The following is a 72,089-nucleotide window of genomic DNA, read 5'->3' on the forward strand; positions in this document are numbered from 1 at the left end:
GAATTCTGTACAATGAGATAATTAATTTTAGTGAAGAGAGGTCAGAACTGTTGAGCAGTGAAAAAGGAGAACTTTAAAGAAAGAATAAACTGTACTATTTGGCTAAATAAAAAATTCTAAAAATTTTATGGTAAGAATATATGTGAATCTAGTTTCGGGGAAAATTTACGGATCTTAATTTGGAGTTCTGTATCTCCGGGGAAAAATAATTTAGTGACTCTGACTCGAATAGACAACTTTGAATATACATGTGAGTGAATAGTGAAATTGTAGTTAATGTTGTTTAAGTGTGTTATGCACATTAAGGATGTGGAATGGAGAGGAGGAGGAGGAAAATTGGAAGAACATATGAATGATTGGTGTATAATTTACCATATGCTCGTTTATAATCGATAAACGATTGAAAATAAATGATGTTTATAATTGTGCATTATTAGTTATGGTTAAAGTTCAAGTGAGAAACTAAAGTTTCATAGTATGTGTAGAGCCCAAATATGTCCGGGCCCAAACAAATAAATGAGCTCGCATACAGTTCAAACCCAACAAATAAGTAGCCCAAAACAACCCTGGCCCAAAGCAAAACAAAAAACAAAAAAGAACCCTAGCCCTAAACAAAGAAGGAGCGCAAGAAGAAGCCTTCAAGCGCGCCCAGCAATTTCGTCGCGCCCAAGGCCTCCAGCAAGAGTCCAGTCACCGCAGGACTCGGAGATCGACCCCTCTCCATGCACGTTTGCTCCCCACAACACCTGCAAAAAAACGGACTCAAAGAGTCCGGAGGAGAAAAACAAGCAAAAAATACATTATTGATTTATTTTATTTTTTCTTTTCGGCCTATAAAAGGCCTCTTAATCTGTAAAATAAGGGGGAGGAGACTGAAAAAAATACAGAGGAAAAAATATATATAATAGAGCAGATATCAGTTTTTAAGGTGATTACTAGAAGTGTTTTAGTGATTTCTTTTTATTTTGTTTATGCGCATGTAATGATAAAAAAGGGAAAGAGAGTTTTGTTCTTTCATTCTATTTTGCTTTTATTTCATTATTGTCTTTTATTTCTTTTCTTTAAAATACGAAAAAGAAAGAAAAGGGAGACTTACCTTTTCTTGGAGTCGTCATTGGTGTCCCTCCGACGAAATCGGGCGTAATGAAGCGGCGGCCAAAGGGTTAAGAAAACCCCAAAAGAAGCAGTTTCTGCTTCAAAGGGAAAGGCTAAATATTTCCCTAAATTTGTTTTTTAAAACTTAAAACTGAGCAATGATGGCATTGTTTAGTTTGGGGGTCCGCCATATCAATCTTCAATGGGAGAATTGCGCAATAAGTCCTTCCCCTTTGCGCCATGTTTTATTAAGTCAATTATTTCTTTTTAATTTGGCCCAAATGTTTTTACCTTGTTTCAAGTCGGTCCCCATTGCGGTGCAGCGTTTTAGGGAGGCGAATTATTTCCATTTGGGCCCCCTCATATAATGCGTGCGTCGCAGATTGGTCCCTGTTCTATTTTAATTTCATTTATTTATTTATTCTCTTTTTTCCCGTAATTTCTTTTATTTTTTTCAAATTTATTTTGTAGAATCATTACTATATTATTTATTATCATTTATTACTATTTCTATATTCATATACGATTTTTTTTATATATAGTACATATATGCATAATTCTTTATATAATATATATATTCTTAAAATGCACGCATTTTACATAATGCCTTTTATTTTTATTTTTTTACTCATATATTTTACATTATATATTTATACTTAAACATTTTTTTTAAATGCATACATAACCACATGCTTTTATATCTATCTTTTTTCATATATTAGTTTGTTCTTCTAGTTGTTTGCATTCATATATGTACACATACATATACATATTTTAATAACGTGCATGATTTATATATTTGTTTTTTTGTTCTTATAGTTTTATAAATAAATAAATATATATGTATGTACACTCATATTTTACAATACTGATTTATTTTTCCTATTTTTTTGTGCATATACATGTTTTATGAAATATACGTACATATTTTTGGAGATTATTATAAGTTCGCTATACATATTATTTTATATGTATACTTATATATGTGTTTTATATATGCATTAACATTTTATCATGTTTTTTTATATATTTTGATTTCATCAAAGCAGTAAAATCATCATATTTTATAAATTTTTAAAATATTTGGCATTCGTGATTCTCGAGGAAGATCGTGTCCTAACTTACTGGATCGCGATTATTTTTCGATGAATTTAGAAAGCCGAGTATTCGTTTTGCAATAAATTCTCAAATTTCAAATAAAAGCTTATTCTCGGGATTTAAAATGTTGGGTCCTAACTTATCGGTCACGATATTTTGACTTCTCAAAATAAAATTTTCGAAAACAAAAGGCAATATTCGGTATTTTGAAGATTTAAAACATTGTGCCCTAACTCACTGGGTGTGGTGTTTTATTTCTTTGAAATAAGAATGTCTTATTATTTTGATTCATTCATGAAATAAAAAGTTCCCTTTTAAAATCTTTTCAAATTTTCGACACCGAGGCATTAAAAAAATCAATTTGGTACCAATTTTGGGCGTTACGAGGGTGCTAATCCTTCCTCGTGCGTAACTGACTCCCGAACCTGTTTTCTCAAATTTCGCAGACCAAAATTATTTTTTTTAATGTGGGCCGATCACACCTTAATAAAGGATCGGTGGCGACTCCAGTTTTTGTTTTTTTAAGTCAATAACCAAAATTTTTGTTTTAAAAAAACGGTTCCGACAGCTGGGCGACTCCACTGGGGACTTTAGAGAGTCGAGCCATAAACTGATTATATCTGTCTTTGTGTCGAAAATCAAAAGTTTTTAAAAAATTCATGAGTTCCCTTCGCACTCATTGATGTTTTATCATGGTATTTTGGCAACTTTGCATTTGCATTTTACATTACATGGTCAGTTTTACCCTTTAAGTAGGAGCGAGAAACTAGTCATTCGTGAGGTTTTCACCTCCGTGCAGGGTAGTGGACCGCTTCCGGGATACATCCATACCTATGTCTTCGTGAGATTTTCATCTCCGTGCAGCCATAGGGAAATGTATTCCCCTGAACCGGACTTGGTCCATATGAACCTATGATGGGTGAGGATCGAGGAATCTGCTGGTTCGGGTACCCTTGCTCTAGAAGCCAAAACCTCATATAGTGAACCTTAGGAACCCACCCTAGTTAGAATTACTTTGAACCTTAGTAGATACCTGGCTAGGAGTTTTTATTATTTCTTGATTGTATTGGATTTAATGTTTATACCTGTTACTAACTTATTGTGTTTTGTTTTGAATGTATGACATTTTGACTGCATGGCATTTCATTATAGAAAAGAGGTGTTAATTCACGTTCGGTTGCTAAATAGAGAGCTTGTCATAAGAAAATGGGTTTTTTGATAAAGTGGATGACAATATGGTTGTCCAAATATGGTCCAAGAAAACGTGATAAGAGAAGAGTGATGGAGGAATACATAACTTTACTTCGTACCTCAAGGTCAAGCTGATTATTCAAGAGTTTCTGACATTCCAACTACCTTAAATAAATTGAGGAGCATTACGGGGATGGGCAGACGTTGGATTATAACCAAGATCAAGTAAAAAAGAGGTAGAGGTGATACCCCTTTTGAAGAATTCGCAAGATTTATCTTAGCATCTAGATGAAGAAGGAGAAGATGTCCTCGCTTGGAGTATGAGGGCAAAGGCGTATATATGTATCCGCTTTATGTAAAGAAATTTGTCTTCTAGAAAAGTTTTCTAAATGGAATTGAATCAGAATCAACGTCTCTTTTTGCATTCATCTCATGCATTTGCATTACATTGCATCATATGCATTAAAATCTATTGAAATAGCCTAATTGAGTAAAATTATTTCAGCTAAATTGGAAAACCAACACCCTGGCGGCACCCAAGCAAAGATTAGAGAGATGGAGCAAAGGTTGGAGAAATTAGAGCAAATGCAGGTGCGAATGCAGGAGCAATTGACCAAATTTCAACAAGATATGAGAGATCAGCTATTAGAATTCCAAAGAGATATGATGAGCCAATTAACCCAGTTATTGGGTAAATGGTTAGAAAAAGGGAAAAGTCCAGCAGTTCACTTTGGGGATAATAATGAAGACCCTGCCTATCCCCCAAAATTTACCCTAATAAGTGTTAAGATCCAGCCAGATGCACATCTACGAGGGGCACTCTTTACTATTAGGCCTCAGCAATATCAGACTGGTACATCGACACTGATGAATCACTCGACAGGCCCAGGTTCTAATCTAAGAGGCAATCTAACCAGTCCTGTTGCCCTTAATGACCCAGCAGAAACAAAACAGGCAAGAGTAGAGTACCCAGATACTGTAAAAGCCCCAAGGAATAAGGGGAATAAGGTGGATAATGCAAGTAGGTACAATAGGGGCTACTCAAAACCAACCACTGTGGGGCAGCCAAAGACAAAGACCACCAGCCATCAGGCCCCTTTAAAGCAAGAACCTTGCATGAGGACAAATACAGGAAGGCTTCAGTTCACACCCATACCGATGTCGTATAGAGAGTTATATCAAGGCTTATTTGATGAACATGTTGTTTCCCCTTTTCATGTGAAGCCTCTACAACCTCCGTATCCCGAATGGTATGATGCGAACGCACAATGTGACTACCATGCGGGAATTACAGGACATTCAATAGAGAATTGCACTGCCTTCAAGAAGCTAGTTGAAAGACTCATCAACATGGGTGTTGTCAATTTTGGTGACTCATCGAGTGCAGAAAATTCACTACCCAATCACATTGATAATGGGATGAATACGACATATGAAGAAGAGTTGGAAAGCGTTCATATCAATGCCGTATATGAAGACACACTTGAAAAAGGACCTTGTTAGGTATCCACTCTTATAAACTTGGGAGCGTCTAAATAATCGGATTGTAAAAGAAATCTCTGTAGCATCTAGGGCTTACTTAGAGTAATGTTCAGAACACACTTGTTGTCTTTAGCCTAGAGGCAATAAGAATTCCTTTATGAAATAGGCTCACGTCTAAACATTATTATTTTAATGAAATACATTATTGCAATCATCTTTGAGCAAATGTTATTTCATTCTTTACGATTTTTTCTTTCATTCTTTTGGATTTTTCTGCCAAACCATTCATTCATATTATTCATATATTCTTTTGTATATTCTTTGGTACCCACTATGGGTCCCCAAATATCAATGACATGAGTGACGCTGCTACAGACTCAGAATCTCCTTTTGAGTGAGACATGTATTTAGAAGGATCTCATAACTTTGAAGATGACATGGATTGTAGCTTATCTCCAGACTTATTGAGGATGGTAGAGTAAGAGGATAGACAGATCCTACTTCACAAAGGATCATTAAAAGTTGTGAGCTTGGTGAAGATTGGAATTGATATGACTTCAAGGACTAAGCAAGACATTGTTGAGTTACTTCAACAATTCAAAGATGTCTACGCATGGTCATACCAAGATATGCCCAGGTTAAGCACTGTCATTACAATCTGAACAACAGCACGATATTAGAAATTTACAGTATGTTCAAGATTAATATCATGAATGATGCAGTGAAAACTCTACCGGAGCAGTGCCTCTCTCTTTAGTTCATCACGATTTTTTCTATTGAAGTTGAAATTTTTTCTTTCCGGGTATTGGCTTAGCAAGTTGGATGAAGCAGAACAAATCCAATCGCAATGTGATCAATTGAACTTGATAGAAGGAAGAAGACTAAAAGCTATTCATCACGGTTAGATGTACCGGAAGTGAATGATGCGAGCCTATAACAAAAGGTTCATCCTAGAGAATTCTACGAGGGTGACCAAATGTTGCAAATCCTCCCTCTACAAAAAATATAACGGATGCCAAATTGGGAAGAACCTTATGTTATAGAGAAGGTCTTTTCCAAAGGAGCTTTGATTTTGATTTAGATGGGTGAGAAACCTGCAAAGTCACATAAACTCAGATTCAGTCAGGAAATACTCCGCTTAAAGAAGGAGAGGACCAAGATAAAAACCCGCAAAGGACAGTTTGAGTCCTCCAAAAAAAAGAGAAAAAAAAGGAAAAGAAGTGATGTGAAAAAGTAAAAATGAAAACTGAAAAATAAAAAAGTAAAATGGAGAGGCTAAGGTGAAAACTCGCAAAGGGCGCCTTAGACCAAAGGGTATTTGAGTTGAAAACCCGAAAAAGGTGGCTTAAATATTGACCAGAATGGGGCATGAGATTATCGGAGCAGCTCAAATACTGATCAGAATGGGGCATGGAGTGGTCTTGCTATACCTGAATCAATAGGAAAGGGTAGGCGACATTTTGGGGGTATCGACAAAGTACTGTAGATCTCCTAAACACATGTTAAACTCAGAATGGTCTTCAGAAAGTCTGTACAGTGAAGTTCAAGCTGCGATATCTGGGGCACCTAATCCTTATACTATTTTTGTTATTCTTGGAACACTTTATTCATTTCCAAGATACGCATTCCTAAATCAATGTCTTTGTTATCCATCTTTATTATCTCTGATAATTTATTCATTTCGAGTTATGCTCAGAACCAATTCAATTTTATCCATCATTTTGTTCTCTTTGCAAGTGTGTTGCATTAGAGTAATGATTAATAGACTAATAAAACTTTCACAAGGGAAGTTTTGCATATTACTCTAGAAGTTTCTAAATAATATAGGAACCTTAAATAGGACTATTGTTTAAAACGCACCAAGTTCAAAGGTTGGAAATCTAATAAGGAAGAGTCTAAATTAAGACCATCCCTTTGAATTTTGTTGTCTAAAACATCGATTGAACAAAATGGCAATATGTCGTGTTGGTGACAAAGCTTAGATGAACAAGCAAGCAATGATCACCGAATAATAATAAGAAGTTGCTCTTGGAGAAGAAAATTCTTCATTTGTGCATGAGCATTTGGTAGGACACACTGGGAATGGTGTAAGAGACCAAAGAGTTTCACATCCTGTATCCTTTAATTGTGATAACAGAGGATTGAGAAAAGGCCAAATCTTTTTACTCTTGGGTTACAACGGGAGAAAGATGGTACAAATTTTACGCCCCAATAGATCAAACTTGGAGGTTTACAGTGGGGGGCAATCTGGTCAAGTGTTTCTTTAGAGACGACAGTCGAACAAGAAAAAGCTATAGCACATTAGCAATGAAACTTTAACTTTGAGTAATGATAACCTAAGTGATAAAGAAGGATCATTCTCAAAACATGACATTCTGCATTCATTCAAATGTCATTCATACACGTCTAGTTAGGAGCATTTGATTAATTCTGATCATGTCATCCTAATCACTAGGCATAGTTAGGTTCATAAATTGAATTATACAGGTCATGTTCCCCAGAGAATAAACCAGCGAAACCATAGATCTTACTTCCTTAGCAGTGCAGTGAAACAGATTGAAGTTACGATGGCGGATCTGGTTTCCCTGATATTGCAATTAAAAAGATTGAAGCCACAACGGTGGATCTTACTTCCTTAGCAGTGCAGTGGAATAGATTGAAGCTACGACGGCGGATCTGGTTTCCCTGATATTGCAATTAAAAAGATTGAAGCCACAACGGCGGATCTTACTTCCTTAGCAGTGCAGTGGAACAGATTGAAGCTACGACGGCGGATCTGGTTTCCCTGATATTGCAATTAAAAAGATTGAAGCCATAACGGCGGATCTTACTTCCTTAGCAGTGCAGTGGAATAGATTGAAGCTACGACGGCAGATCTGGTTTCCCTGATATTGTAATTAAAAAGATTGAAGCCACAACGGCGGATCTTACTTCCTTAGTAGTACAATGGAACAGATTGAAGCTACGACGGCAGATCTGGTTTCCCTGATATTGCAATTAAAAAGATTGAAGCCACAACGGCGGATCTTACTTCTCTGACAGTGCGGTGGAACAGATTGAAGGTACGACAGCGGATCTTGTTTCCCCAACATTGCAGTTGAACAAATTGAAGATAACAGATCTTATCTCCCTAAGCAGTAGTGGAGCAGATCAAAGATGGTGGATTTTACCTCCCTGAGGTTACAGTGGAGTACATTGAAGCCAGTAATTCTATCTCCCTGGGCAACAGTGGAATAGATTGAAGATTACAGATCTTATCTCCCTAAGTAGTAGTGGAGCAGATCAAAGATGGCAGATTTTACCTCCACGAGGTTACTGATGCGATATATTGAAGCCGATAATTCTATCTCCACAGGCGTGATGGAATAGATTGAAGATTACAGATCTTATCTCCCTAAGCAGTAGTGGAGCAGATCAAAGGTGGTGGATTTTACCTCCTTGAAGTTACAGTGGAGTACATTAAAGCTAGTAATTCTATCTCCCTGGGCAACAGTGGAATAGATTGAAGATTACAGATTTTATCTCCCTAGCGATGAGGGAGCAGATCAAAGATGGTGGATTTTACCTCCCGAGGTTACAGATGGAGTACATTGAAGCCGTAATTCTATCTCCCAGGCGCAAGATGGAATAGATTAAAGATTACGATCTTATCTCCTAGCGATAGTGGAGCGAGATCAAAGATGGCAGATTTTACCTCCCTGAGGTTACAGTGGAGTACATTGAAGCCAGTAATTCTATCTCTCTGAGCAACAGTGGAATAGATTGAAGATTACATATTTTATCTCCCTAGCGATGAGTGGAGCGAGATCAAAGATGGTGGATTTTACCTCTCGAGGTTACAATGGAGTACATTGAAGCGATAATTCTATCTCCCGCCGGATGGAATAGATTGAAGATTACAGATCTTATCTCCCTAAGCAGTAGTGGAGCAGATCAATGATGGCGGATTTTACCTCCCTGAGGTTACAGTGGAGTACATTGAAGCCAGTAACTCTATCTCCCTAGGGGCAACAGTGGAATAGATTGAAGATTACAGATCTTATCTCCCTAGGCAGCGAAGTAGATCAAAGTTGCAGTGGGGCAGACTAAGGAAGCAAGTCTTATCCTCCTGAAGTTGCGATGGGGGCGGTCAAGGTGACGAATCTTATCTCCCTGAAGTTGCAGTGGAGCAGGTTAAAGCCAATAATCCTATTTCCCTGAAGTTGCAGTGGAGCGGATTAAAACCACAGATCTTATCTCTTTGAAGTTGTAGAGGGCGGATCGCATCTAGTCTTATCTCCCTGAAGTTACAGTGGAGCAGATAGAACAAACTCCCTGAAGTTGCAACGGAGTGGATTAGAACCACAGATCTCATCTATCTGAAGTTACAGTAGAGCAGATCGCGTCAGATCTTATCTTTAAGTTGTACCAGAACAAGTTGAAGCTATAAGTCTTATCTCCCTGAAGTTGCAGTGGAGCAGATTAAAGATAGCAAATTTTGTTCTTTCGAGAAGCTAGAACATATGAATCCTATCTCCCCGACATTGCAATGGGGTAGATCAAATCACCAGTTCCTATACCTCTGAAGATGCAGTAGGAAGGAATGAGGCTACTTGAAGGAAAAAGCACTGAAGAAGTCAATGCAGTAAAACCGGGCACAATTGGGCTTTTAGTCTTTGCTCTATTCCCGTTACACAACAACGAGCAAAGAGGGGCAGCTGTAGAGCCCAAATATGCCCGGGCCCAAACAAATAAATGAGCCCGCATACAGTTCAAACCCAACAAATAAGTGGCCCAAAACAACCCTGGCCCAAAGCAAAACAAAAAACAAAAAAAGAACCCTAGCCCTAAACAGCAAGGAGCGCCGCAACAAGCCTTTAAGCGCGCCCAGCAGCCCCGCGTCGCGCCCAGCGCCTCCAGCAGGAGTCCAGTCACCGCAGGACTCGGAGATCGACCCCTCTCCACGCACGTTTGCTCCCCACAACACCTGCAAAAAAACGGACTCAAAGAGTCCGGAGGAGAAAAACAAGCAAAAAATACATTATTGATTTATTTTATTTTTTCTTTTTGGCCTATAAAAGGCCTCTTAATCTGTAAAATAAGGGGGAGGAGACTGAAAAAAATACAGAGGAAAAAATATATATAATAGAGCAGATATCAGTTTTTAAGGTGATTACTAGAAGTGTTTTAGTGATTTCTTTTTTATTTTGTTTATGCGCATGTAATGATAAAAAAAGGGAAAGAGAGTTTTATTTCTTTTCTTTAAAATACGAAAAAGAAAGAAAAATGGAGACTTACCTTTCGCTGGAGTCGTCGAGCTGGTGTCCCCTCCGACGAAATCGGGCGTAATGAGCAATGACCAAAGGGTTAAGAAACCCCAAAAGAAGCGGTTTACGCTTCAAAGGAAAAGGCTAAATATTTCCTAAATTTGTTTTTTAAAACTTAAAACTGAGCAATGATGGCATTGTTTAGTTTGGGGGTCCGCGCATATCAATCTTCAATGGGAGAATTGCGCAATAAGTCCTTCCCCTTTGTTCCATGTTTTATTAAGTCAATTATTTCTTTTTAATTTGGCCCAAATGTTTTTACCTTGTTTCAAATCGGTCCCCATTGCAGTGCAGCGTTTTAGGGAGACGGATTATTTCCATTTGGGCCCCTCATATAATGCGTCGTCATGATTGGTCCTGTTCTATTTTAATTTCATTTATTTATTTATTCTCTTTTTCCGTAATTTCTTTTATTTTTCAAATTTATTTTTAAAATCATTACTATATTATTTATTATCATTTATTACTATTTCTATATTCATATCGATTTTTTATATATATAGTACATATATGCACAATTCTTTATATAATATATATATTCTTAAAATGCACGCATTTTACATACGTCTATTATTTTTATTTTTTACTCATATATTTTACATTATATATTTATACTTAAACATTTCTTTTATTTTTTAAAATGCATACATATCCACATACTTTTATATCTATCTTTTTTCATATATTAGTTTGTTCTTCTAGTTGTTTGCATTCATATATGTACACATACATATACATATTTTAATAACGTGCATGATTTATATATTTGTTTTTTGTTCTCATAGTTTTATAAATAAATAAATATATATGTATGTACACTCATATTTTACAAGATGAGCATTTTTCCTATTTTTTTGTGCATATACATGTTTTATGAAATATCGTACATATTTTGGAGATTATTATAAGTTACGCTATACATATTATTTTATATGTATACTTATATATGTGTTTTATATATGCATTAACATTTTATCATGTTTTTTATATATTTTGATTTCATCAAAGCATTAAAATAATCATATTTTATAAATTTTTAAAATATTTGGCATTCGTGATTCTCGAGGAAGATCATGTCCTAACTTTCTGGATCGCGATTATTTTTAGATGAATTTAGAAAGCCGAGTATTCGTTTTGCAATAAATTCTCAAATTTCAAATAAAAGCTTATTCTCGGGGATTTAAAATGTTGGGCCCTAACTTACTGGTCCTGATATTTTGACTTCTCAAAATAAGAATATTCAGAAACAAAAGGCAATATTCGGGTATTTTGAAGATTTAAAAACATTGTGCCCTAACTCACTGGGTGTGGTGTTTTATTTCTTTGAAATAAGAATGTCTTATTATTTTGATTCATTCATGAAATAAAAAGTTCCCTTTTAAAATCTTTTCAAATTTTCGACACCGAGGCATTAAAAAAATCAATTTGGTACCAATTTTGGGCGTTACGAGGGTGCTAATCCTTCCTCGTGCGTAACTGACTCCCGAACCTGTTTTCTCAAATTTCGCAGACCAAAATTATTTTTTTAAGGTGGGCCGATCACACCTTAATAAAGGATCGGTGGCGACTCCAGTTTTTGTTTTTTTAAGTCGATAACCAAAATTTTTGTTTTCAAAAAAACAGTTCCGACAGTATGTGTATGAAGCATATTTGGTATATAATTTGGTATGTAGCAATGTCATAAATGGTTTATGAATTAACTCATGTTGGTAAGTTTGATACATAAATAAATGTGGTGCTTATCCATGCTTATAATGCTTATATTATATGTTTATTTGGCTAGCATATTTGGTGTGTATGCTTAGGCTTTGACCAAGTTGTGGCTGGATTACGCCACATTAAATTGATAAAATTATGCATTGAGATGGTAAATGCCTAGATGGAAATATGCTTGTGATCATAAAAAGGTGGTAAGGTTTAAAGTTTGTAATCTTTATTAAAATGGTTTATCAAGTGGTTAGTCTTCAAAAAAAGACTAGCTTGCGACTATGGTTGAGTGTAATGGGAGTGGAAAGGAAATGAAATACTAAGTTCATGCTTGAAGTGTAAAATGACGCAAAAAGGGGACGTTAAGTTAAACAATAAATATGTATTAGTATTGAACTTAATGAAATTGAACTGTACGTGAATTAAATGGAAATTGAAAATGATATGATTTGAATTAAATAAATTATTGTGGTATTGAAATGTATACTGGATTGAGAAATTGAATTGAATCATGAACATAAGAATCGTGAATTAAATGAAATGGAAATGAAGTATTGAATTGCATGAGTATGTATTGGGTCTCAAAAGCCCTATTTGTTACAAATATAGTGTTTTAAAGTTATAACATGAAGATTTATAAAAGCATATTAAAAATTTGAAGAGCTTAAATTTGAATGAAATTTTATAACTCGGTTTAACATGTTTATAAGTGTATGTGTTCTGGTAATACCTCGTACCCTATTCCGGTGTCGAATACGGGTAAGGGGTGTTACACCAATTCTAACGTTCTAGTCTGTAAGTATTAATTATTTAATATTTACGAAGTCATTAGTATCGTATTAAATTTTAATTAAAAAATTTTATCGTTTAGTTAATTAATTTGAAGAAAAGGATTAAATTGTAAAATTTTAAAAATGATTTGTTATTAATTTCTTTTAGCTAAATGGCCTAATTAGTTAAGGTTGAAGGACTTATATTGCAAATAACTCAAAACTTAATATAGTGGTCGGTTAATGCAATGATGGTTGTCAATTTCATAAGTTTATGTTAAATATTATTTAAAAATAATATTCAAAAGTAAAAAGAAAAGAATATTATTAATAATAGGAAAAGATGATGGTTTCTTCTTCATTTTTACTTGGTTCTTCATCGAAACCCCATTTTTGATAATTAGAAGTTTCGGTCACTTATACCTCTTGCATGGAAGTGATATCTTGATTGTTTCTTCATGAATTTAATGTTATTGTGTTAGTTGAGTTGAAATCTATCTTATTTAGGGGTTAATTTGTAAGATTAGTCAAGTTTAGAAAGTACACCCTTAATGTTTTTGAAGCCTTTTACTTGAAAGAATTTTGTTTAGGTGCTTGATGTTGATTTTGTGTTATTTTGTAGAGTAGTTTGGTATAAATTTGGAAATTAGGGATTTAATTGAGTAATCAGTAAAATGAGAAGGATTTCATTATAAATTTAAGGATATTTGAGTTGTATATTAAGGGTTAAGTGTTCGATAATATGAGGTTTATGTACTAATTGTGGATTTGACTTGTTTAATATTAGGGATTAAATTGTATGGAATGTAAATGTTTTGGGAAAATGTGTAAATATTATAAATAAGGAATCAGATGTATTAAATTGAGTAGAATGTGAAATTGAGGCTAATAGAAAAAATTATATTATAGATCAAGATCAAGTTGATAATCGTGGAAAAGAAAAGGTTGTGGATTAGTCCCTAAACTTTTGCTATTTCTGTAGTTTGACCCTGGTAAGTTCTTACGGTTAAATTTTAGTATAATTTAAATATTAAATTACTTGTGGATTGAAAATTTTTAATTGACTTAAAATATTGAATTGTGTAAGTGAATTGATTTGTGAAAGAAATTGTATTAAACGTTGTTAAATGATAAATATGTGAGCCGATGAACGTAGGATAGGATACGATTAGTATGCCAATAGGTTATATCGTGCGCTGTACAGGATTGGTTGATGTTGAGATGATGATTATAAATTCATTCATGTTTACTAAATATACTGAAGTTTAGCATTTGTTGCGAACTATCACATTATATTACAATGTTTTAGGTGTGTTTCGGGGGCAGATGTAAAGCCTACGAGCTTGGCACTTGGTGCTGAGGTGTGTTTCAGAGGGATGTTAGCCTATGGGCTTGGCACTTGGTGCCTAGGTGTGTTCTCGGTCGGTTAGCTCATTTGAGCGATTTGGTGTGTTTGGTTGGTTAACCGTATATATGAATCCATTACAATGTTCATCGGGTATAGTTAATGATATAACATATTTGATTAAATTGATTCACTCGTATACAAGTTTATGACTCACCTGTGATTTGGTTATGAATGGCAGGACTATGATTTATGACATTTCTGTATTATGTATTGATTCAGTGCATTTGGTAAGTTAATTGTTTAATTCGTGGAACTTACTAAGCTTAAGTAAGCTTACTTGTGTTCTTTTTATTGCTTCCTTGTATATTTGTTTTTGAGGCTTTAGACGATTGGATCGACTTCAAGATTCAAACTATCCAGAAATCTATTGGTAATTTTTGAATGCTCATATTAGGTTATATGGCATGTAATAGGTTAAATGAATTTATGAGGTTATTTTGTGAAGTTGTTAAACTTGAATGATGCTTGTCTTTAGATATATTTTGGTACATGTGAATATGTTGTTGGTTTGGTATATATTTATGTTTGGAATTTGTTTGGTATAAGTCTAATGAAAGTGTGTGAATATGATAATTTGGCTTATAGATTGAAAGGGTGATATTTTGGTGCGTATCAATATTAAAGATATTTGAGTACTTTAAATGCAATTATTTTGGTTTGAAACGGTATTTTAGTTTGGATATTGAATTGTGGTGTCAATGAGGACACATTGGTTAGTCTTTTAGATGTTTGAATAGCTTATTTTATTTATCTAGTGTAAAATAGGTGAATTTTGGCATGAGTTGAACTTTTAAAGATGAAGTTTTACCGTTTTAAAAATAAGTATCGATACTTGACCATTTGAACAATTTTTCTAATTAATTAGAGTTCTAAATTGGTATCGATTTTTATTTGAGTATCGATATTTTTTTATAAAATATCGATACCTTAAAATAAGTATGATACCATTGTTTTGCAAAGAAAATAGTATTTGATTTTGGTATCGATTTTCAAAATGGTATCGATTTAGTATCAATACCAACTACGGATTTTCATTTTAACTTTAAACTTCAAATTTCTTTTAAGTAAGTCCTATTCGAGCTTGAATTTTATCACTCGTAATTTTAGAATTTTTTTTCATATTAAAATTTAATTTGTTTGTTTATACAGAATATCAATTATATTTAAATATGTATTATTTAATAATGTGATTGTTAATTGTTGAATATTAATGTAGCATCTCTTTACTTGGGTTTGGCGACCGGGCCGGGTAAAGGGTGTTATAGAAATGGAGAGGATTGGGGAGAAATTATATGACCGAGGGATGATGAAATCTGGTGTGTGTGAGCCACTTTATAGCCGTAGGGAAGAGTATGTTTGCATAGAAAAACCTTGAAAGCGCGCTGGAACATATTCTAAATGTATTTAAAGCTTCCGAGTTATTCGAAGCGTCGAGATTTTCTCCTCGGGGAATAGGAAATTTTTTAGAGAAAGCTCGCTCAGTTGTGGGGGCTTTCCTACCGACATGGCCAGAAAGCGTGCCTCCCCTAGCTAGGCAAGCTTTCTCTAACAAATTTCCTATCTTCTGAGGGTGAAAGTACATTTTCAAATATTTGTTGTTATGCAGTGCAGAATCTGAATGAAATTATATGACTTCTAAACGCGTGATAAAAATTATTTGCACCATAAAATATGCAATGAATGTATGCATTCGTAAACGAAATTCATAGCACGTATTCTCTCTCTCCCTACATGATTATCTTATAAAAGAGGCGTAATTTTTATAACATAAACATGCATCAAGTTAATATTAAACAGAAGAACTTTGTATCACGGGTGAGAGTTGTGTGTACTCCTTCAGACAACTCTCTACTTATTTTTTTCGTTTATTCATCCAAATCATGATCGATATTGAAATGAGTCGACAAGTGAAATCTGTTATATACTATGACAGTGAAATTTGTAATACAAAGTTTGGAGTGGTGTTTGTAGGAACTAATCTCGTGGGATTTGCGTTCAATAATATCATTCAAATGTGTGAGCTATAGATTAAAATCAGGAGGAACGTCGGGGGATTGATCTAGAGAAAATTTACGAGGTTGCAATGCAGATTTCTTGCATATGTTGATCCCTATAAGTATGAGCTATTCGATGTGATTAACAAGACGCATCTCGAGATGGTCATATCATCTTACATTTAAAACAGAAATGTTGTTATTGAGTTATATGTTGAGTTTGTCGATGTTGATGGATCTAGCCCATCTTCGACCACCGTCGCGGTAAATACGAGTACCGAAGCTGAAGAGAAAATCCTACTACACGGTTGTGCGGTGGTTTTTTGGCCTTCTTCAAAGCAGCTACTATAATGTTCCCGAAACATCTATAGGTAGACACTCATCGGTCTTTAGTATCGATCTAAACTTCAGGGGTCAATACTAGTTTGGGTATCAGTATAACCCAAATCTTGACACTTGGACTCGACATTCAATCAGTACATTCGATTTCAACTTTAGCATCGGGTCAATGTTATGGGGCAGAAGTAGTTATACCGGGAGATCATCGATGTACAATGGTCATCAACCCGTTGAAAATTCTAGCGGACACATGGGTTACAAAAGAACTGATGACCTACTCCTTTCGAAGGGGGCCAATAAGGGTATGTCCAACACTGTGCTCGAATGTGACAATGAAAGCGCATACGAGGAATTAGATGCAAGTGAGGAAGAAGGGGTTGTGGATGCAAATGAGGGGGAGGAGTCAGAACCTGAGCTAATCCGACAACGCGGGTCGGATGGTTCTAAAGTGACACTATTTTTCAAATTGGAACCGGTTACAATAGAGCCAGAACCTTGCGGGTCTGACGATGATGCCTCGGATAATGCTTCGGATCCAGATGCATAATTCAAGGCATATGAACCTCTGCCCCACATGAAGAACATCGACCTATCGACTGTGGGTGGTTTAGAGTTTTTGCGGCTTCCGTACAAAACACCTGGTTATGCAAGAAAAAATTGTGATGTATGAGTACTAGAAGTTGGAATGGAATACCCCAACAAAGATGCTTTTCTTGTTGCGCTAAAGTGGTACAGCTTCAAGAACAACATAAACTACTACGTCACGAAGTCCCGTTTCGAGAAATTCGAAGGAAAGTGTGCAATGAAGGACGAGAGGTGTAAGTGGAAAATCATACATCTTACCGGAAAAAATTAGGATGTGGATGATAAAGAAGTATCCCAGTCCCCATACTTATGTTGCAACAGGTACAAATCAAGACCATACGAGGCTAGACTTGGACATGATTATTGACATTATTCTACTGATGGTGAAGGCCAATCCTCAATTTCAAATATCGGTGCTAATTGTGAACATACGTAGCCAGTACCAGTACACTCCAATGTACTAAAAATTTTGGGTTACAAAATAGAAGGCTATGGAGAAGTTGCATCACGAGTGGAAGGGTTCGTATAATTATCTATGGCAATGGTGTTGTTGGGGAGAATGTGTGCCACAAAGCGATGGACGATGGTCGTGTAGAGGATTTCTGCGTACAATCGAAATGGCATCCAGAGGTGTATCCAGAGGTGCGGGCTGGTAAACTTCCTCATTGTCATCATCATCACCTGAATATGTACCTAGCATGGCCCCCTGGACAACTGTTTCTTCGGGATCGGAAGAGTCATCATCTTCCTTTGTGGTCTATTGCTGCGTTGTCCTCACCTGCCATTATGTATCTGCCACTCTCGCTTCCGGTGGTTGCGGCGATGAGTCACCTCCATAAAATAATGACGCGTATGGTGTTTGGGTCATTATAGGCGTGTAACCATAAGGTGTTCAAATTTTGGGTACATCGGAAGGTACTGGGCATCGACTGCTGTATGGGCTTCTGAATCGATATCATCATCGGTAATGGTGCATACATTGGCGTCTGTCCCAACATAGTTTTTGACATTAACATCTGCATGAGGGTGTAGTATGTTGGGGATATCAGTGCCCCAAAATATATACCTACAGGAACAAAAGAATCGGCCACATACAACGGTGGTCCGTAGTGTAGTGGTGCTTGTGAAAAAACATAGGGTTACTGAATTAAATGGGAATAAGTGGAGCGAATTAACCCGGATATTGCGTAGCCATAGCCGGCGCATATTCTGCCGGAGCGGATGACGAACCTATTGTGCGACTGTGTCCCCTCCTATGTTGCTGTGGCAATCGACGTTGCCTTTTTGCCCAAATTTACCTACTCCTCGCCTCCGATGGTAGCAAATACAACTTGCCAATGGCTTTGAACCATGCCAAGTAATCATCAGTTTTCGCTGTCCGCTGAGAAAAATAGTTTGCGAACAGGTAATGATTGCATCCTACGATCTCATACCTCGATGTGCTCTCCGTGCTGCATTGCCTAGTCATTATTGTCCTCCCCCTGCATGTCCACATTGTGTAGCTTCTTTAAGTCTGGCAGTGGTGGCAGAATTCGTTGCCTCCACCCGAACTGCCTCAACACCCGGTCTAATTTGTGCATTTCCACCATCGTGTGCACTACCAACAGCACCTTGATGTCCCACATTTGTCAATTGTCCAACACTTCTGGTGAGATGCAATATATGACATCTATGTCGATGTACGACATCCATTCAAACTGAAAAGCAAAATTGTAAATATTGTTATGTATGAAATTTCTTTTACAAATCATTACGTAATTAATATAGGTTCGAAAAAATAAATAACTAACCTTGGTTTCTGAGTGTTGATCTAACAACAACCTAAAATCTTTTAGCTCTTCAGGTAGTCCCACGTAGGTCGGCCCATGGTTTCACCTATATAAGCAATATGTTAGTCAAAACGTATAATAAAAAAAATTACTGTACAAACTATGTATTTGTTAATAAATGATGTTTACCTTGTCACCAAATGGGAACATGTATGGGTCAGCCATATTGGGATGTAGAAAACGGTAGTCGCTACTAGGCCCATGACTGCAGCAGGAGCAGTCAACCACTGATCGACGCCGCACTCGGTACCGTGACCCGATGCATCTCCCGGTATAATGTTGATAATATGACAGATCGCTAACTTAGTTTTTCACACTCATTGAAGTTTACTAGATGTAGTAGTCACCTTATGTGCACCAAATTTTGAGATTTTTCGGGCATTAAAATGCCCCCGATTAACCACATGATGTATGCTCGGGTGTGTTGTTCTATGACCTCCTCCATTCGGTCTTTAGGGAGCTCATCAAAATTATCATTCAACTAGTTTATCGATATCCGATCACCTTCGAACTTGTCCTGGACCTTCCCCAATAGTGTTGTGTAGAGGCCTTTTTACCTGAAACGATCACTGATTCCTTGATGACTAGCCCATCCATTGGCAAACCGAGTTGTAGCGCTACGTCCTCGAGTGTGATTGTACACTCGCCGCATGGAAGATGGAAAGTGTGTGTTTCAGGCCTCCATCTTTCTACCAACGCACTGATTAGTGCCAAATCGAGTTTGCAGCCCTCGAACATGCAAGACGCATGTAAGAATCCAACCACTTACAAGTAGCCATGAATTTCAGGGATCGCAGGCTTTTCCATATTATGAATGAAGCCTTCCAGAACACGATCATCCGTCTATTTACACAATAAAAACAATTTCAAATTTAAAAAAAAAATTAAATTTAACATTATTGAAATTAACGAAATTTAAATTTCTATCTTGCCATTGTTGCTTAGGCGGCGAAAATATGTTTATTGTCAAAGTAGATAAGAGAGGCGACCATTTGTGAAAAATCGATTTTGAACAAATACAATACAAGATAATAAAAATATTATTTTTAAATAAAAATATCGAGCACAATCAAAACGAGAAAGTTGAGAGACTTGAGAGACTTGAGAGGTTTGAGAGAGTTGAGAGAAGGATGTGAATGAAAAAAATGGAATTTAGGGGGTATTTATAGGATAAAAAAACTTACCATTGGAATTTTAAAATTTTTTTACCGTTGGTGCGACAACGTTAAAAAAAACCGTTGCTTTTTTATCGTTGAGGGAAAATGTGTCTAGCTAGGCGAGCTTTTCTAACACCTATGCAAAAAGCTTTCCCACTTGTACGTGCTTTTCATTTCTCTCCTAAAATTGACCTATTTTCTTAATTAATTTTAAAACCGACCTAAAGGCTTAATTAATTAAAAAAACAACCTTTAGACCTAATTCTTTTTTTAATAGCTCAAATTCTTTTTTTCAAATTCCACCTAAATAGGTGACTTTTCGAAATTGCTCATAATTTACTAATAAGTGATTGGATGTAATGGTAAAACATATTGTACTCTCAAGGAGAGAATGAAGGTTCTAACTTTGGAAAGGACAGTTAAGAACCCCGAATATAAACCATAAAATGGACATGAAGAATACAAAAAAAATCTTCTAATTTTATTTGGTTTAATAGACGTGTATTTTTATTTAATTATAAATATATAATTTAAATTTTGTTTTATTAAAACTATTTATAAATTTTACAAATATAACATATTTTTATATTATTTATTTTAATATAATTATTCTTCTTTTATAATTATTTTTAATTTGTAAAATTCCATTAACTAAATTTTTATAAATAAATTATTTATCCAAAAAGAGTAATTGAAAATCCTAACATTTTAGATTTCATTTGTATTATTAAGGTTTTAAAATTTTAAAAATAAATTTATTTATTTGGATGAATATATTAGAGAATTTCAAAATTTATGAGTAATTTTGAGAGAGATTCTTAATTTACTTTTTAAATTCCACCTAAATAGGGGCTTTTCAAATTTCTTCATAATTTAATTTAATTTAATTTAATATATATGGTCTCATTATAAGATAAAAACTTAAATTTAAAAGTTATTTTATTTAATTCTAATATATATTTTAAAATTTTATTTTATTAAAATTATTTATAAATATAATGATATTCATATTGAATTTTTATTTTAAATTATATATATAATTATAATAAATAAAAATTTATCCAATGCTAACATCAATTGATTTAATTTTAAAATGATTAAAATATTACCATTTAAAAATGCTTAAAAGCAATTGATTTAATTCATAATTCAAGTACTCAAGTTTAAAATGAAATACAAAAAGAGTAACTGCTTATCCAAATAGATTAGATCTAAATAAAATAAAAAGGTAATCTAATAAATTTTCTTTGCTTTTTTTGGTTTTTTACTTTGATTTTGAACACCTCATATAGTCTTTACTTTTTAATATTTTAACTTACACATAGATAATTAAATAAACTCCAAACCTTTTAATATAAATGTTTCAATCGAAAGCCAAGACTTATCTAATAAATAAAGTGGTCTAACATCATATATATATATATATATTATTCAAAACAAAACACACATTGGAGAGATAAAAAAAAAAAAACCCCACCTTTAACTTTTAAGGTTGTCCCACAAAAATCCCTACTTTGATTACTTAACTATTTTTTGTAACCTTCCTTTACGACTTGAAAGTTGGAAGCAAAGCTTGGCAGGGAAACCACAAAAAAAACAAAACAAAAACAAAAAAGAAAAGAAAAAGAAAAGCAAAGCATGAAGCTCAAAAACAAAGGTAAAGTATATCCATCCCCTTCTTCTTCTTCTTCTTCTAGTGAAGACCATCTTTCCGTTTTAAACCTTCTTCCAGCTGCAATTTTAGTTGTTGCTTCAGTCCTTTCTCTCGAGGACCGACAAGTTTTAGCTTACATGATTACAAGGTCTCTCAAAACCACCACCACCAACCCTTCTTTAATCTCTCCCAAGAAAAGATCTTCCAAGAAACACCCACCACCCTCCGCCGCCAGACCCTCCCATCAGCCGCCTGATTTTGACTGCGATTGTTTCGACTGTTACACCACTTATTGGCTTCGCTGGGACTCTTCTCCTAACCGCGAGCTTATCCATCAAGTTATCGAAGCTTTTGAAGATCACTTATCCAGTGGCGAATCCCACAAACCTTCCAAGAAAAATGCGCGTCTCAAAAGGAGGGCTGCTAACACCAAAACGGTCTCTCGCATTCCCAAGAACCCGGTTTCTGATCTCCCGGGTCACCAAGTCCCCGTCTCGACCGAGGAAGCACCTGTTTTTGCTGATGACGTCATTTCCACGGAGAAGAATGTTGGAGAAGAGTCAGCTGCAGCGGTGGAAATGACGGAGGAATATCCGGTAGCGGGAGATAGTGATGTGGAAGTAGGTACGCGGCCGCCGCCGACAAGTAACCACAAGGGTTTGGCTAGGAAAGTGTTACCGGACATATTAGGATTATTTAATTCTCGTTTATGGGGTCTTTGGAGTCCAAATGTGTAATTTTGGGTTTCAGAATTTTTCGAGACCTTAAAACTGAGATTATTATATTAATATTATTTAATATTGGGGTGGCAATATCGATAGGATAGGTCAATGTTCTGCCCAAAAACCTCTTTCTCGTGACCTTTACCCCGCCTCCTTATTTTTCTTTTACCCCATACATTTTGTTTTAATTCAATTTACAAGTTTTGTAAATTTATTTATTTAATAATAAATAGTTATATTTTGTTACTATCTTTTACGAATTAATCAAACTCTTTAAATACTTTTTATCTTGTAATTTAATGATAATTTTTGGATAATTAGTGACTCAACAGAAGATAAAGGAACAACACTTACCCAGTGAGTGATAGAGATGAAACCATACCAAAATTTTAATCATTTGGTTAGCTAATCGATTTTAAATTCGATTATTTAGATTAATTAGGGTTAAAATCAAATAACAACAAATAAAATAAAGGATAGCAATGAATGATATAGCTTATTTCACAAATAAATAAAATTAATCCTTTTTATTTTACAAACTGAGTTGAGATTGTCATGGCTTATTTATTTTTTCTTTAATTTTTTAAATAATGACAAAAGAGGTATTGTTGGACTGAAAGGAGTTGTCTTGTCCAACGTACAAGGTCATGTTCCGGTCCCAATCATTTTCTTATTCTAACAAAGAATACAAATGGCAAAAGTTAAAACATTTTATGGATCACTGCTCACTGGATCGTCTCCTTCCTATTTGTTCTGCTTTCACCTCACCCACCACCAATCCCATCACTTGGGAACCACACCCATTCTCCAACCTTTCACACACATATATAAAACATACTGAAACTGATGACTGACCCTTTCATAACTTTTATCATCCAACCATCAGATAGGGAGAGGAATCTCTGGGAAAAAGCTTTACCTTTTACTTCATATTTGCTTTCAACTCATATTATCTCTCTCTTTGCTGAAATAAAAGCCCACATACATTTCATTTGGCTGCCTATGAGGTCACATAATTCATGTTCATGTTGAGGGTTTTATACTAATCAAGATTCAAAGACTGGTCCAAAACAGATTTGATAACTATACCATTTTCTTTGATGTTTTGAATGTCAGATGATAAGATCTAAGGGCATGCAATGAAATGACTGATATTTGATGAAGGGATGATTATGACGAATAGGGCATTCCATATAAACGTGTCAAAATTTATATATTTATATAACATTTTAAACACAATTATGATATAAAGAACATCAAACATGACACAAATATGGACGATTCTGCCTTTAAGTTTACTAGTGGCAAGCCAGCTTTAGTTTTACTGATTGCAGATACCCATGCTAAGGTTATATAGATAGAAAAGGCAGAATATTTAATGATTTAAATTTCTATAGACAAGTAGAAGCTCACAAGAACGGAGTCATATAATAGGGTCAATCAATTGAAAAGCTCACACTCACAAGAACAGAGTCATAACAGGATCAATCAATTGACAATTAATCTTTCAAGTTGGTTTTGCATTCTAGCTTCACTCCAAATCAATATTACTGTAAACCCACATTAAACAGCACTTTTATCGTCACTTTTTAATCAGAAAACAAGCAGTTAGGATCAAGTGGGGACTGAATCCCAGTACCTAATTTGGCCAAAAGGAAAGAATAGAGATGAATGCAACAAACAGCCAGTTGCTAGCCCAAACCAATGCCGACTGACCTTAAGGCTTGAGGTCGGCTGGTGTTAGTCTTGGTGTACGTTCATTAGTCCACACTCTACATTTGACCTTCCACAAAAGAGCTAAGAATTTTGGCACGATACAGACACAACATTCGAACACACAAAAATATGCAAAAATCTATATAAAAAGAATTATTAATGTGTCGATTTTTTTTATAAATATATGATACTTTATTATATTATAATAGAGGAAAATAACAAGAATGAGATAAATGTACACAAATTGCCAACTTGATCTTACTTGCAATCGAAATAAACATTTCATTTCCTAATGGTTTGAACTTCGAACTTAAGTAACTCTAGAAAAATTCCAATAATCAGGTCACTTAACTGTTCTCCCTGAATTATGTTACCTTTTCCTTAGAATGAAAAGATTCTAACTTCATTCCCTCATATGAATCCTAATTCAAAAAACTACGTGACTCCAAATTCACAGTGTAAGGAAATTTCGAGACAAGGCTACTTTTTGTTCTTAATCAAGGTAAACTACAGAACCCACTGTTAAGGCAAAGGCCCTCACAGACACGAAGAAAAAGATGGGGGGGGGGGGGGCACTTGTGTATGGGAATTGTAAATCCAAGTTGTACCTCTAGTAACCAGCGGAGTCCCACCAAGGTGACTGTAATTGTTGATCCTCCATAGCCATGGCACATCCATTTTTTCCACATCCCAGCTGTAAGTTACAAAATGTTAAGGTGAAACAAACAAGGAATACTAGATTTAGAAAAGACATACCAGTTGTCATGATAAAAATCATCTTAAAAAATGGGACAACTTAGTTTATGGACTTGAGAAATCATTCTAAAACAATAAAGATAACTACAACAAGACTAGGAATACAACTTATAATCATCAAGTTAGTAGGTAAGATTATGAAACTTGATAATAAGTCAGAATTATCCAAGAACAATACGTTCAATCACTCCTGAATTGTAACATGAGAAGCAAGTTTTATCACATCAGAAAATATGTGATAAGTGATAACGCAGTGCATCAGGTATTTATACTAATGGTGAAAACTTGGAAGGAAGAATGATTGTGATACGAGTCACAGAGGCCCAACCTAAATTCTTGAAGGCAAGGCCCAATAAGAAGATTCCAAGCCCAATCAAGAAATCCACCCATACTTAGTTGAAAATCAGGCCAAATTGTCAAAGTGGCCCAAGTTGTAAAGTTTTATTTTTATTTTTATTTATTTATTTATTTATTTTTACTTAGTTTAATTTTTATGTAAATATTCAGTCCCAGAGTCCCAAATAAAGACCCTTGGTGAATTTCCATATTAAAATAATTAGGAGTTTTTTATTTTAGTTTTCTAATTAGATTAAGACTAGTTATAAGGCCTATTTAAAGGCATGGCTAGCCACCTTGTAAACAACTTCCCAAATATATATTAAATTTGATTTGTTGAGTGCGAAATTTTCTTTGAGGTTTTCTCCAAGAATTCTCTCTTGAGCTTTCTTTAGTAGTTGTTTTAACAATCTTTTGATTGTGAGAGCCATCTTCAACCTTCTTCTTGCCATTGATATTCTTTGGAGGGAGATTAGAGCCGTTTGAAGGAGTTGTGAGATCTTTCGGATTTCAAGGCTTCTTAGGACTTATCTTTTAATTTCTTCTTGTCAATTCTTTCTTTATTTCGCTTGTGCGAATCTTTATCTAATTTATTTTCTGTTCTTATTGTGTTTTCACCTTTTTCTATCTTAAGGAATTAGCCCAAAATCCCCAATTTCTAGGGTTCTTGCCGATTCATCCATACTATTTTGGGAGAAATTAGATTGCGAAATTTGGGGAAAACTATCTGGGTGTTCAATTGGGCGAATCGCAATCTCTTTTAGGGTTTCAAGAATCCTTATTAACACTTATTTCTATTCTCAATTTGATTCTTTCTTGATTTGGGATTTTATTTCGGATCTGAAATTCAAAATTCTAATCTTTTAATTTTCTGTTTCGTTTCAGATCTGATTGTTTAGGGATTTCGTAGGAGTTTCTCGTGACTTGGCAACTTGATCTTGGTCCGCGCGCAACCCCGTATCAGATTGTTTCATCAATGCTCAAACTATAATCTAATGAAAGAACTTACTCCTAACTTAATAGAAGTACAAGGTTTATGCAGTCATCTTCATCTTGGCACCTTTTTCCCACAGAATAAATAGCGTAGATGCTATAAGGTCTCACATATCACAACTAATTCCATTGCTACATTAAGATATTAATCAAAGTTTCAGTAGCACGAAATTTTCATTTCTTTTTGGACAGACAGATGAATTGGTTCACGAGGGGGGCAGGAGCAGAATGCAAAGCAGAAATGTAGGCAAGGTATGAAATTCTTGTTTTTCTACTAGTGAGATTGTCACTAGTCACCAAAGAATGATGTTTGATTTGAACTTAAATAGAAAAGTTATTGAGCATATCAGCCGAAACTTAAATACCCAATTACTTAATCCCCTCAACTTTATTTGCTCCTTGCCAGGATTGAAATCATGGGAATCAAACAACACAACTAAGGTTTTATTTATTTATTTTAAACAAAAGAAATTGAAACCATTAGCTCCATTTACACAACCTTTGTCTTGCTTAATGGCGTATCATATCCTTCCCAGTCCCTACACAAGCTTTAGTTTGTTAGTTTTATCTTAGAACTTCCATGTATTGTCGCCAATGCTGTTGGCTCCAGATCAAAGATGACAAAAAATTATCATTAGCAGATCAACATCATGAAAGCAAAGTGAAAAAAGTGGGGCCACCGAGATGAATGATTTTGAAACTGACCGTGTAATAAATATGCGCCACGAGATACAGAGAAAATCACAATTGCAAACCGGGGGCAGGGGGGTTATTTTGCTGATGAACAGGCACAATGAAGAGAGACAAAATACTCAGAAGAAGTGCTTGTTCTTGGTGTGCCAGAATAGACGCTGAGTTGGTGAATCCCTTCTGAATGGATAAGAATTTCCACAGGAAATCATCAATTAGCTTCTGGTGGTAATCAAATCGAACTATAGAAATTAAAATATCATGGTTGCAACCTAATCCGTAAGAGCTTGTAGTGTTGAGCAATTTATTTTCTAACCTTCAGCTCGTAGTCTTTTTTAAGTTTTAACAATGAATAGCTTAAATTTGAAACTAAGATGTATTAAATTCATTGAATACATGATATTGGCAACATTATGTTAAGCTCAGTCAAAACAGGCAGCTCTATTCTCATTAAAAATAAAAAAGGTAAAAAGAGAGAGAGAAAAATATAGGAATAGGTCCCATCAAAGGAAACTAGAAACCTGAGTTATTAAGAACGTATCAAATCTTAATTTTTCTTCTTGTACTATAACAAAGTTTGATCACACAAGCTCAAAGACATATATCAATGTTGGGTTCCTTCTAAATTTTTAAACCATCTATCTTGGATTTGAGGCAATTTGTCAGTTCAATATATTTATTAAAAATATTCCAGGCATGAAAACCAAATAGAAAGTCATTTTGCACTATATTGATATAGAGCATGGGTTGTCTCTTATCTGTTTACTAAATAGAAAGCCACAAATGGTGCACACTTACTGTCTTTGCTCATTTGTGCAATCCACATGGCCTGAACATGCAAGTGTGTGGCAGCAATTCACCAGCTTCTGTGATCCACAGGAGAACCAAAGGATCACAAGGGCATAACACATTTCGATTGGTCGAGGATCAATCATTGTGCAGAATCAACATATCAACATTACTGGCACCCAAACAAACGGTGCTGATTCACCACAAGCTCTGCTTGTTTGACACTATCTATATGACTGATTCTCCACGGTTTGAATGCAAGAATCCCCTGTTTAACAAAGAGAGAAACTACAGACCCACCTTTGGTAAAGTTAGTAAAACCAATTAAGAGTCAATAAGTTTAGTGACAAAGATGACCATAACAATAAATCCAGCATGAATTCACATTGCAGTGTGGGTCTGCTCACTCAGACCCAATCATACAACGTAATAGGTCAACCAGGGGTGAAACGACGTCTTCATTTCTTCCAAGCTGTCATTTTCCAACATGTTTGAAGCAGGAAATTGTCCCAACAGTGCGTACTCAGTTTCATTGTGGCCAGAATACGCAGAATTTCACCTGACCCTACATGTAGTATACCATCATTTTTTAACACGGATGCCTAATATGCCATATCATTTCTGTCAGACCCATTTTTCATTTCCTGAAGCATTCTATTTTGACAGTTAATGTAGTTGTTCTAGTGCATGATCGTATCACACACAACACAAGACTCAGTAAGAAGAACCAGAAGGAAAATTACACACTAGTAATCCTACTGAGTTAACAGCTGAAACCTTCAAATTTTATTTAAAACCTAGAACCACTAAAACTGCATTAACATACATACGAGTCTATTGTCCATACAAGTATAGAAAACTATGGAAGAAACACCGCCACAACTATTAATCCAAGTCATTTAGTTAGTATTTTTACATTTAAACACATCTTTTATTCTGACTAGCAGAATTCCACAAATTCATATGCTCGATCGAACATATCAGTGATAAAGTAATTGCTATACTGGTCATAAAAAGAGGAGCTACTGCAAATTCAAAATCTCTACATTTCTTGAAAAATTAGTTATATAGAACAATATTGTTAAATCACAACGCCAATATCTTACATTCATTTCCAGCTTCTAGATATCTATTAATCCATTTTCGCTACTATCCTGAGTTTGCAATAGTTTAGGAATCAATTTCAATGCTGCATCATATACTCCATCTTGTAAAGAAAAAAAGGAAAAAAAAAAAAAAAAGGAGGAACACCAGGATAGCTGCACGAGGAAGGAACTACCCTTCACCATGATCACTGCAGAAATTTTATTAAAAGAAATTAAAATCTTGGCCCTTAACTTAAAGCTAGTACAGTTGAAACAGAAACTGAAATTCTAGGTAAGAAACAGAAGTTTCAATCAGGAAAGAACTGATCCACACCAAACATACTGATCGGTTTCAAATTGATACTGCCCTTTATAGTTTCATCTGATTCTTTTTAGCATTTTCGCATGCAGAGTTCTACACCTGCCTAATGCAGTTTCAGCATCAACTCCATTTTTATTTCATTGTTTTCAGAGATTTAATCCCATTATAATCAATTGTTATTATTTCTTAATACCATTTTCCTTCTTGTGTACTTGATACACCATCAAGTTCATACCTGTTACATCATAATTCAAGAACAGGACAATAAATCTGCAAGTGGACCAGGACCATCACTTACTCATGTAGCACTGCAAAACCTCAAGAAGAGCAGTACCATGGCTGTCAGCATATTCCTGTTTAATTTTGAAAAGGAATTAATATGTTTATAGAGAAGAACGGTTTACAAGTATCATCAGAATCTAGAGGAGTTAGAGGTACAAACACACACACTTCTTGCACTGTCCTTTGAAGAAGAGTGGAAGATGTTGATTAAATTATCATAACTATGGAAACAAATGAAGGGGGTGGTAATGTCAAATGATAATAGAAGTCCATACTAAGCTCCTTTTACTACATCCTTTTTATATTTAAAATGTTATATAGTACCTTATGTAGAATTGATAGACCTTCAATCAAAATGATCTTGTAGAGACATGGATCTAGATATTTTCTTTACACAGGAACATCAAAGAGCTGCCTTTTCCCATTGACACGACTATCCATTTTCTTTTCTTGATGGAAATTGTATTAGTTAAAGAGATAACCAGTGTCTAAAAACATTCAGAACAACAGTCACAAGGTAATATATTAAGAACAAGCATCCACTAGCCAGCGTGGAAGAGGAAAGTAATATTAGGACTTTAGCTTCACATTCATAGTTACTCAGGCTACATGGCTAAAGCAAGAGCAATCAAAGCATGCTATGAAATTCACATATAATGTTTCTGCAGTTGTTAATTAAAATTTTGCAAAGATCCATCAGTCTCTGACGGTATCAGAATTTGCTAATCAACATCTATGAATATTTGTTCCCTTTCATGAAATATGGCTTTATACCTATCTCTCAGTGATTAATCCTTTCCTTGTTTTCCAGCTCAATCAAACTGATAAAGTTGCTACCAAGGCAGTGAATATTTCAAGTCACAAACTTGATAGGGCCTTTCGAAGATAATGACAGTGGATATGTACATGACTGGTTAAGTAAGAAAGCAACTTCAACATTCCACAGAATGGAATACTGGAAAGCACTTAGATCACAAGCCATGAATGTTGTTAATGGCAAATTAACAACATACTAAATGCAATGATTTATGAAACATAACATGTGAGGAAATGTGCAGATGAAAGATTAAAATTTTAATCATATCTGAGGTGGTTATAAGCTAAATGAATGCTTTCTGTGTTCCAAAATGATTGACAAGAATCTCAAGCAGATCCATTCACTGGCTGAATTCTTTGAATTTGAAGAAAAAAAAGAAACAACTTTGCTGACAAATTACAATTATATTGATAGAATTGAAATTCTTTAAATTCAACTTTGACATCATTTTAATGTTTCAAGTACAAAGATATTTATTAAATTATCATTTATTATTGTCTATTGCACAATTGTCATCCAATTAGAAACTGCACAGTAGCTGACAAACTAAGGAGCACCATGCAGATATATATTTTGTGGTCATAACGAAGAAGACCTTCTGTTTTCAAGTTACCTTTGAACCACTGAAATCCAACAAAATAGTCTCTGCATCCCCTAGAAGTAAAGCAAGGTTCTTCCGCCAAATACCAAGTAACCGATTTATTTTAAAATGATAATAAATTCATCAACATCCTAAGTGGACAAGTACAAGCAAATTTCTGTGTCATAAAGCATGGTGACACACAACATGGCACATTTCATATTGTGGATCTCTAACTGTTGCATCTAGTTAATTGCATCTTAACTTAGAGATTTAATGGACATGTGAGTGATTCATATATGCCACCATGATAAAGATCTTTAAGTATAGCAGTCTGACAAATCATGCAAAAAAAAAAAAAAACAGACAATGAAATGAAAGGAAAAGGTCATGAACCCTGTAACCTGCCTCACACTTGAACATGAGTGGATGGCTTATATCAAATTTTGGGCTCCGGAAGCAAAGGACCCACTCCCCATTTGACTACATGATGTGATCCTGACAACCCAAATCTTGTAATGATCTATGTGTTTCTCTTCAGCCATCTTTATCTCAGATGTTAGGAGTCTTGAAGGACCTAATTCATTTCACATTCACAAACAGTCCATCATAAAACAGTTAAGTAGATCACCATTCCACCCACCATCTACAACAAGTTATCAAAGTTGAGGTTCCCTGAGAGCAGAGATGAAGGTATACACTTTTTTGGTTATGCCTAGTGAAAATGATCTTCCTCAATTCTATGGATTGAACTTTTCTCTTTTGATGCAGTTGCTAGGTTGGATGCACCGTAAGTTTCGCCAAAATAGCAGTGAACAACTCAAGGATTTTGCTATTGGTAAGTGTCATCCTGCCATACAGCTTGTTTTGCTGTGATTTTATACAAAAGATGCAACTGAAAGAATAGCCATAATCTCCGAGACAATCTCTCATCAACTGTGTACACAAGAGGCTACAGAAGTAATAAAAACCTGACAAGTGATGCATATTTAGACTGCATGCAGATGAACCTCAGACCTTTGAACAGTATATCTTTATGCTGCTCGCTATGATGGCTGGAATATAGATTTAAGATGAACCAAAAACGAATTACATAATGGTACATACATAGAGATTGAATAACTACAATCTTAACTAAATGTTGTCATGGTTAGGGAAAAGTAATCACTGTCTCTGCTAAACTGCTACGCAAGAACTTATTCTTTCATCTATCTCACTGTCATCCAAGTTTTTCTTTTAACTTTTTCGTGTCAGGGCATTCTTGTAATTGTCTTACCGGGCAGTCATTACTGGATGACCAACAAATCTATTCAAAGCCAAACTATGGTACCAAGCCATTCAGTCCATCCCAGAGAGACCATCTTCGAAAGTCATTTGCTGGTGTAGAAGCAGCACGAGTAGATGAAGAAGACTATGAAGAGGATTCATCATTGGCAATGTCTGAGCTATTCCATGGCTTTCTTGCCATCGGCACCCTTGGTTCAGACCCTAACATTCCTGATCCATCAACACCTACATTTGCTATCTCTGTAGAAAATATAACTGAAAAAGAAACTGAAGTAACAGAGAATGAGCTGAAGCTTATTAATGATGAGTTGGAGAAGGTTCTAGGAGCAGAAGCTAAAGAAGAAGGCTACTCATCTGGAAGAAACAGTTATGTCAGCACTGGAAGAAGCAGTCATGTCAGCGCTGGAAGAAGTAGCCATGGCAGCACAATTACCCTTAGTGGAAAGCCAATCGAAGGTTCAGATACCAATGGGAATGGTACTACAGTTTGTCCACTCCAAGGTTATCTTTTTGGCTCAGCAATTGAATTGTCAGAAACAACTACAGTGGCCAAAAAGGAACACAGGACCTCACTTGGGGAGCTGTTTCAGAGGACTAAAATAACTGAAGAGAATGTAGGGGGTAAATATGACAAGGAGGAAAAGCGAACAGAGAAGGAAGGAGATAAATCTGCAGTGCATATTATGAAAAAAATGCTGAAGAAAAAAATGCTCAATGCTTCTAGGAGCTCTACTGCTGCTACTGAAGGAAATATTGATTCTGCTTCAGCAGAAACAAAACTGCACAAGGTACGTCAAAAAACATAACAACTAGACCAAACTTCTTCATCATGGCTTCCCAGTGTGGTTAAAAAGAAAGCTTTGTAAGTATAGAATCCAATAAAATGTATGCTGTGACCATATGATCCTAAGTATGAACTTTGACAAATTCTGGCCAAGATAACTGGACCAATTTGAATGGTCTGCATATCAAGAATGAGTTAACAATAGTTCCTACTCTTTTCGCTTTCTTTTTTCCCTTTCTTTCTTCTCTTTTTCTTTATTTCAAGATGTTTTGAGATTTAAACAGTGTGCGTAGGATTCTGATGATGAAAAAGGTAAGTTGTTTAATTTGCTGAAATGTGGTGTGTAGATCTTGCACATGTTCCACAGAAAAGTTCATCCTGAAAGCTCAACAGCCACATATAAGCATGGCAAGCCTCAAAAGAAGGAGAACAAAGAAAACATCTTCTATGATGGAGGTCATGAGGATGGAGGTCATATGCTTACGGATGACGACATAATGATATTTCCTCAAAGAGCCCTCTCAAAGAAAATGCGGCGCTACAAGAGCCAATCTATCCCACCTCAATTCACACTTAACTGCAATGATTCAAATGGGAACAGGGAGTGCTGGATCAAAACAGATGCAGACTGTAAGTATACATGCATTTGACAGTTTCAACATCCATTAAGAAACCCTGTCATGGACTGCCAAGAATTCATTGATGAAATATCACTCATCTTTGTTATTTGTTTCTTGATTTCTTTCCAAGAATATTTGCTTATTTTTTTCAATAACTAGTTTCTGTAATTGATATCCCAATGAAGTTGCTTATAGCCATGCAACAAAACCAAGTGGCACTTAATTAATTTTGATGCCTTGTGATCCTTCTTGCATAACTGATTCTACAATAACCATTAGTGTCAAAGTGTCATTACATTGTTGGGCAAACGAAATCGAATACCAAAAAGCAGGAGCAGTCAATTGTTTGTTACATTGTGCATGTATGCTGGTGTGACTATTTTGAGTTGTCAAAACATATATCCTAATCCTGTGAAGTGCTTTGTGTCTGTAGACCTTGTGTTGGAGCTCTAAAGGCAGAAGAAGCTTTCAAGTGTGTGGTTTTCCAATTATCATCCCCGGTTAGTATGAATGAACACTGATGGTGTTTCCTATGTTTGATAGATTCTCTACTATTTGTAATTACTAAGTAAGCTGGTGTCTGAGAGTGGCTATTTTATAAAAGTGATTGAAGTAAATAAAGGAGGCCCACCTCCTAAAACCTACATGTGAGAGTGCTTAATGTAAAATTATAAGGCATTATCGTTTTCCTACAAAAACTTATCACAATTAGTATTGGGGTTCAGTTGCTTCAATGTCTCCTAAATTATAGATCTACCCTAAACCTTAATTTAACAACAGACAACCAGAAAACTACAAACAAATATGAACCACTCTGCTTTCTACTTATTTATAACATTTTCTACATGATGTACAACGAATTAGCCCATCCAAAAACAGTGGCGTGGGAAATTCTGCAGGAAGAATAGCCAGAAACAGAAATTATGTTCTTTTTTCTAATTTTCTTCTGCACATTTATTCACCACACTCACAAAAGGAAACAAGCAGCGTCTTCCAAAAGTAAGAGAAAATCATGGCCCCAAGAAAAGAGTAAAAACCCTCCAGTTGGCTATATAGAACGTACATTTTAGCTATTATAATAATGCTGGGACTGTTAGAAATGAAGGAAAACACAGGGAAACAAGCAAATGGCGGCTAAAAACAAGTCCTTGCGGAAAGAAATTCATAGAAGACGCCAACTAGAAACAGCCTATCGTATCTATAGAAATTCGGACTGCCTAAAAAGCAATCTCGAGCTTCTACTTAGGAGGTGAAATATTTGCTTACATAATTCCGTCATTTTTGTCGAAACATTACATTAAAAAAGAAAATGTGGCTTACCTGATAGAAAAGGATTGAGCAGCTGATTTACTTCTTCTCTGTCGTATTTCGTTGTCAGATTGCGATTAACTGGATTATTAAAAACTTTATGGAAGTCGTGCGGATAATATCAAATCCATTACTAAAAAAATGGACTTAAGGCACAGATTTCTAACTTTCTATATAAATGGTAAAATTAAACTTTTAAAAATAATAAGTCATTGAGTTTAAATGCTGCAAAATTCGGTGAATATGCTGATTTTAAAGAAAATTTAGAAATTTAGAACGATTTTTCGAAAATTAGGAAATAGGCCGCTTTAAAAGAATTGGTAAGTGTTTTTGTCATTTTTATAAAAAGAAGAGAAAATTTTTGTAAATCGTTGGATTTCCAACTGTTACAAAATCTCCGTCATTGATTAATTTATAACCGTTGGGACCAACAACTAGTGATCACTGGTAACTATTTTTTCTCTAACGATAACCTGTTTTTTCTATATATATCATGTCTATTTTTGTTCTTTTCATTCAATCTTATTATATCAATTCTCTCAATCGTGTTAATCTATTCTCTAAACTATTTTATTCTCAATTTATTTTCATTCAATTTCTGTCATTTTTTTATTTTTATTTTATTTGATTTTCATAATTTTAAAGTTTTAAAAATATCAATGCCTCTAATTCGTTCGGATCACAAATATATTTCTAGTGTACAATTACAGATGGTAAGAAAAATATTATTACATTTTTTATTTTAATTAATATAATTATTATTGTTAATATTATTTTTTTTATAATCAGAACGAAGATCAAATTATCGAGACATATATACACAATTTAAGTGTGAGGGCACCATGTGTTATTGAACAATACTTGGAAGAGATGAGACTCTTACATGTGTCCTGTATGCTCGGCGGGACTAAATTAGAGCCTGCACTTATTAGTGCTTTGTTGGAAAAATGGAGATCCGAGACACACACATTCCATCTTTTGTGCAGTGAGTGTACAATTACACTTGAGGATATGACATTACAACTTGGTTTACAGGTTGATGAGCCAATCGTTACGTGGGTAGTGCACATTGGCGATTGGAGCATAATTTGCCACTAACTATTAGGCAAGGTGCCAGAGAATTTAGTGGTAGCCAGATAGAAATTAAATGGTTAAAAGACAATTTCTCACATCTCGACAACTCTTCTAGTGCGGTTGGAAGACAACAATTCACTCAAGCATTCATACTGATGTTGATCGGGGGTCTTCTAAAGTTAGATAAATCTCAAATTCTGGTACATTTAAGGTGGCTCCTACAACTAATCTTCTTAAAAGAAGTCGGGTGACTCAGTTGGGGATCAATTGTCTTGGTCGCATTGGATTGAGAGATGTATCAGGAAACTGAACCACAGAAAATTAAAATCGGTGGTTGTATACTCCTTCAGTTATAGGCATGGTACCGCTTGCCATTTTTATATCCTCGAGTAAACTTCCCTTATCAATTCTCACTCGTAATAAGGTAAAATTCATTTAATAATATAGATATCATATTATTTTTTCATTATTATATTTTTGAAATAACATATTATTTAAATAGGTGGAACAATGACACGAGTCATGTGGGTATATCGAACGAGCTTGAAGATATCCAGTTATTGTTAGATCAACGGTTAGAAACTGAGGTTAGTTTTTGAAAATTTCAATTATATAATAATTAAGAATTTGAAATTTAATATTAGATACGTAATATAATTTATAATTTCGTACTGTATTTTAAATAGATGTCATACTTTGATCTGAAAATTCAAGAATGCATTCCGGTCAATTTTTTTACGAATCACAATATATGGCATGTCAAAGTCTCATTTATAGTTTTTTGCAACGGTTGAGATGCATGAATATGATCAAGTGATACAACAGTTTCAGTTTGTGCAAAATATTCCGCACTTATCCTAGAAGCTCGATAAACTTCACAAGATTGACTTGCGGGGGAGAATCGATAAAGAATTGCCTAAATTCCATGCCAAGTATATCTACATTTGGGAACATAGGTATGATTTCATACCTATGTGTGAACCAATTGTCCAACTGGATTTGGGATGTCTTCAGATTGCATGACATGGTTTAGGCTTCAATGTAAGCCATATCTATTGCCGAAGGAGGAAAGGGGTACACAAATTTATCGTAGAAGGCTAACACGATCCCATATGAGGCCATGATCGGGAGTACATGCGTCAAGTTCATCAGCACTAGCTCCAACGCCAAATTCTATACCGATGGGTGCACCATTTCTCGGTCCGTATGGTTCATATTTAACTGGTGTTTTTACTAACCCCATGTTTCTCACACAAGCACCACATTATGCACCATCATACCATGCATCAACACATTTTCCACAAATATTTTTTACACCATCTCCATCCACAAGAGCATATTACACGTCACTGCCATCAACAACACCAATGTATCTGCCATTGCCTACAATTCTAGCATTCCATGCACAATCAGGTTATTCGAAACCATATACTTCTTCGTCAATAGTGTCACAAACACCTCCAAAATTATTGTTCTTCAGAGGTGGGTCATCTTCGCAACCACATATTAATACAACTGACAATATGCAATGAGAACCTAAAATACAAATACAGTCTAGCATGTTAGAACAAGATGAAGTTGAAGATGGTGATCAAGATCAAGATAGAGATGGAGATGAAGATGAAGAGCTGGAACCCCAACCATGAAGAAATCTTCTTCATAACCGACACCCACCGAGTTGTGGCACACATTTGCCTTGACGATGAAGATGATTTTTTATTTTAAATTTTTATCATGCACATCATCATTTAGTTTGTTAACTTTTAATTTGTATTGTATTGAAATTTTGCATCAATAATATACTTATATTTATCAAAAAAATAAATCAATTGTATTGTATTGTATTGTATTGTATTGTATTGTATTGTATTTTACATCAACAATCTACTTATTTACAATTTATCAAAAAAGTGAATAAATTGTTTTTTTTTTGCATGTTTATAAATAAATAAATAAATTTCTTAATTCAATCCTTGCTTCAATGTTGCCCCCAAATGTGGACATATTGTCTTATTATGTCTTGGGTTCCTACAATAACCGCATAACCTCGATTGGTCTATCTTTTCCCGAATATCCATATTGTTGTGCATCTGGCTAGATTTCAGTCGACCTTTTGGCTTGCGACGCAACTCAATATTCAGTAGCAATTCAAATGGAGCGCTCAAAACAAATTTTCATTTGGGACCAGTGGGAATTCAGACTTCCATAATTTATATATCCGTTTTAGTTTGTACACTTCATCAACATACCTTAAGCAATCCAAATTTTCCAAGGCACATACAGCAATTGCATGTACGCATGGAAAACGAAGTGCTTGAAATCTCCTATAGCCGCAAGCCCTTTATCTTAAGTATACATGGTACGATCCCATGATAATACCCTTATCAGGTCTATGAAACTCCGTAACCTAAAATATTTCATTTGGACGCGAGTGACACACTACAAACATAGTGTCTACCCTTTATCTGTCCAACAAATTTTTCTGCCCGTTTTAGGAAAAAGGATGATAAGCGAAAACATGTTTCTTTAACTATTGATGTTATTGGAAAATGATGCGTCCCCTTCAATATGGAATTTATGCATTTCGCTAGGTTCACTATCATAAGTAAATCGTAGTTTACACCGGTTGAGAGAGTGAGGTCGGGAGATAAGAGAGTATAAACAATCGATTAATTATTTAGAAGCCGGGAGGTAATAATTAGTTAATTGGTAGCTAATCCACCTTAAACACCTAATATGAAGTTAAGCACAAACCCTAAAATGAGTTAATCTTCCTGATTGGTTTATTGATTTTTGTCATTTGTTTATTTTTCTTGTTTATTTATTTTAGTTATTTAAATTCTCTCAATTATCTATTTTATGATTTGTCTTAATATAGGAATTAATTATCACTACTTAGACTTATTATTGTAAATTTTTTTATATATTTATTTCATCCTCCATTGGGTACGATCATTGGAATACTTCCAAGTATTTCATTGTAAACAATACTATATTACAATTCAACCCATGCACTTGCGGAATGTTTTCTTGTTCAACAATTGCAAAAGCTATTGGTAGAAATTTTTTATTAGCATCCTGTGCAACAGCCAACAACAAGTGATGCTTATATCTCTCGTACATTAATGTGTCGTCAATTTGGACTAATGGCTTACAATATCAGAATGTTTCAATAAATGCTTGAATTACAAGAAAGATGATGTTAAATTATTTTCCCTTGGACCATTCGATTTCCATAATACGTAAGTTCCTTTGAAGATTGATGACGATACCTAGGACGTACTGATTTAATACCTTCAACCATTGCCACATATCATTATATGATTTATCCTACCTGTTATGCATCTTTTTTATTGCCTACTGTTTTACAACCTATGCCTTGTAGTACAACACGGTGTAATCGTACTCATTACAGATATTAGCAATCAAAACCAACACGGGAATCTTACGATTCGCTTTCACCATAGGTAAGATAATGTCAAAGATCAGGTTATAATCCAATTTTGGATGATTGTCACATCACAAGTCTTAGAATTCTTATTTTGATTGGCTGACATTGTGGCGTAATATTGTAAGTTAGTTCGTCTAATCAACAAGATTAAACCGATTTTAGGCGGAATCTCCGACGAATTATTTCGCTTTGATTCGCCATTGTGGGGGCTTTCGCTTCTCTTGTGATGACGAACTCTTGTATTGGTGAGTTCACCCATGTGTAAACACGTTAGTGGTAGGTTCTTATATAAATGTGTTAATTGTTCAATATTTTAAACTGGGGTAAGTGGGAAACGTATCTATTATATGTCAAACTTTTAGTAAAGAATGTTTCGTTTAGCATGACACTTGTAGAACCTCGTTAATGGGGTTTAATTAGTGGAATCATTCGTGATTAGTGGAATCATATGTGCATGTAAAGTGATTAGGTAACCCATTATAGTGGAATTGCGAGGCTAATTTCTATATAAATAGGATGAAAGCTTAACAGAGAAGGACTTTGTTTTTTGTTTCTCTATTCATCCTTGTTTTTTCAAAAGAAACCTAGTGTGTTCTTCGCTGTGTGAAGAAGGTACATGCTTTTAGCTTGATTAGTAACTAATTTTTTCAAGCCAACTGTTGGTAAATCCTTGAGTTATTCTTGAGTTTAAATTTTGAGAAATGATAGGGTTATAGGAACCATTTATATAGGGTTTTACTAAAAGTCAAAGGGAAGGAAACTTCTTTCAGGTCAATAGTGCATGTTTCTGATTCAATTTTTTTACATTAAAGTTTATTTGTTTTTATACTTAATAGAGTGTTTAATCTTATCTAGCTGAAGAAACGAGAGAATGCCCTAGTACAAGAGGGAAAGAACCTGTAGAATAGGCAAAACACTTCTTGCTAATCTCTGGTAAGTTCCCTTCACTTGTGTTCCTATTAAATCCCAGTTAATTTCATGATAATAATAGTTCGTGAAGAACCTAAAAAGAGATCGGGAGTAGCCGTAAGGTCGGGTATAACTTAGGGACTTCAGAGAAAAACTGCAGTGAATCTAGATTTAAAGGTTTCAGCCAAAACCTATGTGATGCGAGCCAAAGAAGATACAGTGGCTCCAGATGTGATAGTTGGTAATTTTACTTTATTTGGCATTGGCATTCATGTATTGGTAGATCCGGGGTCAACCGTTTTGTATATTTGCGCTAAGTTTGTACATGACCTAGAGTTAGCCACAGTAGTCTTTGCACTTAAAATCTAGAGACATTATATTTATCGGGAAAAGTGCATGATTTACACAGATCACAAAAGCTTAAAGTACCTTCCAATTAAAAAGAAATTAATTTAAGGCAAAGAAGATGGATCAAGATACTCAAAGACTATGATTGCACAATTTAATACCACTCATGGAAAGAAAACATGGTAGCAAATGCCTTAAGTAGAAAAGAAAAAAATGGAACTAAGAGCAATGTTCGCAAGATTGAGCCTTTACAATGATGGAGGCATCCTAGTCGAATTACAAGTTAAACCGACCTTAGAGGAAGAAATAAAAACCAAACAACCCTTGGATATTGAGTTATTGCCACATATAAAAAGGGTGGAAGATAGATCGATAGAAGACTTCTTAATTGACGAGAGAGGATTCATTTGCTTTAGAAAAAGATTCTGTATACCAAACGGTCCAGAATTGAAATAGAAGATTCTTCGGTAAGCTTATAATAGCCCATATTTTATGCACCCCAGAGGTAATAAAATGTACCAAGACTTGAAAGAATTATATTGGTGACCAGGATTCAAAAGAGACTTGACAAACTTTGTGGCAAAGTGTTTAACGTGCCAAGAAGTAAAAACATAACATCAATTTCGTCAAGGACGCTATAACCAATCACAATTCCATAATGAAAGTGGGAAAGAATAACAATAGATTTCACAAGTGGGATACCTTTAACTCCCACTAAGAAGGACTCAATATGGGTGATTGTGGATCGACTCACCAAATCAGACCACTTTATTCCTGTTCGAACCGATTAACTTCTATCAAAATTAGCAAAGTTGTGTATTGCGAAAATTGTTAAACTACAAGGAGTACCAGTTTCAATTATATCAGATTGAGACCCTCGTTTAATTTCAAGGTTTTGAAAGAAACTACATGAAGTGTTGGGAACAAAACTTGATTTTAGCACAACATTCCACCCACAAACTGATGGATAATCTGAAAGAACTATTCAAATTCTGGAAGATCTATTAAGAAGTTGTGTCATTGAATCCCGAGGCATTTGGAAGGAATTTTTACCACTTGCTAAATTTTCTTACAACAACAACAGTTTCCAAGCAAGCATAAAGATGGCATTATACGGGGCACTATATGGGAGAAAATCCCGAACACCCTTATGTTGGATGAAATTGAAAGAAAGAAAAATAATGGGCCCTAAATTAGTATAAGAAATGAAGATAAAATTCATCTAATTCAAGAAAGATTAAAAATGACTTTAGATCGACAAAAGTCATATGCCGACCTAAAGAGAAATTATATTGAATTCAATGTCAGGGAACAAGTTTTCATAAAAGTCTCGCATTGGAAAAAAATTCTAAGGTTCGGTAGAAAAAGAAAACTAAGTCCTCATTTTATTGGACCTTATTGAGTGCAGAAGAAGATCGACCCAGTGGCTTGCCAACTTGAACTATCTCCTAAGTTAGATTGAATCCACAATGTGTTCCATGTGTCAATGTTACGACACTATCGTTCTAATCCTTCCCATATCGTTCCCGTTGATGAAATCGAGATCCGACCAAACTTATCTTTTGAAGAGGAATTGATTAGAATAATAGATGGAAATGTTAAAACTTTTAGAAACAAATTCCTCTAGTTAAGGTATTGTGGCAAAACCATGGAACCAAAGAAGCAACTTAGAAACTTGAGGAGTTGATTCCTCAACAATATCTTCATTTGTTCGAACAAGGTAAGTTAAAATTCAAGGACAAATTTATTTAATTGAGGGAGAATCGTCATATCCTAAAAGTAGGCCTAGAAGGAATAGGAATAAAATTTGGATTTTTATCTTTTTAAGCATAAAGTAAGAGAATTTAGAATGCCTTAAAAATTATTTTGATAAGAAAATTGACAAGAATGAGCTTAGTCGTTCAGTGGTAAAGCCTTAGCTTCCCTTTAGGTTTCAGGTTGAAAACCTCTTGTGCACATTTTAGCTAAAATATTTTATTTTCTTATTTTTAACTTAGAAAAGTGTCGAATTTTCAAACTAGGCTAGCTCAAAAATTATTTTTTAATTTAGTCTTTAATTTAAAATATCCCTAATTCTACATGAATTCCTAAAATCTATTTTAATTAGGGAAAGAAAGTTTTATAAATAGTCAATTTTTTCAAACCCTAAAATTTTTACCTAAGATAAATTTTCAAGAAAGACTCCCAAAGTTCTTCATTTTCTCCTCCATTATGGAACCAATTTTCAACCGAGCATTTCAAATATTTTCAAAATCATCCCTCTCCTCTCAGTAGATCATCGATCTCCTCTTCCAAACTAAGGTTTTTGTGTTTTCAAATTAGGTGTGGGATCTAAACTTAAATAATTGTGTATAATTAATTGATGAATTAGAAAGTAAGTAATCTATTATGTGAAACCTATTGTTTGAACCCCCTGTGAGGAATATATGTGCGATCTTTTAGTGTATAGGCGATCCCTTAGTGTATAGGTGAACCCTGCATGTTATTTATAAAAACCCTTAAAGTATGCAAACCCCCTATATGCGAACACCTATATGTGAACCCCAATAAGCGAACCCCCAGAATGTGAACTCCCTATAAGCGAACTCTTGTATGTGAGCCCATATATGTGAACCCGCCCATATGTGTGAACCCTTATATAAACTATTATCTATGTGAACCTATATGTTGAACCTTATAAGATTTAATATGCGATCCCTTAGTATATACATGTGAACCTTATCTATTATTACATGCGGACCCTATATGTTGATAAATATGAACTTATGTATTTATATATAACCGTACATGTTTAGTATGTGAAACAATATGTTTATATATGCAAACTGTACATGTTTATTATGTGAACCCCATATATGTGAATATGCAAACCCTACATATTGTAGCATGTGAATCCTATCTATTTCCACTAAGCAAACCTTACATGTTTTATATGTGAACCTATATGTATATTCATGTGAACCCTAGGATGAATGTACAAACCCTACATATTGTAGTATGCGAATCCTATCTATTTCTGCTATGTAAACCTTACATGTTTTATATGTGAACCCTATATGTATATTCATGTGAGCCTTAGGAGGAATGTACATGCGATCCTTATATGTTGTAACAAACAAGCCCCACTTATACAAACTCTATAGTATATATTTATGAAAACCCTAGTAGGAATGAACAAGCTTACCTTTCATACTGTAATATGCGAACCTTATATGTGCGAACCCTATTTGTACGAACCCTATATGTGTGAACCCTATATGTGTGAACCCTACTTGTGAACCTGTATGTAGGCATGTTATTTCTCACGTAGATACTATATATGTGAAATTGTTTTTAGCTCGCATAAAATTAATTGTATATTTGAAATTGATGTGAATGAAAGCATGAATACGTGCCATTAAATGATAGTATGAAAAATTAAATGTAGCATCGATTGATGATAAAAAACATAACATGCTAAGTATATGTGCATAATTACATGAAATTGGGTATGAAGGACAGAGGAGTTCTGTAGGAGAAAGTGGTAATTTAAGTCCACACTGAAAGTCAGTACTGCACAAAGTAGGCGCCAATGTCATCAAAACCAGATAAATCAATATGATAGTTCAAAAAACCATCAAAATTGGGCAACCTGAATGATAAGTTATTGTAGTAAAATACATCATCACAAATGGCAAGTGAACGGTCATCATTATTGGGAAATTCAGGATGGTCAGTTATTGACATGTGTTTTGGAGTGTCGAACAATGCTCGAGGGAGGATAGGATGGACGAGTGGGAATTTAAAACTTTAATTGCATTGCATTATGAAATTATTCTGTACATGCATTGATTTATTGAATGATCCCTACATCATGCTTAATTTGCTATATGTTAAAAGTTGAACGCTTTACCGTTTGTACGATTATATATAATGGTTTAAAATTAGACTCACACTTAGTTTTCATAAGCTCACTCCATCTTTTCTTACCTCTTAGGTAACACAAAAAACTAGGATGCGAAATGTGTCGGAGAAGCCTCAGACTAGCATCTCATTTTTTTATTTTAAAGTTTCCATTAAAATTTCCCTTAATAATTTTTGGGGTTTCTAATTATTAATTATTTCTTGCTTTTTATATCTTAGGTAAAGAATTGTTTAGCTTATTAATTCTAAACATGATACTTAATTAATACTTTGATAATTTCATGCTATTTGGTTTAAAAAACTATTATTCATAATAATGTTTTCCGCTGCTTTGCAAAAATACTTAAAGGTTTTGAAAAGTCTTTTAAGACCTTAATTGTTTTTCTCAAAACTTCACATTAATAAATTTTGTGATTGAATTGCTAAGTAAACCTGATTTAATTAATGAATGTTTTTCTTTAAAACAAAAGAGTGATTTTTCACACAATTCAACTAAAGCAAGAGGATGGCTGTACAGGATCACTTCGGTGATCAAATGTAACGCCTTTGACTTAGTCGAAACTCTTAGATCGGGTCAGGGGTGTTTTAAAAACCACCCAATATAACTTTTAAAAAATAAAAATAGAAAGGAAAAAAATGTTTAGATGATGAAAACATTAGAATATGTATATGTGTATTTTCAAACATCAAAATAGGGTTATAATCCATAAGACTGTCCACGTCTTTTAAAATATGAGATTTTTTTGGGCAAAAACTCTTTTTTTTTAAAGAAAAAATTGATATAAAAATAATATTTAAATTGATTCTAAGCTTAAATTTTAATTACATGCATATTGTGGAGAGTAATTGAACCATTAATAATATTTAAACTAAACTGTTTTGAGTGTAGGCTCGAACGATTCGAATCAAACCCAAAATCAGAAATAGTTTTCTTTACTTTCAGTGTGAAAACAAAATCACTTCTCAATAGAAACAGACATAATTGTTATTCAGAAAAATAGATTTAATACTTGAGAATAAACTCTCACTATTTTTAGGCGGGGTAACAATATCTTAGAGTTATTTTTATAGCCCTACCTATGTCATCTATTTAAAGGGAGAAGAAATTAAACCCTTGTTGAATTGTAGAAGTCTATTTCAAATAGAAAAACAAACTCCTAGTCTAACTAGAAGTATAAGGGGTGACAACCTTAGTTAATAATACTAGGGTTTGTCGTCCCTTCTTGTTAACATGAGGGACATTTGGGCTTCTCTCATGTTGGGTCCAATTACAGGTATTTTCTGAATTTTTAATCCAGTACTTTATAATTCGATCCACCCCACAATTTTTTTTCTATTTCTCAAAATAAACATCTCGATTAATTTCCCAATTAAATAATCTTATCAACCCAATTCTAATCCCATTAAAATCATGATGCCTTTACCATAAAAGAATCTATGAGAAAATATTTTAATATTTCTACATGCAACGGGTTTACTATGACCAAATGATTTATTTCCATTTTCAAATTTTATTTAATTCAAAAACCATAAATTTATTTCCAAGTCATTTTCATTTTGGAGAAAACCACATTCATTTCCAAATGTTTCCAATTCTCCATTCTCACTTTTCCATTTCCACCATTTCTATATATTTTTATTCATTTGATTCAACATTCAATTCATTTCTAGTTTCAACGAGCTAACGGAGGGACCAATTTGACATATGCGATTAGGGTTCAAATGATTTATGATTAAGTTTTAGCTTCTCTCCTATTAACTATAAACTTATTTAGTCACGAAGTCATTCCACTATAGTATCGTGACTGAGCTCTCCCCAACAACATACTATTACAAAAGCAACTCGATCATTGCTCGTCCAATGATCTAGTCATAAGTTTGTTACCCTCATAGGATATCCTTAATCTCTTTGAGATAAATCTATTCTCCCAATATGATCCTATTTTATCTCATGGTAACTATTATATCTTCTTTCATGAAAAGTAAATTTCTATAAAATAATAATCAAGTTATTCATCACAAAGTCGAACGACCCATGGCCATGTTTACTTTTCATCAACCATGTACTGGCAATGAGAGGATATCATTTGCCCATGTCTCGGGCTATGTATTCCACTATTGTGAATGACGCTACTTATTGTAGAAGTTGTATACCCAACACACCAGCTTTTGGTTCCTTATTTATTTGAACTCAGACTTTTACTTACATCAAAGTATACGAGTCATGCATACATAGTCTTCATCCATTCAGGATTTAGGTACGTCACAGATGAACATCACAAGTGAATAAATCCATAAACAGATTCAGGATCTATTCTTCTTGGGTCTAGTCTAATGTACTGTCAGTCTAATCAGTCACATATATGTCTCTATCTTTTGGGAGTCATCCTCTTGTGTCCAAGATAATGCATCTCCCTAATTGAACTTGATATACAAAATATTAGTCTTTCAATTGGTTTACTTATTTCTGATTAGACTAAGGACATGTTTAGGTTCATCTACTAATATAAGCTGTCTTTTCGTATTACGATTCAATTACATAATATCACTTAGTATTAGTTTAAATATTAGACAAATAGTGAGCCAATATTTTCTTCTATTTTGCTTTGCATTCAAAGACCACATGAGGAAAATTATACAAAGTGTATTAATGTTATCGATGAATTGTTTTATTAACAAGTTTACAAACGAATATGCTACACACAGGGAACTAGATCCAATAGAAGGTTGGTCATATAAGAAAATACTATATTTTCTTGAATATGGAACATCCTTAATTAGAAGATGAGAATGGATGATGGCGATTGGTAGCCAGAGGTGGCAAGAAGGGATGATGCCTAAATCATTATGATATGCTATATTTTTGGAAATGTGAGACAAGGAAGCGCAAAGAGGGTAGTTTTTTTTCCATTTTAGGGGTCCTATGAATGGCGAACGGATTGGAAAATATGGAGTAAAGAGGGGAATTTAGTATTGTGTATGTTGGAACCCATTTGGAAAGGAAATCTCATACTTTGAATTTTTAAAATTAAATTTGATATGGAAAGGTTTAACCCTTTTGATGGTGAATAATTGGATTGAATATGCTATCTTTTAGGATACACATTGTGATTTTTTTGAAAAGAGACGCTTAATTGGAAACTTAATTGGACTTTCACTTTTTCTTGTAATTAGATGGTCTGTTTTTGGAAAGTGTATTTTTTTATATACTATTTCTTCTTAATCTGTTATTTCATTGGTTTTAATTGGATAAGGGTGACATATTTGGAAATTCCTCTAATTTCTTGGTTATTTGGTCTTTTGATGATTTGGTTTCTTTATTTAAAATTACTTATTTTTCTTATTTAGCCTTTGTGCTAGTTACGTATAAGGGTACTTTCTCTTTTTATGCTTTGGTTTTGCTAAATCCTTTTTTTCTTTGCGCATTGCTATTATTCATTTTTCTTCTCCTTTCTCTATAGTTGATTTCCTACATAATATGTTTAGTAAGCTTTATTTCACAGAGGAAGAAGGCATTGTGGTAGAAAATGTTATCCAGGTGGTAGAAGCTTTGGTGAAAGGGGCAGACCTATGGGTGGCGAGAAAGCTTTTTGCTCCTAAAATGATCAACAATGAGGTGTTTTTTCGGGTTTTCAAAAATGTGTGGTGCACAAATAAACTTGTGGTTTTCTTTACACTTGGCACAAACATTTTTCTATTTAAGTTTGGAAAATGAATGATAAAGAGAAAATCTTTAAAGTGAGGTTGTGGAATTTTGATTCGTATATGCTAGTCCTTAAGGACTTTGAAGTTACTTTTGGTCCAAATTATTATAATTTCTCATTGGTGGCCTTTTGGGTGTGCATTTACGATGTATCAGTGGGATGGATGAACCCAAGAAATAGTTGTTCGAATTAGACAAGTATTGGGTGACATTGATGTGATCGGTTAGAATGAATCATGTGGGGGTTGTACAGAGTACATCTGTATGCGAGTACACATTGATATCACCAAGCCTCTTAGGCATGTGATTTTAATTAGACTGAAAGATGATGGGTCCAAACACTATGCTTTGGTCAGATATGAATGGTTAACAACATTTTGTTATAGGTGTGGTATAATTGGCCACTAGGTGGATTCTTGTGTGGTGCCAAAGGGCACTTGTGTTGAAAATGGTGAGGTTTTCCAATATTGAGATTAGATGCATGTCCCTCTATTCACAATATCTTTTAGGGTCATCTGTTACCAAATGAAACAAGGGGTAGAATTTTTTCCAAAAGAGTATTTGGGTGGTTTAACTACAAAGGATTGTGATAGGTCTTTTGTGGAGGGAAATTCAGCCTCTAAGCATGAAGGAGAGAGGGAAGGACCTATTATGAATTTTTAAGGGGAGCCAATTTCACTTTGGGTATCTCTTCTAAGGGGAAGGAAAAAATCTCCGAGATGGAAAGAAAAGAAGAGAGGTGCAAGGTTGCTTTTTTCGGTGAAAAAGCCTCGTGTTGGGACAATGAAAAATAAAGGATCTACGAAGTAGGATGGTGATAATTTTGCACCAAAGCGATGGAAGCTAATGATCAACCTCACTGTGAGCCATGAGAATTTTATGTTGGAATTGCTAAGGGCTTGGGAACCCTCGAACAATTTGTGCTCTTAAAAGGCTTATAGCCTCAAAGAACCCACAATTAAATTTTTTTTTGGTGAAACTAGGTTGTTGGATAGTGAGGTTGAAAGCATAAAACATCAATCTTTGATTCATGGTTGTATCCATTTTAATTCTAATAATAGATCTAATGACTTTCTACTTTTATAAGGTCTTACTTTTTCAATAAATTTGCTTTCTTACTCTCGTAATCATATTGATTTTGACATTGAGGTAAATGGTGGGTTTTCATTTTGGTTTACAAGTTTCTATGACTGTAGCACCTCTTCTCAAAGGGCCCACTCTTGGAATTTAATTAAATCACTGAAACGGGCTCAAATAAACCATGCTATATGGGTGGAGATTTTAATGAGATTCTTAATGGATAAGAAAAACAAGGTGGTTGAAGAAGGCCTCAAACCCAAATGGATGCTTTTGGTGATGCTCTCAATGAAGTAGATCTAGTGGACCATCAAGCCCAACTATAAAGGGGTTCACATAGACTAATAAAAATGGTAATACAAGATTGGTTAAAGAAAGGTTGGACTGATTTGTGGCCTCTTTGGATTGGATAGGATCTTTTCCTAACATTTTTATTTCAAATGAGCCACATACTACGTCAAATCATTTCCCAAGTTTTTTGGACATGGAAGGTTTGAGTTAGAGGATTGAAAGACGAAAAGGAAAAGGCCACTTTCATTTTAAGGTGTTGGGGATCAGAATTGGATTACACAGAAGTTTTGGGAGATACTTGGACTCTTTTAGTGGTTTGAATCCTCTTAAAAAATAGGATAAAGTAGGCCTTAGGTTCGATGCTTGGCAATATAATAAATTTAATGCCTCCAAAAATAGAATGGCGTTTTTATGTCATCATTTGCGGGCCTGACCTGCCATAATTTGATATATCAAATTAGGCTCTCTCGAACACTTGATGACTTTGTTCTCAAGCAATTTACAAGTGTTTTCAATGTTTTCTTAGCTTCTATTTTAATGGTAGTTTTTCTTACATTTTGATCCTTTTGAGACCCAAATTGACAAGACAATGTTAGTGGGAGTTTAATTGTTTATTTAAGTTTGTGTAGGAACACAAAGTATGTCGAGGATCAAACCCAAGAGAGATCATGCTATAAGGTGACTAATAAGTCTAGCTTGCTAATCACTAAGCATTAAATAGTACAATCGACATGTCACACTTGCAGTCAAGCTACTTTAATTTCTGATAATTTGGTGTTGATTCTCTACACGGCATACACCATGACGTGATCAGGGCCCTAACAGATGAACCTCGATCAGATAGAAATGCAAGACAATTGCATGATTGTAGGCATGAACTTGGGGGACTTATGGATACTGATGAAAAATATTGGAGATGATGATCTCGCAGTGATTGGTTAAAGAATGGGAATCGAGATAAAAGGTTCTTTCATATGAGAGCCAATAGTCATTGGAAAAAGAATTGGATCACGAAGTTGAAAAGCACTCAGACAATTTCATATCTTCACACTCGAGCATGGAAAGGATGATTATGGAGTATTTCAAAGGGTTTTTTTGGTTCTTGTGTTCAAAATATTGATATGTCATTGCTTGACTACATTGAAAATTACATGAATGTGTCTATGAATGCTTAACTTGATAAGTCATTTGAGGCTAAATGGATCTTAGTATCTTTGAAACAAATGAACTGTAACAAAGCTCCTTAATTTGATGGGATGAATGGCTTTTTTTAAGACATACTGGATGTGATTGGACAAAAAATTATCCATTTGTGCACAGATTTGTTGAATGGTAGTATGGATATGGTTGAGATTAATCAGACAATTATTGTCTTGATCCTTAAAGTGGCCCAACTGGATGATCTGTTTAAATTTGGACCCATTAGCCTCTATAATTTTGTCTACAAGTTGGTTTCAAAAACACTGGCTAACCAGTTGAAAGTTATTCTCCTAGTGTGCATAAATGTGAATCAAAGTGCTTTTGAAGTAGAAAGAATGATACAAGATAATGCAATTGTGGCTCATGAAATTATCCACTACCTTCAGAGTTCTAAGAACAATCCAAAAAAAGGATATGCCTTGAAGCTTCACATGAGTAAAGCTTATGATAAAGTGGAATGAGGTTTTTTTTAGGCTATTATGACACAAATGTGATTCTCTAATAATTGGACTGCTTAAGTATGAGATATGTTTCAATATTGTCATATTGTATAAATTTTAATGGCAAACTCACTGACTTTTTTCATCCAGAAATAGGGTTGTGACAGGGTGACCTCTTATCCCCTTATTTGTTCCTCTTATGCATGAAAGGTTTATCGGTTTTGCCTACAAGGGCTCAAGATAAAAGATTGGTTAAAGGAATTTGAGTTAGCCAATGGGGGCCAAGAGTGAATCATCTCTTCTTTGCATATGATAGTTTGTTTTTTCTTCGAAATAAAAAAGAGGAGGCTATTGCTGTAAAAGACATTCTAGCTTTGTTTGAGAGGAACTCGGGGTAGAAGATTAATCTGGAGAAATCATCAATCTATTTTAGCCCCAATACGAGTATTGGGGCTAGAACTCTTCTTAGTTCCATTCTAGAAATTTTTATGGTTGAGGATCTTGATTCCTCTTTGGGTCTACCCCTAGTGGTTGGTGAAAATAAAACCAATGCCTTTAAATGGGTGGTGGACCTAATTTTTAAGCGTTTTTAGAGTTGGATGAAACATCTTCTTTCTGATAATGGTAAGGAGATTTTTATTAAATCGATATTACAAGCTATTCCAACTTACTCTTGAGTAGCTTTCTATTGTCAAAAGGTATTATGGATGATATAACTAAAGCAATTAGGAAATTTTTGTAGGTAAAAGCGAGAGAAAATAAGGGTTGGGTGATGTTAGACTGGAAACAAATGAGAAAACCCAAGGGTATGGGGGGCTTGGATTCAGGGATATTCAACTGTTTAATATTGCCTTACTTGGGCGACAATTATAGAGACTGCTGCACCATAAAGATACTCTTTGTTTCAAAGTTCTTTTTGCTAAATACTTCCCTTCAAGTGATTTCTTCTTAAGACGAAATGTTGATAAGCCCTCTTTCATTTGGAAGGGTTTTATGAAAGCTTTGATGCTTCATTCTAGCTTCTATTGAAGGATAGGGAACGTGTAGCACCCTATACTCAGCCTGGTCGCCAAGCCCAAATATAGGATGTCACACCATCGTCTCATGTCACATGCATCAAGTAAAAAGCCCATTCTAAACAAAACGTCCATAATTTTATTGTTCGTGAAGGTTGTAAGCCACTCAAACTTGATAGTTATCATTATTTCATGCAAACCGTACAATAATTAGTCTTATAAACATTTTAAAACAAGCATAAGGTCCATTCAAAAAAAATTCCTGAACATGTCCATAGGTATCAATACTAACACTAGGATATCGATATTTTCTCTAAGTGGTATCAATACCACCTGGAAAAAAATATACCAAACTTGCATTCTGTTTCTCGATTAAAAACCCAAATCTCAAAAATTATCAGTACCTGTCATGAAATATCGATACTTTAACCCTGAGTATCGATACTTGAGAAAAGGTATTGATACCAAATCTCTATTATGACTTCTTGCACATTTCAAGCACAGAGGTATCGATTTTTAAAAGTCGATTATCAATAACACTACTCTAGACCTAAAAATGTAGCATACATATGCAATTAATTCATTTCAAATGAGTTTCTAAGCATCATGCATCAATTACTTCAGCAAGTAATCATCCAACGACCATTTTAGCAGTTCAAAATCACAAAATCACATCCAAGCAAGTAACGTCAAACCATTTTCATTGCTCATGAAACTTAGCATATTATTAACATGTAATCCTTATAAACTAAATTAAAAACCAACAAGATGTCCAAAAAAAACATGGCTCTAACAACTCTACCACATTGCCTTTTCCCTAAAATGTAAATAAATAAAGAAAACCTACAGAATGACACCAATTGGCTTGGATCACCTCTCAAAAAACCACACCGCTCATACCGGTACGTGACTAATTTGCAATGGGTAAAGAAATGAGTGGGTGAGCTTAACAAGCCCAGTGAATGATTAGAATAACCACATCACAAACATATCATCATGCATCCTCAAGTCAACCATTTATAAGTACAAGTACAATAATCCTATGTCTAGTGTCGTAGAGTACCTATCCATGCATTATCTACTAGTTCATTTACACAACATTTACATACTCATGCAACATATATCATGTAACACACATATTTAATCATGCACATATCACATTTCACACAAGTCACATATAATGATAAATTGACAATATAACACATACTCCATTAAGCATAAAACATGTTCCACACAGTTACATATAATATGATAGATTGACACCTGAGTTATGAAAGATATAGTAAGCTCTACTATCATACATTGGATACACGAATCTCCGATCACACCAAATGACTCATAGAGTCACACATGTCCCAAAAGTGAAGCATATAACTAACACTCTCTTTATTTCCTCTCACATGTCCCGTTTAATGGAGTTTAGCTCACATTCCCTTATCCCTCCAAACATGTCCCAGGGCCTCAAATCCCAAAATCACTATACACATAGGTGAGTACACACAATCCTAAGGCATTACAACTATATCCAACAGTTTCAAGATTACAAGGTGATATCCAAAAAACAATCACATATCACTTGCCAATTATCCATGCACTATCACTGCATGTTACCATCTTTTGCACAACAATATCACAATCATATAACATATATATATATATCATGTATACATTTGCATCTTTCACAACAGTTACCATAGCTATATATCACATGTTTGAGCTTCTTATCACCATGCAAATTTCATAATCATATAAGCACAAAACCACAAAAACAAATATAGATACAAGAAAACTTGCACAAGGAATTTAGAGTAGGGGTTTAGGCTACTACTAAATTCCCAAATAACACATGACTCATGTCTACGAGTAGCGATTCCAAACACTCACCACTATGCTTTTACCGAGAAGTCGAAAGCTCAAACTATCTCTTCCTTTAGCTTGTAGAAGGCTTCAATGAATCCGAGACTTTTAACACAAAAACCATACAATATTCACAATCAGATAGTAGCCAATGACTCACTTAAACCAACTAAAACATCAACCTATTCTAAGTTCTCATGTAACCAAAACCTTTAACATAACAAACTTAGAATGCTCATAACTCAGTCTACACTTAACCTTTCTACCTAAAAATAATTCCATTCATCTAATCAGTTATCTACGCCTAATCCTCAACCCTTAAACCACTAAAAACTACCCAATTCATGGTATCAAAAAATTTCAACATCTTTTTGGAAATTTTCACAAAATTCATTAAAACATAAGAAATCATTAACGAAACTTTAAGATAAGTTTAGAAACCTACTAATCATGACAAAACGAGTTAAAAAACACCTCAAAACCATGTTTTTACTCAAAATCCAAAAATCCACCATTAATCTCCCAATTTTTAGCTTTTACTAAAAACTTGTGATTCAATGGCTAATACTTCAATTTTGAGGACTAGATATCATGAATAACTCATAAGAATTCAAAACATTACCTTTGATGGAGGATTGAACTAGTTTTGACGCAAATTCAGAAAACCCACATTTGGAGATGATGATGAAATCTATGGAGTTTTTGAATATTTTTCTTAGAGTTTAAGGAATGTTTAATGCTTGGGAATGATAGAATTCAAAGTATTATGGTTAGAGAATAAAAAAGCAATTGGAATGGCAAGGGAAAATCAACGAACGACAACTTCAAAGAGAACAGAAAAAGCTATCATAAATTATGCTGGGAGTGAGGGGTTTTTAGGTTGGGTTTTTAAATTTTGGTAAAATTGCAACATAAATGCTCACAATTTTGAATCTGTTACAAATCAGTCCTTTTTATAAAATTAAGGGTTTCCAAAGCATATTTTTAAAAATTTATTTAACAGCTAAGATGCCGTAGTCGAATATAATTTCGGTTTACCACGCTACACAATTCTGAACACTCTAAGGGTAAAATTCCTAAAATATCCCTAAAACTCCTAGGCTATACTTTAGAGTGTTGCAGAACGGTAGTAAGGCTAAGATTTGGATGGATAGATGAGGGATAAGTTTATAAATGGTCTAGATATAAGTCATTGTGATACTATTCCCCATTATGCTAAGGTATTCTAATTTCTAATAGAATGAAGAAGATGAAATGACATATTAACTTGATCTTGTTGCAATGGTGAGATGGTCTCTCGATTCTTCACTTGCCTATTGAAAAGGAAAATGAATAAATCCAGTTGGTTTGGGGGCATGCCTTCCATAATGTTTATACTACGTATTCGAGGTATATTTGGTTACTTCTTCATACAATTAGAATGAGACCTTATAGGGTCTTTTGGAAGGTGAGAATCCTTCCAAAATTTTGACTATTTGGGTAGAGACTTAGTCATGGAGTCCTTCCTATGGCTAACAGATATGCTTCGTTTTCCCAAGACGTGGATCCGAGTTGTCCTAGATGTATGTCCTCTAAAGAGGATGTTATGTATCCTCTTAGTGACTGCTCAATTTGAGAGAGGATTTAACCTTGAGTAATATTCATAATGATTTGCTTTGTATGTATTTTTGCAGTGTGATCAATTAGCTCGAGACGACTATGCGAAAGATGGAAAAAAGAGCTTTCACTAGTTTTCTTGTGCTCCTTTGGCAGACGTGGGAAGCAAGGAACTTATTCATGATTCAAGGGCAAGTTTCCTCTTTGCAATATGTGGTTTTGAAAGCTCGCTTTATTCATCATGATTTTTGGGTGTATAACCTTTTTTATGTGTCATTGTTACCTCAATGTCCAATTGTGGTCCGATAGGCTTCGCCTTGTGAAGATACGGTCAAAATTATTGTTGATGTGGCATGGAATGTGGAGACGAGATTTGTTTTATGCGGTGCCATTATTCGTGATCATGAGGGAATGGTGCTAGCTTGTTTTTCTTGTTCATTCACTGAGGCTTATGATGCTCCTTCAACTGAGGCTCTCGCTTTGGCTTGTGCTACTCAGAAGGCTCTTGAGAAGGGCTTTTCAAGAGTTATTTTCAAGCCTGACTATGTTTTTTTATTAATAAGTTTAATAGTCAGACTCTTAATTTGTCTCTTTGTGTTCATATTGTTGAGAAGCATTAGGGATATGTAATTCTTTTGGTGTTGTTAGTTTTTCTTTTACCCATAAGTTAGCCAATCGTGTCGCACATTACTTAGCATTACTAATGGATGGGAATGTTGCTTTGGAGTTCGGTTTGGACTATCTAGATTTCATCCACCGGTTGGATGATACTTTATGATCTAATATAGTTGGGCTTTGTTGGGCTTGTTTCTTTATAAAAAAGATTTTATATAAATATATTAAAAAAACACTCTCATAATAATATAATTTACTTTGCAAAAAAATGAGTTTTTAGCTCTTGCCCAACTAAAATGGTGTTCAATGAACTTGTAAAACTAAATCAGTTATGGATTTAAATAGGGATAAATTTCAAAACTACATATGAAGTTTGATTTGGTGCACTCGTACACATAAAATTTTGATTGTGGTTCCATTGTATACATAATACTTTGATTTTAATTTAATTGTACACATTTAAAGAAATAAATACATAAATCTATTTATATATTAGAGAAATATAATAATTTGTGTATGCAACATATAACATAAAATGGTACCATTTTGATAATTGTATTAGTGGTTTCTTATAATTATTTGAAATAAAATTTCATGAATGAAATTTGTGACCCCTCAAACTGGGCCTAGACATTACGGCCCAATCCAAGTGATTACATGTGCCATAGAGATGACAAAAAATTTGAGCTGAAATATATGGATATAGTCTTTGAAAATGCGTTCTAATATTCCCTTTTTTATACCATGTTGTAAAACATTACGTCGAAAGAAAACTTACTTATTATAGTCTTTGAAAACGCATTCTAATATTCCCTTTTTATACCATGTTGTAAAACATTACGTTGAAAGAAAACTTACTTATTATTTGTAAAACATTAGTTTGATCATCAAAAATTCATGTACGATCAATTGAATTGATCACAAATAGATTTAATTAAGAAATCACCAAAATGTTTAATCCATATCAAAATTCATGTAAAAAGTCCAATGTCCACAGCTTTTAAAACGAAAAACCCCATGCCACAGTTCAATAATTTACTACGATAAAATCTAAAATATAATCATAAAGTTCATAAAAGTCCCAAATTATCTTAAAAATCCACAACCAAGAAACCATTATTTTGAGAGCCTCTCCAATGATCGAATTCGAGTCCTAACCACAAGGATTGTCTAAAACACACAAGTAAAGTGGGTGAGCTTTAAAATGCTCAGTGTGATATCATTACATAATATTTATAACATGCATTTCAACACAAAAATTAAACACATCCATTTCAACAAATATATCATTTTAACGGAAATCTTATATCATCACCAACACACATACATGAGTATGTCGAGACATGCTTACGTAAAAATGCACATTTTGAAGAATTTTCCTACCCATCTTCGCTACACACCAATATCAAGTTCTCCAGAACTCGTCCATCCAATAACACATTATTTGTGGACAAGCCACCACATAAATCCCGATAAACGACCACATAACACATTGTGGACAAGCCACCACATAATTGCCGATAACGACCACATAATCGCAGATAAACTGCAACATAACTTCTACCTTTCACAAGACCCACTTTATTCATGTGATATGGCCATTTTCAAATTTAACACATTTAATCACTTTTTGTATGTAGTCGTGCTCTTAGTCTCACTTAACGTGTATTTCTCAATTTTATACATTTGCATGTAAACATGCTCACATATCACATATCACATATCACATATTATTCACTTTTTATTCACTTTAGCATGCTTTAATATAGTTTCATATTAAATCATGAATCTCATCACACACACATATATATATATCACATATTTAAATCATCACATATCAATTAAGCCATGTATCACATAACATAGAGGTGAGATTTTCACACATGTCATCATCACATAAATCAACACATCTTGAATCATAGATTTCATGAACTAATAATTTTAGGACACTTGGAATTTCCCTTTTGATGAGTTTTTCAACTCCGTTTTGGGTACTAGTGTACTTTCAAATAATTATTTAATAGCTTTTTATTTAATAATAAAATAATGATAGATTATACTCAAATCAAATATTTAGATCCCACACCTTAAACTGTGATCCGATTGCCACAATCCTATTAGAAGAGGTTTCACTTGGATCTAAACCCGATAGATGAATCTACCGCATCAAACACGTATTTTAGTTATAGATCTATCAAATGTGTCTTAATACTTACATTTTAATCATTGAAATAATTCTCACCAATTACTTACCCTTAAATCAAAACTTGGATTTGATGCACTCATTAATTCATTAAGGATTTCTTGGATTGGCGTTGTTTGGTCCTTCAAAGAATATATGAACAAAGTGTTAACATATGAAAAATGAATGTGTCTTAACACCATTCGGCTATGAGGAAAAATAATAGAGAGAAAGGAATGTTCCCAACACCCCTCAAACACTTACACTACTCAACAATACAATGAGATTGATGATTAGTCTTGACGAAGGAGCGAAGAGGTTTAATGATCTACAAAAATATATGATTGATAAGTCTTGAACACATAATAATTAAAATCGAATAATTAAATCCTTAGAGAAGATGAGGGAGATTTAAAGAGGAAAGAAAGAAAGAAAAACCAAATCCCGATGAAAAACGGTGGTGGGGATGATGGTCTGACAGTGGTCCGTATGAGGTGAGAAAAATATAAAAAAGAGGGAAGAGGGTTCGGTCACAAAGTTAAGAGAAAAGAGGAAAGAAAATGAGTAGAGGAGGAAGGGTTTGCTATGGTGATTCATGGTGGTTCACGATGTCGACGGTGGTGGTGAGGGGCGGTAACTGAAAGAAAATAAAAGGCGAAGAGAATATTGGGAGGTGGTGAAACTATAGCCCGCAGTGGAGGAATTTTAGGTGGTGTTTGTTTGTCAAATGGAGAGAAAATGGAGATGAAAGAAAATAAAAAAAATGAGAATATAGGATAATGAGAGAGGTAGGGATGGCAATGAGTGTGTTTAGCTTGGTCAACTGTGACCAAGTTCAATGAATCACATCAAATATCCAAGATGAGAGGTTTTGGCAAAGGAGGGAGACATGGAGTGAAAAGGGGATCATGCACCCCCAACTTAAGGTAAGTTTGACTCTTAATGGAGGAAAGGAATCAACTTATATGAGGCAAGAAGGGGGGTGGACGACAAGCACTTATGTCACATGGAAAAATTGTAAAAAAAAATTAAATAAGATAGTGTGATCATTAAGACTTAAACCTTGGACCTTTAGGATAGCTAAGAAGTCTCTAAACTACTAGACTACACATTCCTTTATTCTCATTCTTGCGCACATATTAATAAAAGAATATATGGAATTTGACAAAATTGCACAAATTCAAAGTTCATGTATAACATTACATATTTTATCAAAGTTTATGCATAATTTTTATCTCATTTAATTAATAGTATAAATATAAATAAATTGTTTTTACTATTAGCTCAAATAATCAAACTAAAATTACAAAGAGGGGTGGATTGGATTGTAAAAATTTTGTGGATGATAGAGAGAAAGGATAAAAAAATTTTGACACAAGAATTTAGAATAGTTTGGCTCCAATGGCCTACTCCACTACCTTAGCTTTCTACTACTAAAGATTTTCCCAAATTTACTAATTTGATAACCTTTGAGGACAATGTTTAACCTTATAAACTCCCTTTAGGTTTCTACCCAAACCTTAATATAGAAACCCTCTCAAAGAGAAACAAATAAGCAAACGTAGAAATAATCCTCATAAGATTAGGATGTTTTCCAATTACGCATAAATACAAGGAAATCACTTGAGCTGATAGAAAATACATTGAATGCTCACAAGTATTTACAAGAAGAAGATAAAGAATTAAAGCACTAAGTGATTGCTAATGAATTTTTATTTTATATTAAAGCACTTGATCTATCGTAATCTCACTTATTGTTGTAGGACCTTTGAAAGCTAGTATTTATATACCCTAATTGATTTCAAACAATTGTGGTTGTTGGAGATATGAATAGAGCCGTTGGGGATGCAAAAACTAGTGCATTTAATTCACCTGTAATAGCTAGTATTGATACTGGCTAAAAATGTATCGATAATTTTTGCATTAAATGAAAAATTCAATGATTGTTGGAGCTAAAGATATCGATACCAAAAATTTGTTATCGATACCATATGATAAGTATCGATACTAGATCAATATTTAACTGAATTTGTGAAAAACAAAACGTCAATTTGATACCGTTCTTGAAAGGGGTATCAATATTTTGAAAGCTATCGATACTTGGTCAAAAAGTATTGATATTTTTTTACCTAGAGCTATACTGACTTGTTTTAAAAATAGTTTGACTAGTTGAAAGAATTCTTACTTGATTAAAATCATTTTCACTTGATTTTAAAGTTGATTCAAAAAATTCTAAGAGTTCAAAGTAAAAATTCAAAATTTTTATCTCTTAGACTTCATTTGAGAAATCATTTTTCAAGTTTGTTTAAATTTAACTTTTATTCAAGACAATTTAATTTGTTAAATCAAAACATATTATCAAATAATTCTTTGTTTAATAATCTCCCCTTTATGATATAACAAAACATTTTGGTAAATTTGTTTTGAATAAAAATACCATCCCATTCTAAATTTCAATTTCAATTTCAATTTAAGGCTTGTTTTTTTTTTTGAAAAGCTGGTCACAAAATTATTGAGATTAAAGAGATTATCACCCAATAACCATTTTACCATTCTTTCTCCCTTTTTATAAGAAAAATAAACAAATAAAGCTTTAAATGAAAAGAAAGTGGTTAGTCCAAAGATATATATTTAAAAATAAAGAAAAAGTGAACTAACATTTGCAAAATAATCATTAAAGTATCTTAAAATACCAAATAAACATTAAGGTGCAATCACATAGAAATAGAAAAAAAGAATAACTCAAAGAATGCAATCATTTTGGCCATTTCTAATGATTTCATACACCTAATTGCATAGAATTAAAGCATGATGTATATAAATCATAGAAGATAATAAAATATGCAAAAAGCGAACATTTATATCAAATAAAGTTTAATTAAGCATATTCAAAGGCATTCAAAACTTTGTATACTAGACAATATTGGTCAAGATAGATTAATCATGCAACCATTGACTCCTCCTAACTAATTGCATATAGGAGCCATATAAATATACTTTTGCAATCAATTTTAAGTCATAAAACATTTTGAAAACAACAAAGTGAAAAAATTTGAACACAAAATTAAGGAAAGGTAGTAATACCTAATTCTCTCCTAAGTGTCCAAAATCTTTCGTTGTCTAAAGGTTTTGTAAAAATATCAGCTAATTGATGCAAAGTGTCTACATACTTTAAAACAATATCACCTTTTTGGACATGATATCTAATGAAATGATGTTTTATCTAAATATGCTTAGTTCTAGAATGTTGGATGGGATGTTTAGTGAGACAAATAGCACTAGTATTGTCACACTTGATAAGAATAGTATCTAAATCAACTTCATAGTTCTTAAGTTGTTGTTTCATCTATAAAACTTGAGCACAATAACTATAGGCAGAAATATATTCCGCTTCGGTGGTGGACAATGCAACACTATTTTTTTTATTTGAAAACCATGATCTCAACATGTTGCCTAGGAATTGATAAGCACTGGAGGTGCTTTTCCTATCTAGTTTGCAACCTCCAAAATCTGCATCCGAGAAAGCATGCAAGCTATATGAACAATCTCTAGGATGCCAAAGGCCTAAATTAGGAGTGTTTCTAAGGTACTTAAAGATTCTCTTAATGGCTTGTAAATTTGATTTCTTAGGATATGATTGATATCTAGCGCACAAGAAAACAGTAAACATAATATCCGGTCACGGTAATATAAAGCAAATAACCAATCATTGACCTATATAACTTTAAATTTACACATTTACCTTCCTCAACTTTGTCAAGATTTGTAGAAGGGATCATTGGTGTACCTTGTGGTTTAAGATTCTTCATCCTAAACTTCTTGAGAATTTTCTGTAACAACTTGATTTTTAGTGGTGTTAGAAACAGTGGTTTCGAGACCATAATTTTGACGTAATAATTTATAAATATTATTCAATTAATATTTACAAGAACTATAAAGTCATATTAAATTTTGGTTAGGAAATGTTATCGTTTAGATAGTTTAATAAGTAAAAAGGACTGAATCGTAAAAATTACAAAAGTTGAGTTGTTAAATTAAAGGGGCTAAAGGGGTAATATAACCCATAGGAATTTAGTTAGTGGAATTGAATGATGATTTGCATAAGTGGATGGCTTAATTAAGCTTAAACATAGATTAATTAAAGTTAATTAAGAAAGTTGTGAAAATTACAAAAATACCATGTGTATATATTAAATTAAACCAAACAAAGATGATATTTTTGCAATCTTACCATCTTCCTCATGGAATAGCCAAGAAAAACTAGGGTTTTCATATTTTTTCAGTTTAAGCCTTAATTGGTAAGTGATTTGATGCCTGTTTTTAGTAATTTTTATGTTTTTGAACTCGTATTAGCTTAATCTAGCTATTCCGAGGACTAATTTGTGAAACTGCTAAACATTATAAATGTTGTCATTGGTGAGTTGAGTTATTCTTTGAAGTTTATGAAGGATTATGAAGTTTTATTGTATGGGTAGACCATTTTGAAAAGTGATTTTCAGTGATTGTAATGTTTAAAGACTAAAATGATAAAATGATAAAATTGTTTGTACTTAGTGTGAAATACTAGTAGATAAGGACTGTTAGAAGACCATGGAATGTTTAGTTGAAATTTGGTTTAAAGAAAAATGGTTAATTTAAATGTTTAGGGATTAAGGACTAGATTAAGTAAAGGTGAAAAACTGTGGGTAATTGTGTAAATTGTTAAATAGGACTTAACTGCAATAAATGATTTATTTTTACCATTGAATTTGTTAATTGAATGAAACTATTGTGTTAGATCGAGAACGTGTGGACGATCGTGAGAAAGAGAAAATTGCAGAGTAGTTCTTGTACTTTGGAAAATTCTTTCATACGATCCTTCGGTACCATAGCAATCAAAGTATTCCACCATTGATACGCTGAGTTTTTCAAAAAAGATACTGCACATTTTAACCAAAACTCTCACAGTGTTTTCTAACCAAAACTCAGATTTTTCAAGATCGTCTTCATCTATACCGTAAAATTCCTCAACCCCACACTTATGTATTTTGTCAATCGGAGGCGTGCTCATACGTACTTGTTCCAAATCTTGAGGAATGATAGGAACAGGTTAGGGTACGAGAGGGGTGGAGGTCGTTGAGCAATCGGGTTTGTTCTAATGAACTCAGAGAACCACTCAAACATCATTTGGAAGAAGGCTTCTTTCGCGTCACTTCCCCGGCCCTTAGCTACAAGCGCACTACTAGCTGCTCCATGAATGGAGGCTTGCGCGTTACTCTCAACCTCATCGGAATCGGTTCGGTTGGCTGACATATTTTATCTATATGAAAACATAATTCATTTTGATTCAGGAGTTATCACACTATCACAGGTTATATAATGGCATGTATTTCTAGACTCCATACATGCTACGTTCAGTCTGAGAATAGACTAAATCATAAATTTGATACCACTAAAAGTAATACCCCTAACCCATCTCAGTTACAAGATTAAGGTTACAAAGAATTACCATGCAATCAAAAAATGTTTAAAATCGTAACATAAAATAAATTAATCTCATTCTAAACATATCAAACATAAGCATTTGGTCCCTGAATCGAGCCTTTGAGTCCTTAAAAATAGCTTAGAAGGAATTCAAGACTAATTTGAAACAAAATGGAAGTTTTAAGAAAAAGATGCAAAAATTAGAAAACAAGGGTCACACAGTCGTGTGGCCAGGCCGTGTGGCATAGCCCAGGCCATGTAACATTTGAACTAGGGACACACCGCCGCGTCCTCACCTGTGTAACTCACTGAGAAGGGTTACACAGCTGTGTCGCAGGTCGTGTGCTAGGTCGTGTAACTCTTTGCATTGCCACACACACCCGTGTACCAGGTTGTGTTCTAGGCTGTGTAACTCACTAACTTGAAACACAAAGAAATTTCAAATAACACACGGCCGTGTGTGCCATACAACCATGTGACAGAACGTGTCCCAGGCCGTGTGAACCCAAAAACTTACCTAAAATCAAGCCATTTCAAGTCCAATTCATACCTAACCATTCAAAGCATTAGGGTACACACTCAAAGGTTTTAAACATCATCCAAACACACCTATACATGCCATTCCAAACATCCTAAATCACCTAACTAATACGTCATTCAAAGGCACGACAATTGTATCAAAACATCCATTACCAAAACATGCCACGATTTCCATTTTCCAAACATAATAGCCTAGTTCAATTAACTAATACACATGACCATTTGCAAGCCATCAAAACATACCAAAAGAACCTTATTTACGAGCACTTAAAAGTGACAATTATTACATAACTAGGTAAGGCATCAAAGTCCACCAAACCAACATAACTTCCAAAAGCTTAAACATACAAACTTATTCATTACACATCTATAAACTAACAATTCAAGGACCTATACATGTCATTATTAACCTTGGTCAAAATACTCAAAAACTACCAAAATGGTTGCTAGATAGTGTGATAGGTCTCCAACGAGTTTCCAACCGGTTGAGCTTTCGATAATCTATAAAACAAAGGAAAATAACTACGTAAGCAACGAGTGCTTAGTAAGCTCGTATAAACTTAAACTTAACCTACCATGTTATTCATACAATTCATAGATTAAGCATAAATCATTACCAATTCCATAAGCTTAGGAAAAGCCTATACAACATCATCAAACTCACAAGTTAGTACACTTGTTCATGATGCAAATGAATTCAACCACAAGATAAGTAGATTTCCATATTTACATACATCATTTAGCTCATAAATCTTTTCATAAGATGACTATTCATTCCATTTGAATACTTACCATTTCATTTCCTTTTTATACCCATTGAACCATCTAGAATTACATTCAATACTCGGGAAAGATCACACATAGTGTGCCTTTACATATAACTGTAACATTTCCTTTACATCAATGCTCACATGAGCTGTGAAATGAATCTGCTCACACGAGCTGTGGGTCGAAATGAAAGCTACACGATGCTACTTACACGAGCTATGGAGAACCCGCAACAAACGGAAAACCTTAGCAATCGGTAGGACATTCAAGACCAACACTCGAAACATGAAATCCCTAATGACATGTCATTTGTATCCTAAGAATTTTTAAGGTTCAATTGAGACTCATTATTCGTCAATTCATCATAACATGAATACATTTATATATAGAATAATTTAGTTTAAAATAACATAGTAATTAGTTAATTTAGCTAACATTAAAACGATCATAGTTCATACAAACTTACCTCGATAACTAGGGCGTAGAAGTATAATCGAACACTATTCTGAAGCTTTAGCTTTTCCGCGATTTAAGCCCGAATGTGGTTTTTCTTGATTAAAATAGATAATTTCAATAAATTAAGTACTTCTAGTATTCAATTTAATCCATAGTTCATATTTAAGAAAAATTAAAAAATTTCCCCTAACATTTTAACTTTTCACAATTTAATCCTTAAGCTCATAACTTAAATATAACTCATTTTAGCCTAATCCAATTTAACCGATGTTACAAGGGACCTTGAAACAACCCATAATTACCAGGAATTCACAATAAAACCTATAGATTTACTCTTTTAACAATTTAATCCCTATTTCCAAAATTCATCAAATATCACTTAACAAAACATTTTTAATTTACAACAAAGATTAATAATCTATCAACTAATATCAAAACTCATTCAAAAAAATCCATTCCAAGTCCCTCAACCTTTTACAATTTTCTAAATTAACCCCCGGGCTAGCTAGATTAAGCTAAAACAAACTCAAAAACATAAAAATCATTAAAAACGAGACTGAATCGCATACCATGCAAGCATTTATGCTAGCAAAATCTTCAAGCCCTAAAGTGGCTATTTCTTTCTACAATTTTTGGTGGAGAAGGAGAATAGAGAAGATGAAACAAATTTGTTTTATTTAGTTAAGGCTTTAATTACTCAATTATGCATTTAACCTTTAAAAGTTATCAAAATTTCATTAAAACATATCCATGTACATCCGCTAACACTTAAATTGGTATATTTACCATCTTAGTACATTAACATTCCTTACCATAGCCATTTGAACCCTTTAGCACATAGAACTCAACTTTTACGCATTTTACAGATTTAGTCCTTTTCACCTAATTAACTAATTAAACATCAAAATTTCTTAACGAAATTTTAATACGGCTTTAATATAACCATGTAAAAATTAAATAAATAATAAAATAATAATTCACTCATCAAAATTGTGGTCTCAAAACCACTATTTTTGACATCATTGGAAACGGGCTATTATAATTTTGTGCACACACGGCCTAGGACACGAGTTGTCACACGGTCGTGTGAAGCAAACGAGCAAACCATACGGGCGTGTGCCCAGAGGGTGTTCAAAAATAGTATAGGTGCAGTTTTCACACGGGCAGACACATGGCCTACGATACGATCGTGTGAGGGTATTTCAATCGTTACACGGGTTGACACACGGCCTACGACATGACCGTATGATCCAAATCAGAGAGTTACACAGTCCATACACAAGTGCGTATGGGATAACAACACGGCCATGTTAAAGCCACACGGGCTGGGCTCTATCACACGGCCTGGACACACGACCCTGTGACCCCTGACAATAAAATTTTCAAATTCTTTCTAAATGTTCTGCTCTGTTCCGAATTGGTCCCTAAATGTCTGTAATTTATTTTTAGAGCTTCGAAAGCTCGATTTAAGGCTGAATTGAATGGTCTCTTTCATATTGAATATTACTTGTGATTATGTAATTGAATTGATTATTGAATATAAAATGTTATTAAATGTTCCAACTTAACGGATAACATCTTGTATCCTATTCCGGCAATGGAAATGGGATAAGGGTGTTGCATTTCCCTTGTGTACTTAGCTTGATTGATGAAGATTCCATCTTTCCTATGCTTGATTTGGAGTCCCAAAAAGAAGTTTAGTTCTCCCATCATGCTTACATCAAATTTACCTTGCATTAGCTTAGAAAATTCTTGACAAAGAAGATTATTAGTAAAACCAAAAATAATATCATCAACATATATTTGAAATACTAATAAGTCATTATATTTTATTTTAATAAAAATTATTGTGTCGACCTTCCCTTTACAAAAACCTTTTTCAATAAAAAAATTCTATAATCTTTCATATTAAGCTCTAGGAGCTTGTTTTAAACCATATAAGGCATTTGAATGTTTGAAAACATGGTTTGAGAATTTTTGAATCTTCAAAATCAGGTGGTTGTTCAACATACACTTTTTCGTTTATAACACCATTTAGAAAAGAACTTTTAACATCCATTTGATATAATTTAAAATCATTAAAACCTACAAAAGCTAAAAGCATTCTAATGGCTTCCATCCTAGCTATAGAAGCATAAGTCTCATCAGAATCTATTCATTCCTCTTGAATGTAACCTTAAGCAACAAGTCTAGCTTTGTTCCTTACTATGTTACCTCTCTTATCTAGCTTGTTCCTAAAAACCCATTTAGTACCTATAGTAGATTTATCACAAGATCTTTCAACTAGGGTCCATACTATACTTCTCTCAAATTGCTTTAACTCTTCTTGCCTAGCCAATATCTAATATTCATCATTTAATGTTTTTTTTTATATTTTTAGGCTCAATGCATGAGAAAAACGCAACATAATTACAAGTATTTGAGTTGTAAAAATTATGAATAATACCATTAGAGTTGCAAAATTATAAAACCAAGTTTTGAAATTCAATTCCTTAATCACTTCTAACATTATTGACAAAGTAATCTTTTTCATTTTGATTAGTTTTTGAAAATGTGATGAAGTTTTCTAAAGCTTTATCTTTAGTACTTAAGAAAAGAACCCAAGTAAATCTAGAATAATCATCTACAAGCACAAAAGCATATTATCCTAATTGGTCCAAAAAGATCAATGTGAATCAATTGTAGAACTCTACTTGTAGATACATCATTAATAGGTTTAAAAGAAGCTCTATTACGTTTGCCTTTAACTCATGCATCACAAACTTTATCTAAGTTCAAATCAATTTTTGGCAATCCTCTTACTAAGTCATATTTAGCCAATTTATACAATGTGTTCATACTAGCATGTCTTAATTTGCTATGCCACAATAAAGAAGTATTTTCATTTTTAATTGAAAAGAAAAGGTTTGAATCATGCAAGTCTTTTAGATGCACCATGTATGTATTTCCTATTCTATGACCAACAAGCATAATCTTATTAGACACAATGTCAATGAATTTACATCCATTAGACTCAAATATGACATTGAAACCTTTATCACAATGTCAATTGACCTTTGTACATAATTTATTTTTAGAGCTTCTAAAGCTCGATTTAAGGCCAAACTGAATGGACTCTTTCATATTGAATATTACTTATGATTGTGGAATTGAATTGATTACAGAATATAAATTGTTATTAACTGTTCCAACTTGACTGATAACATCTTGTATCTTATTCTGGAAACAGATACGGGATAATGGTTTTACATTTAGTGGTATCAGAGCTACGGTTTAGTCGCTTATTAGACTAAGTGTAATGTGTTTAAAACATAGAAAGTACACGTCATATAACCTGTGATAGTGTGATACAAATTGATTCGACCTAACACTATTTTCTTGTAGATTTTGAAAGATGCCATCAGATACTGAACGTGAAGAAACTAAAAAGGTGGATAGTAATGTTTCGACTACTAATACTAGTACGAGCCATAGTATATTGATCCTACCGATATTTGAAAATAAGGTTAAAGATATGTTTTTTAGACTAATGGGATAATGTTTTTTAGAGTTTATGCGGAATAATCTAGTGGCTCCACAACCACCGCCTCCTCTTTTACCACCTGTTGTACCACTTGTTGCACCTCCTGCGACACCACCTATTGTACCTCATATTGTACACCCTATGATGCCTCTACCTCCTTCAAAAATTGTATTGAATCGATGAGTCTCGACCAATAAAGTTAGAAAGTTTGGGGATGAAAAGTTTCAGGGAATATTTGAAGATGATCCTAAAAAGGCTAATTATTGGCTAGAAACCACTCAATGAGTTTTTAATGAAATGGCCTATTCTCCTGATGATTATCTCAAGTGTACTGTATCACTGTTAAGAGATGAAGCTTATAGTTGGTGGTTGACAATAACTACAGTGGTCTCAGAAAATGATATTCACTAGGATTTCTTCAAATCAGAATTTAAAAAGAAATACATCAGCAAGAGATATCTGGACACGAAAAAGAAAGAGTTTTTAGAACTTAAATAGGGAAATAAATCAGTGGCTAAGTACGAGAGGGAGTTTACACAACTCAACAAGTATGTTTGGGAGATTTATCGATAGAAGAAGAAATGTGTACCCCCTTTGAAGATGGTTTAAACAATAAAATTGAAATGATGATAGGTGGCACGAAAATACGACAGTTTGTTGTATTATATGATCGGGCCCAGAAGATATAGGAGATTCTTAATCAGAAGGACAGAGAGAAAGAAAGCCGCATGATTTTAATAAAAGAAACTTTCCTATAATGATATTTGCACCGCGAAGCAAGAGAAGAAGATAACCGTGTTACTGCATCATTAGAATTTTCAAGCAAAAGTAGACCAAGACAACCTGATTCAAAGTGTCAACATCGACCTGCTGATAGTGTGTCTACTATCCGTAATGTCCTGAGACCATTATGTGACTTTTGTGGTAAGCCTTATACTGGTGAATGCAGATATAAGGCGGGTGCATGTTTTAGGTGTGAAGCAACTGATCATTTCATAAGAAATTGTTTGAAACCACTGGGAGAAAAACATGATCAGAGTGTAAAACACCCATCTATGCCATAAAAAGGCCCTGGTCAGAGTAGTAATATAGCAATGAATCATACTGATGCTAGAGACACCACTGCAAGATTAGAGTTTATAGCACCTGCTTAGACCTATGTATATGGGCCAGAGAGAAGGCTACCACTCTTGATGTTTTTGCAGGTATATTTTATCTTTTTTATGTTATTGTATATGCTTTGGTTGATCCTAGATCAACCCATTCATGCATTTGCACTGCATTAGCCACTAATAAAAATTTACTAGTCGAATCAACTGAATTTGATATTCAAGTCACAAATCCACTAGGTCACAGTGTAATAGTTAATTTAATTTTTTGTAAATGTCCACTGAAAGTCCAGGGCTGTAAGTTTCCCACTGATCTGATGTTGTTACCTTTCTATGAGTTTGATATAATATTAGGTATGGACTGGCTATTGTTACATGATGTAGTGGTTAATTGTAGACAAAAATGAATAAATTTGAAATGCCTTACAAGTGAGTTAATTACAGTTGAATCAGACATATTAAACAGTGTTACTAGAGTCGTTTCGACGATTACCTCATGAAAAATGATTTATAGGGGTTGTAAAGCATTTCTAGCTTATATACTGGATACCCAGGATTCTAGGTCAAAGTTGGATGAAGTACCTGTTGTCAATGAATTTACAGACGTATTTCCTGGAGAACTACCAGGTTTGCCACCAGAACATGATGTTGAATTTGCTATTTGATTTGATACCTAGAACTGTACCAATATCAATTCCACCGTATAGAATGACACTGACTGAGTTGAAAGAACTTAAAGCACAGCTGCAAAAATTATTAGATAGAGGTTTCATCTATCTGAGTGTGTCTCCTTGGGGTGCACCAGTATTGTTTGTGAAAAAGAAAGATGGTACGTTGAGGTTGTGTATAGACTACCAACAATTGAATAAAGCGACGATGAAGAACAAATATCCATTACCCCGTATTGATGTCTTGTTTGATCAGATGAAGGGTGCAACTCTGTTTTCTAAAATAGATATCAGATCGGGATATTACCAGATACAGGTGAAAGATTGTGATGTGATGAAGATTGCATTCGAAACCTGATATGGTCATTATGAATTTTTAGTAATGCCATTCGGATTAACTAATGCCCCTGCTGCTTTTATGGATTGGATGAACCGTATTTTTCAACCTTAGATGGATAGGTTTGTGGTTGTATTTATAGATGATATATTGATTTACTCCAAGCCAGAATCCGAACATGCTCAACATTTGACGACTGTACTACAGATTTTGCACGAGCAATAGTTGTATGCAAAATTCAGCAAGTGCGAATTTTGGCTTAGGGAAGTTGGATTTCTGGGACATGTAATTTTTGCGGAGGGGATACGTGTTGAATCGAGTAAGATGTCGGCTATTACCAACTAGAAAGCATCGAAAAATGTTTGAGAGGTATGAAGTTTTCTGGGATTAGCAATGTTGAAACCACTTTTTTGGGAAAAAATTGTTGTCGACTTAAAAAGCAAAAATTGGAGTCGCCACCGATCCTTTATTGAGGTGTGATCGGCTCACCTTGAAAATGATTTTGGTCTATGAAATTTGAGAAAACAGGTTTGGGAGTCGGTTACGCACGAGGAAGGGTTAGCACCCTCGTAACGCCCAAAACTGGTACCGAATCAATTGTTTAATGTCTTAATATCGAAAATTTGAAAAGATTTTAAAATGCAATCCTTTGAAAAGAAAATTTGAATAAAATGGATTGGATGATGAGACTCACTTATTTCAAAGAAATAAATTGTCACACTCAGTAAGTTAGAGTGCAACATTTTAAATCCTCAAAATTAAGTTTATCTTTTGACTTTTAAAACCTATGCATTTGAGAAGGATATCTGATTATTTGGGTCAAATGAAGAAATCAAAACCCAGTAAGTTAGGGTTCGATTT

General features: G+C 34.1%; 2 protein-coding genes and 2 long non-coding RNA genes across 8 annotated transcripts; 3 read left to right on the plus strand and 1 right to left on the minus strand.

The window, feature by feature from the left end:
• The first annotated feature begins 21,428 nt into the window (after positions 1–21,428).
• LOC105794461 (uncharacterized) lies at positions 21,429–22,586 on the plus strand. Its single transcript, XM_012623642.2, has one exon. It carries the CDS (start codon positions 21,600–21,602, stop codon positions 22,350–22,352), a length of 753 nt encoding a protein of 250 aa, XP_012479096.1. The 5' UTR covers positions 21,429–21,599; the 3' UTR covers positions 22,353–22,586.
• A 360-nt stretch (positions 22,587–22,946) lies between these two features.
• Positions 22,947–35,019, minus strand: LOC105794464 (uncharacterized). Of its 4 annotated transcripts, XR_008194508.1 has the most exons (5): positions 34,715–35,017; positions 27,627–29,377; positions 26,638–27,008; positions 24,662–24,747; positions 22,947–23,301 (listed from the first exon to the last, which is right to left on the minus strand). It is a non-coding gene; the product is annotated as an uncharacterized LOC105794464 (long non-coding RNA). The 4 variants fall into 4 exon arrangements; XR_008194507.1 differs by lacking the exons at positions 22,947–23,301; positions 24,662–24,747 and having other exon boundaries at positions 26,508–27,008; positions 27,627–28,911; positions 29,323–29,377; positions 34,715–35,014; XR_008194506.1 differs by lacking the exons at positions 22,947–23,301; positions 24,662–24,747 and having other exon boundaries at positions 26,508–27,008; positions 27,627–28,911; positions 29,260–29,377; positions 34,715–35,014.
• On the plus strand, positions 25,994–27,462 carry LOC128039819 (uncharacterized). Its single transcript, XR_008194509.1, has 2 exons — positions 25,994–26,390; positions 26,545–27,462. It is a non-coding gene; the product is annotated as an uncharacterized LOC128039819 (long non-coding RNA).
• On the plus strand, positions 31,130–34,118 carry LOC105794463 (protein LAZY 1). Of its 2 annotated transcripts, XM_012623645.2 has the most exons (5): positions 31,130–31,396; positions 31,475–31,541; positions 31,958–32,778; positions 33,122–33,404; positions 33,828–34,118. In XM_012623645.2, the coding sequence occupies exons 1-5, from the start codon at positions 31,391–31,393 to the stop codon at positions 33,845–33,847; spliced, it is 1,197 nt and encodes a 398-aa protein (XP_012479099.1). In that variant the 5' UTR covers positions 31,130–31,390; the 3' UTR covers positions 33,848–34,118. The 2 variants fall into 2 exon arrangements, with proteins under 2 accessions (XP_012479099.1, XP_012479098.2); XM_012623644.2 differs by lacking the exon at positions 31,130–31,396 and having other exon boundaries at positions 31,469–31,541.
• Positions 35,020–72,089: the final 37,070 nt, after the last annotated feature.

Source organism: Gossypium raimondii, chromosome 3 (genome assembly GCF_025698545.1).
Source record: "Gossypium raimondii isolate GPD5lz chromosome 3, ASM2569854v1, whole genome shotgun sequence".
NCBI lineage: Eukaryota > Viridiplantae > Streptophyta > Magnoliopsida > Malvales > Malvaceae > Gossypium > Gossypium raimondii.

Coding starts and splice junctions, on each gene's coding strand:
- LOC105794461 (XM_012623642.2), top strand. CDS start 21,600: ATGAAGCTCAAAAACAAAGGTAAAGTATATCCATCCCCTTCTTCTTCT.
- LOC105794463 (XM_012623645.2), top strand. Junction 31,542..31,957: donor ACTCAAGGATTTTGCTATTG/GTAAGTGTCATC, acceptor TTTTCGTGTCAG/GGCATTCTTGTAATTGTCTT. Junction 32,779..33,121: donor CAGAAACAAAACTGCACAAG/GTACGTCAAAAA, acceptor TGTGGTGTGTAG/ATCTTGCACATGTTCCACAG.